This window comes from Myzus persicae, unplaced genomic scaffold, assembly GCF_001856785.1.
Source record: "Myzus persicae strain clone G006 unplaced genomic scaffold, MPER_G0061.0, whole genome shotgun sequence".
Lineage (NCBI taxonomy): Eukaryota > Metazoa > Arthropoda > Insecta > Hemiptera > Aphididae > Myzus > Myzus persicae.
This window is the reverse complement of record NW_019104189.1, coordinates 381,268-453,356: the sequence shown is the minus strand read 5'-3', so window position 1 is coordinate 453,356 and position 72,089 is coordinate 381,268. Positions and strand designations below refer to the sequence as shown.

Genomic DNA, 72,089 nt, shown 5'->3' with positions numbered 1-72,089 from the left:
ACATCTTATTGCTGAAAAACGCAGAGCCAGATCAAAATGGCAACAAACTCACTACCCTGTTGATAAGACAAAATATAATTTTATTTCCAATAAACTTAAGGCCCTACTAAAAACATATTAAGCCAATCTCTACAAAAACCACCTACAAAACCTGTCTTTTACAAATGGATCTCTCTGGCGCAAGACAAAGTCATTACTACGAATTAAGGACTCCCCTCCTCCTCTCCGCCGAGCGGACAACTCACTTGCTTCTACAGACAAAGAAAAAGCAGATATCCTCGCTGAAGAATTATCTGGCGTTTTCAAACCACATATCATTCCTACACCTGCACCACACATGTCGATAGTCATGGAGTCTCTTCAGTCAACTATACCTATGGCCCTACCTACAAAACCTACTTCCCCAGCGGAACTAGCGGGTATTATAAAAAAACTGGCAAACAACAAATCGCCAGGTCATGACCTCATCTCTAATAAAGTCGTCAAAAATCTACCTCTGAAAGCGATCGTTCATCTTACTCATATTTATAATGCTGCCCTTCGGTTATCTTATTTCCCAACCACCTGGAAAGCATCTGTTATTGTTACTGTTCTCAAACCTCAAAAGCCTCCCGAAAACCCCTCCTCGTACAGGCCCATCAGCTTGCTACCAGTCCTGGGCAAAATCCTGGAAAAAATCATTCTCAAGCGTATCACCACCATAGCACAATCCAAAAACAGCATTCCAAACTTCCAGTTTGGCTTTCGTGCTCACCATTCCACAACTCATCAACTTCACAGGGTTGCGGACACTATCTCCGCTGCACTTGAAACCAAAAAATATTGCGCCGGCGTCTTTCTGGACGTTGCGAAAGCATTTGATACCGTCTGGCACGACGGTCTCCTTTTCAAACTAAAAAATATATTTCCAGCCCCTTTATACCTAATACTTAAATCTTATCTTTCCAACCGCTCTTTTAATGTTCGCCATAACTTACAACACTCAAAACAATATCCCATATTTGCTGGAGTCCCTCAAGGCAGCGATATTGCTCCTTTCTTATACACCATATATACGTCTGACCTGCCTACATCCGAAAATACTTTGGTTGGAACATATGCTGATGATACTGCCCTATTATCAGTCTCTTATGACCATACTACTGCATCTCATCAACTACAAGCTCACTTAAATTCTCTCTCACAGTGGTTCACCAACTGGAAAATCAAAATTAATGAATCCAAGTCCTCTTTTGTGACTTTCTCACTCAGACCTCTAAACTGCCCAGCTGTATCAATCAACAACATCATCATTCCTCACTCAACAGAAGTAAAGTATCTTGGTCTTATCTTTGACAGACGCCTTACTTGGTCCTTCCATCTTGATGACAAGCGTAAGAAACTGAACTCCAGACTTCACCTGCTAAGGCCACTGCTTCGTTCGAACCTTACCTTACCTATAAAAATCATTCTCTATAAAACCCTTCTTCAACCAATATGGACATACGGTATAGTAATCTGGGGTTCCGCCAAGAACTCGAACAAGAGAACTATACAAGCTTTTCAAAACATCACTCTTCGTTTAATCACAGGCGCACCCTGGTTCGTTTCCAACGCGACCCTTAACTTCGACCTCAAACTACCTTCCATCGACAATACAGCTGCTACCTACTACAAACGCTTCCACGCTAAACTTCAAGATATTCCCAACCAACTAATCAATGAGCTAGCTTCACTAACACTTCCAGGTAACCCAACCAGACGCCTCAAGAGGAAATGGTGCCGTGATTTGAAAACTTAAGTTAAAACTTATAATTCTAAGAGGTGTCACAAATGTGTGATTTCCTCCTCATGTTATTTCTCTGTCAACTGTGTAAATATTATTAATATTACTTATTGTACAAAAATGTATAGATTGTAATTCTCCAAATAAAGTCAATTATTTAAAAAAAAAAAAAAAGTACATATTTTTCAGTATACAACTCAGATGGGATTGAATTCCCTAAAAAAGTGACATGTTATTCAATATTATTATATAGTTTTGCCTTATGCTTGTCCAGTTAACTTAGAGTTTTCAAACCCAAAATCACGATTTGTGTCAAATCAGATATTTTTTCTTCTATTTAGTTGTCGAACAAATATGCAAAATACTTTATCAACATTATATTATTGTCATCTTGTTTTCTTCATTGTACATACGAACCTTTTAAGTATGAATGTTATTTTTAATTTTTTTTTAAATTTTCTCAGTTTCCTATTTTCCTGGAATAACTAATCACAATAAATTGAATTATCAAGTGATATTCTTTTATGAAGTCGATCACTGGATGTTTGCATATTTTACTATATTATTTCCCAATGATTTTCCAACGTTTTGAATTTATAATGATACTATTTTTTTTCATAGATTTCAGAATGTTGTGTTTAATATACATAGCAAATTATTATATTATATTACACTAAAAATAAATTGTTTCTAACTAATTTTCAAATCCATGCACTTTTAAAATCATAATAATGTATTTAAAAACGCTAATTGTGAGAATGACGAAACAGTTTTTTGTGTACATTATATTTTGTTTTGGTACTAAAATATAAAATATAATTTAATAAAATACATTGATAAGGTATATATTATTATAATAATTATTATTCGTAAGTCAAAAGCCTTTATAACATTTAAAACACATGCTTACAGAAGACACATAAACAAAATACTTTCAAACGTAATCGATTTTAATCCAATTCATTAATTTTATTTTAGTATTTGATACTTGGATAATCAACAATCTTAAGAATTGGAAGTTGGTAATAAATATTTACATCGTTAATTTAGCTTAATCTATGATCTAGTAGAGGCTTATAGCATTTGATGACATAATAATTATGATTGCGTAATAAATGTTCGTCATTATGACATGTACTTAGTAATTTGTAAATATAACTAACTATATTTAGTATTATTATTTTTTTTTTCTTGATTGGATTTCAAACGTAGTAAATAGGTTTTTTGTCTGGATGTTGACTGTGAATTTAACGATCACCTAAAAATGGTTTAACCTAAGTCTTCGTCCTTACATTACACCAAATATCAATACCCAATAAAAACGCCGTATCAGTATGAGATCTAATGATGTTTAATCTAGATTATTTCCTTGTATAATGGCCCTTGTATAAAATATATATTTTTTTTTTTGATAAGTTTCATAGCTAGGTATTTGTCATATAATAGATAACCTTTATTAATTATTTATGAGATTTATTTCTAAACGCATAGTTTAGTGAAATGTGCATGTCTGTTTTAAAATCCAAGGCACTTTTGTTTATCATAAAATAATTGAATATTCACTATCCATGATAGAAAATGTACAGTGTTATTAAAATGTATAGCCACTCCAATGCATCATTGTAAATATTACATTATGAATGTGTTAAACTAAAATAGTTTAAAATATTTTATATTTAACTACTTTTCCCTTAATATATTTCTTGTAATTTGCTCTTCTAAGGTGAAACGATAGATTATACGATAGTCAATACCAAACATTTTTATATTTTTAGGAGTTTATTAGCGTGTGAGTCTTTTGAATGTGTGCATAATATAGTAATAGTTAAAAAAATTGTGTGTAAAAACAGGGTGTGCGTATAAGAGTTATGTCTATATGACCAATCTGTATAAGTATAAAAGTAATATTTACAGCAAAACCATTTATTTGCTGTCACCAATAAAACTAGTTCTGCGATATTATGTAATCTGAAATAAAAATTTAATTTTTTATAAAGTTTGTTTATTTCATATACTTTTATGATTTTTTTTTTCAATTCTGTAAGATCACTGTTAAAATGCATACATTTTTAAATTTAAAAATCAAATTTAAGGGGAAGGATTGAAATTGCTTTAGCATTCGTAGATAATTTATGAACTACCTAGTTATTTCATAAGATAACGGAATTCAACACTTTAGGTGTAACATATACACATATAACATGTTGCATATTTTGTAAATTTTAATTAAAACTATTAATTTGTTTTAAATTTTTTGTCAGATACTTTCATTTAGTGTCACTGAAAAGTCAAAGTATAGATAATTATTGATTTCATGACGAATTCACAATATTAATAATTATTGATTAAAACCTATATGGTTAAGCTTTTAATGATAAAATACTGGTGTATATATTTAATGCTTTTTTATAATTTAAAAAAACATGTTTTAATTTACGACCGTCAATAATTCATTGAAAATAACATTAACAACTTATTATGGTAATAATATTGATTTAGATACCAACTACTAGTCTACTAAACTCAATTTTTTAACCGCTCGAGAAAATAATTGTTGTTCTCAAGCTCATTTATACATAAATAATAAAGAATCACTATTAATTTGTAGCCACCTAGAAAAAATATCAATAAAAAAATAAAAAAAGTAAAATAAAAAAAAATCTTCAATTTATTAAATATATCGAGAACTGTTAGGTATTGGTTAACATTTTACTGAAAAACATAATACTCTTTGATTCAGAAGGAAAATGAGGTGTGCCTGTGGTATAATTATTATAAGGTATTATTAATAGTGTCCGTGTCCATGTCCGTAGCCGTTTCCGTAACCATTTCCGTAGCCATTTCCATAGCCATGTCCATAACCCTGATTGCCACCATAGTATCCACCATGATTTCCGTATCCACTATTGTAACCGTACCCATTATTGTATCCATGACCACCATACCCTTGTTGTCCGTAGCCACTGTAACCTGGAAAATAAAAATAATTTGTTGAATATGGATATCGTTATACGGTCATTTTTAAAGTTTGTCTTACCTCCAGTGAATCCAACTCCAACACCTACTCCATAGCCGCTTCCATAACTATCGTAACCTCCTCTGTGACCTCCATAGCCTCCGTATCCACCGCCATAACCACCACCGAAACCACTGCTATACCCGATAAATCCAATAGGTGTAGCTGTTGCGAGGGCTAGAGTAGCTGCCAAAAATACACACTGAAACATACAAAATAATATTTATGATTTCACATAATATACTGCACGAGTTTTGAAATTTTATAAGAATATACGCTACGAATAATATATTGATAGCAGCTAAATAACTAAAAAAAATTTTATAATAATTCCTGTTTTTACAATTTTCTTTTAAACAATTTTTTTTATATAATATTTAATCAAATATCTTTATGAAATGTAATAAAATATAATGAATTGAAGATAAAGGTGTGGTAGGACAATACATTATTTGTGAACGAAACAATATTTAACGCAACAATAATCAACAGTACTTATTTAGAATCCCCGTTCTGAAATCATACCTGGAATGAATATTGTAATGAAACACGATGAGCGTTGTAAGTCGCTACTCACACGGCTATAGCTTTTTTTAAATACCGAAGCTCAGAAAAATAGAGCAATGAAGTTTCTGTCTGGATTGAGAAAATATAAGACAAACATAATATTATACCGATCAAGCAGCGAAATAGGTAGCTTAATTTTTTGGTGTTTGATTCTGGCTTAAGAAATATTTTACCCCTAATATTGTATTTTCATTCGGCCGTAAGTGCCTAAATATAACATAATACATGGTATGGATGAATTTCCAGTTCACCGACCCTCAATCCGTCGACTGCCTGTATTTAAGTAATTTTATACAAACTAATAAAATTATTTATTTATATTTTATACACATACAAAATATCTGATATAATAAAATAAATATAATGAAATGTAGTAATACGATGATGGGGGTTAAACATAACTATATAGATACTAAATAGGGAAGTTAAAATTGTTGTCACCACGATTATCCACGTATTTATACTTTATAGCTTATAGTATTCAAGCTTTTCCTTCACCTTTTTTGACTATTATAATTTTTCACTTCAAGTAAATCCTGATTTTTAAAACTTAATTTTACATCAATCCATAACAGTGGGAAAAAATGTAATGCATAAGTTATGTGTTCGTGACAGTACCTAGTGCCTAAGTCCTCTGATTCGATCAGTCAAATATTACTACAAACAATAAATCATAAATTTCATTTAAAAACCTCAATGGACTTTTCAGTTATTTATTCATTTATATTTAGAGGTAGGTTCATACATTTTGACAGTAGGTATTATAATAATTGTATTTCTACTCCAAAAATCTCGTAGAAATCTTGTAGAAATTGGGAATTTTTTAGGAACCATTAAAAACACGTTATTTGGTCAAAAAACTTAATATTAACTGATTGGGTTTTGACGGAATGGACATAAACCATAGTAATATGTACCCATACCAAATTTAATTCTGGATTGAATCTGACTGGTAAGTGGTAACAAGATAATTGTAAAAAACTCAATGTATAAGTATAACATAGTTATTCGAGTACACTTATCAAATTATGACATTTAAAAAAATGTATTTGCGGGTCTGATGAATGATAATAGTGGTCCTATGAACACGATGGATCGATTTGGTAGGTTTTGGGGAGGTGCGTAAAAATAATAATTCATAAAAATACGTACCAAGACGAGTTTGCAGGAGCTCATGTTTGTTTCTTTCGTCCTCAGAACGGTTATTATAACAATAATTATTACTGACTGCAGCGGACTACTATTTCTTGGTTCTTCGGGCGATTTCCAGAGACGTCTGATTCCGTATCATCGGACACTCGGCGTTTTATTTAGTGCTAAATCCGCTGTGTAGCGTGCAAGTTTTTTTTATTTTTTGGTTTCTGCCGCGCTCTTGGTTATTCGTCCGGGACGTTGGCACCGGTTTGGCCTTGCAATTTCGACCACGGTATGAAAAACCAGTTTTCCTCGTTTTAATTTTTTTGCACGCACAGATGTACATTATATTATCTTCACATAGGTACCCTTTTACTGAAGCCCGAACAGCGTTCCGACGAATAAATTTCAAGATTTATGCGTAAGATTATATGGTGGATAATAATATAATATGCTAATATAGTAATGTATATGATATCATTATAAACCCATGTAGTAATAGTATAATATCGTGTTCGGATTTTCGCTCGATACCCATAATTTGCAAAGAGACGACGAGTATATTCATTATTAAAAAAGCTGCATATATTAAACGTTAATCAACAAATATACGTTTAAAAAAAAAATAGTAAATATATTAACTATTTTATATTTGAGTATGTTATAAGTTTGTTTATGCTGAGTGGTAATAAAATACAATATTCAGACACATATAGTACCTATGGATTTTGAATTTTTTTTTCCGTTTTGCGAAACACCACCAACTATGTCAAATGACTCATTTAATGGCAGTATGAAAATATACAGAGTGTTTAATTATGTAGGTCTCACCATCCTCAACATTAAAACGAGCTATTGTTGTTTGATTAATCAACACAAACATTAGTGATCTATATTTACGTAAAATAACTTTATGAACAATTTGTATCTGAAATATGTATAAGAATTACGAAATTAACAAATACAGTGGTCACCACTTACACTTTGGTGCTTGACCAAACTAATAACATATAAGCTGATTTATAACAATAAACTAGAGTATAAAAAATAATAAAACATATGTTGAATCAATAAACATAATGTAAGTTGCATCTAATTTAATACACACATATTATTATTTAATAATTATAATTGTTTATAGTTTATTATTTAAATTTTTTTATTTTGAGTGAATAGGTAGGATAACAAAAAAACATATACTTTGTAATGATGTTGGATCTCTTGAATTATTGTAGTACCTACCTAGGAATTCATTTCCCAAAATATCTCGTTTTAAAAATATTACACAGAAGAACAATTATTGAAGGGAAAAAACACGATAAAACATTACGTATAATACAGAGAATTACTCACTATTATACTATATATAATATTAAGTATATGCGTAATCGTTTTTTTCTCGTCATATACCAACTCGCTGACTACTAAATATGTTTGTGTCGCATATTTTATTTCTTAATGTTCTTAACTTTTTGCTACATCGCCTATAAAATTATAGTTTATAACATTATTTATCTAAAATACATTTTCTTAGCAATTATGGTCTAACGAGAACGCTAAAATTTAAAATCGTTTTTGTAACCTAGGTCTGAACTCGATTTATGAAGCAGTAATTTTCTAAATGTAGATGTGTCTACTGCGTATAGTGACTGATAAACAGTATAGCTGAATTTCGATAAACAATGACTAAAATTTAACTGTCCACATGACCTTATGACTTCTTATGAGTTATGCGATTAGTGTGTTTTATTTGTTGAACATGATAAACATGCTAATGGGTTGGCCGCAATTTATACATTAGTGTCGTGAGTAGTCTATTGGTATTCTATTTGTATGACATTTTATTTGGATTGTTTTTGTTCACTCTTCTTTACTATTATACACCATTAGCACATAAATCGTAGGCCACGCGAATTGTTCACAAAACTTGCATCATTTGTTTGTTTCATATTAGTATATTCATTTAACATACAATAATATTTGATTGTGATCATTGTGTTTCACGTTTTTAGCATTACAGAAATATTTTAGACTACGCAGTCGGTGAAATCTTTGGGTGTTATAATAATGACAATGATTACTTGTATTGTATATATTGTACACCTACTGATATTCTAGTAGAATAATTACTATAAAACACAATTTAATTGTATTGTAGTAGTCTCTATAGACTAAATTGTAATTATAATGTTCATGATTTTATAGCCAAAGACTTAAATAATAAGTCCTTTTCACCCAATGATTAACACTCAGACTCGATTATTTTGTTTGATCTCGATATATATATTATACTTATACATTTAATTTATTAATACATATTATGATAATATACTTGGATGTTGATGTTGAATAATTATATAATATCGTAATATATTGTAAATAGGTACATCATGTTAAAGTCAAAATATGTAAGACTTTTTCATTTTCTTTCAACAGGATTCAATGCTTTATAAATATACATTGAAAAATCTTTTCATTAATAGATAAATTAATGAAACGATTTACCTTTTATATTTGATTCAAAATATTCTTTTAATTTCCATATTTTTAATTTAACTAGTGAGTCATTGGTTAAATTAAATTTTATTAAGCGTGTTCCTACCGATGTTCATGAAATTATTCTTTAAAATTGTTATATTTGACTCTAGTACGTTTTAAACTAGAATATACGAGTTTTAAATGGCAAAATAGCTTTTAAAATTAATTAATGTGCGTTCCAAAAGTTAAAAATAATGTTTTAAGGTTCAATGTAATGTGCAATGAACATATCATTCCGATTATTATTTTGATCATGGTGTTTTTGATATTAATGAATATTATGAATTCAGATCAATACTGTGAATTATTAATATTGAAAGTATTCCATAAATTATAAAATAATGACTTGGATTATCTTGAACTAACTCTTAGTTTTAAAATAAATTTACCTAATACTAGAAATAAATCTTCATTTTACGTCACTAATATTTCAAAAAAATTTTCTTCTCATATTTTAATGTCTCCTGCTAAGTGCTATTATAATAAATAATTATGATTTTTTTTTCATTCATCACTCGTTTAGCTATTCTGAGTTTATGTGACTATGTGACTTCATTTTTTTATTTTTTATTATTTTTTTTTGATCTGTATTGATCACAGTATTTTTTTCCTTTAGGTGTATTCAATTATTAATGAGTAATAACTGTCCTTTTTCTCTAGTCAATTATATACTGGAACTTATTCTATATTTTATTGTGTCATGTAAATTGGTATTTCTTTTCACTAATAAAGGTTATTATTTATTTTTATTTTTTTATTGAACTTAAGCCCGGCGATTAAGGCCATTAGCTGTGGTAGGGATAAGGTTGGTACGATAGGTTGTTTTTACAATTGTTATGGCAGATAGCAAACACGTGTATGTGTGTAAGGTTTTTAACTACTATGAACCCGGGTGGTCACTGGTCACCCATCCGGGAGCTAGTAGCTGTGGCCGTTACTTACTTCCAGTCGCATTCCGTGACTAGTAGCAGCCAACGCGCCACGCCAAGCCACAATTATTATTATTACATATAATATTTTAAATATGTATGTCACAAATATTATTCCAACACGCTAATTAATAATTGATGGTACTCACTTTTAAATGCTTTCTATGATAATTAGAGTTTAAACGACTTTTGGTAATTAGGATTTAAGTACTTGTATACTACTTGTTAATAAAATGCAAATTTACAAATACTTAATATTGAAATGTATTTGTATAAATAAAAAACATTAATGTAATAGTTTATCTTCAAAAGTCATGACAAATAATAAAGACCCAATTGAAAATTAATGATATAATTATAGCCTTTAACAAGATAATAAATGCCTGAACTATATTTTTAAACATATTTTTAATCCATTATTTTTAATAGTAAGTTGGAATAATAAATAGATGAGTTTTTATATTAATATGTAAAACAGCACACTGAGGATTGGGATGTGTGCGTTGTGTTTCGTATAATAATATTGCAAGACTTGATGTCTTTTTTTTGTGGCCTTGGCACAGACGTCGCTCATTTCTTCAGTATCTATGGTTTTAAAAAATTATTTTATGTATTACTATTATTATATTATTTGAGTCTTATTTTGATTAAACCAATAAATAATGACCCTACAAATAAAAATAAAATTATTGTATATTATTTAAAACACTTAGACTGATTATGATAAAAAAAATATTGATGTGTAGTACAATTAAAAAATATAATTATCCTATTTGAGATGAACTATTTAAATCGTGAGTGGGGTGCGATCTTATCATTATGTGCGCATAGTCTGTGTAAAGGCTCGTGTTCAGTAAAGCATCCAGTCAATTCACAGTTACATAGATCGACGAGCTACAACTTTCAAAGTAAATATCAATCAAAGTGTTTTGGTAAGGTTAAACATTTATGTTATATATTATTATATTTATATATTTCCATAAAATATTTTATGGATTTTACACAATAAATATGTATATTTAGTTTTAATAAAATCAACCCACCATTGTTTTGATAGCTAAAAAATAATATTAAACATTGTTTGGATACTTTATATTTCGTTTTAAAGTTAAAAACAGTTAATCATATTTAAAATTAAATAAATAAATTGTATTAGGTAAGTTTATAGAACTCGATGAAATATTGATATTTATAATTATTTAGTACCTTCCTGCTATTTATGCTAGTTTAAACCTCTGTGAGTTACAATAATATATTTTAAAAGGTAAGTACAATTAGATGATTATATAATCTACGCCCAAGGAATAGGTGAACATAATATCCTATATGTAAACTGTATCCGTGTTTTATCGAGTGTAAAATGTTACTCGAGTAAAATGTTAAAAATGAATTGTTTTTTTTTCTAATTTAAATTTTTCTTATTTAAGTTCTCTAATTTATACTCCATTTTTTAGAGCCATTTAGTGTAAATAATTAATAGAATAAAATCAATAATGAAAGAAATTGTATTCAATTGTACAATATCAGGATAATATATAAAATAACCTAGTATTGATACACATTGATCGATATTGGTGTTTTACCGATGATATATTTATTAATTAAACTTTTTAATTTGTCACATTTTTTTTTAGGTTTGGAATTGTTATATATAAAGTGTTAATTACATTGTATATTATTAAATTGAATGTAGTTATGTTTCTATTTGAATTTATTTTAATATAAATTATCTGAATGTTTCTGTGATATTTTTGAAAAACTACACAATTGTAGAGCCTTTTATAAATATATATAAAAATTAATTTTGTTTTCATTAAGTTAAAAGTTGCGTATTTCATATAAAATATGGTAATAATAAACGTAGTGCACTTTACATTACCTATTTATTTTTAACATAAAATTATAGATTAAATCCTGATTACTTTTACATATGTTCTGTATATTTTCAATAATATGGAATGGGTTTTAATATTCAAGATTATTAACATTATTTAAACCAGACTCTATAATTTTATATTTCATCGATAAATTAATTGCATTTATATTATGGTTGGTGGTTCAATAACCTTTACTTATTTATTATCATATTACGAAAACCTTGTTTTTTCAATATTCATTATCTAGTTTTTATTTCTATTTACAGCCAAAATCTAACGGTGAACCCAATCTGACGACTTACAAGTTGTACTAGATTTTTTCAAAACCAAAATGAATCGCAACGTGAAACTTGTGATTTTCGCTTTTCTGTTGATTCTGTCCGTAAGCCAAGTATTGGGATTTGGATGCCCGCGAGGCCAATGTTGGATAGATAAAAAAAAACGTGACGATTTTTGTTTAGAAATATTTAGATACGAACACACAACTATGGATCCAGCAAATGTGCTGTGTTTCTGTTGTCGAAGGTAAATAAGAAAAAAAAATAATCCAAAGTATTACAATATTCATAAACTACAATGTTACTATAAAGGTTATAAAGCAGTTCATCAGTATATTAAAACGTTCGAGGGATATGAAAAATGATTAGTGCAATACACGTTGTATCAACTACAGAAACTTAAGACAAGCATTACAGTATAGTATCAAAATACTCAAAACAAAAATAATTTGATAAAACAAAAACTCATTAGCATTCAGATTACTATGAAACAATATCTGCTTAAATTATTTTTCAAATATATAATTGCTTGGTATTTTCTATGCTAGTAGTGTCATTTAAAACTCAGACCAAATTTGTGTTTGAGATTTTTTTTTATGATTCAAAATAGAAAACTCCATTTGAATATATTTTCGTCTTTAAACATTATATTTTCATTTATAATGTTTTTCATATAATTATTATATTATGTGGGTTTTCTTGAAGTATCAATTATATATTTAAATGTTTACCTCGAATGACTTTGCGATTTATATTAAATACATTTATTCCAATTATGTCCTATACGGTTGCATAGCGATTTAAAATTAAATCTATTAATAAAATATTTGATTATGACTTTAAATCATCATTATTATTTAAACGATATATCGCTTCACGTTACCATTAATTATCAATGATTATTGTATTAATCTATTTTTTTAAATACAACAAAAATGATTAATGCTAACATTTTCATGATACCCATTATATTCTATAATTATTAAATAATAAATAATATTATATAATTATGTTATTGTGACGTCTTTGTTACACTTTTAGTACGAACTATTGTTTTATGCATATTTTATGATACGTATGTTCTATAAAAATAGTATACAACAGAACAACGAGCTATGACTAATTGCTACAGTGTGCATAATGTGAAACGGGTGCTAACCAGTTAAAACAGACTTGTTGTATAAATTCTCTGTTGATTTTTACATTTTTTTTTATGAATTGTTTTTATAGGCTTGTAAGTTTTAACTTAACGTTTAGAACTCAATTATATGGAAAGATGTAATTATATGATAAAATAAATTACACCACAAAGAAGTACAATACAATTATTAAACTATAAAAAATGATGTTTGTTATGTGAATGAGTTGACCAAAAGCTAAAATAAAGTAACAAAATAACCAATAACATTTGAAGTCAAAGTAAGAAGAGTAATTAAAATAATTATAATTATATTCTATTAATCTATCTTCCAACTTTGTTCAAATTATATCCCATATTTAATTATTTTAGCGTGTAGCCAATTTAAAATCTCCTTTACTTTTTACTAATACGGTAACCCCACACTTAATTAGTATCGACGCATTTTCTTCGATCCGCTATACTATGATAATATAATAAAACACTTAGAATCAACATTTAATAACTCTTTACCACAATGAACTCAACAGTCGGATTTCGTTGTTCCAGTGACCCAAGATCGACAATCAAATCGAAGTAAATTAATTTATAAATCTACAATAAACAATTTGATTAATATTAGTCATTAGATGACATCAAATACTTAGTTTTAATGTGAACAATATACAAGGTTTTCTTATCAAAACTAATTAAATAAATTAAGTATAATAATTAAATCGTAAATAATAAATTTCATCAAACTCGATTTGGCTATCTATATAGGTAGTGTTAGTATTCACTTACATAGTGGTATTATAAATGTACTACCAACAGAGTTTCATATTCTGCTTATTGTATCTATTGACCAATAGATGGAGTAATTGCTAAAAATGAAGATAAATCCGAAGGTAAAGAATGGTTAGTATTTATTACACTCCAGTGTTTTAGTAAGATACCAGAAAAATGGACCCAGGTGTAGTTAAAAAGCCTAACCGAAACGCCGTGTTATCATAAAATATAACATTTTATATTAATTATGCTCTGCCGCTGTGTACTAAAACACATTATTTCTGTTTTCTGTTTTGTAATTAATAATTAATAGTCGCTGCACGCTACAAGCTACATTATTATGGTTTATAATAATTTTATTAAAGATAAATAAAGATTGCATAGGAACTAGGTCTGTTAACGTCGATAGGCATAATATACTAAACTGTGTTTGTTTATGAGATTGTTACTGTTTTTTTGGCCATTATTCTATTCTAAACGTCTTTAAACAACAAATAGTAGGTCACGCGTGCTAGAAGTTACTGTGAATTTACCTTCATGGTTGGTAGGTACATTGAAATGTGAAAAAATCTACGACAAAATAATATGCAATATGATTCATAAAATATACGAAAATAAAAACTAAGCGCAAACATTTTATCGATGCGATTCACTGAGCATTAATGTTACCACTTAAAACACTAATTGCCGCTAAGAATATCTAATGCTATTTTTTTTGAACTAAGTTAAACTTAAGTACATACAAACAGAACACAATACTATGTATTAATATTAACATTAATATTTCTGATGGATAATACTATCAAAATAGTTTAAATTACCGATGATATTAAAATTAAACATTTAGAAGTTATCATTTTTTCTGTAATTATCTAAGAAGTCATAAGATTATAATGACGACGTGTCTGAATGACTCTCTAATAAACACCAGTCTAACCATTAAATTCTTTAGCATGATATTTAATACTGAAAAAAAAGTCACAGTATATTATTTTTGTGTGTATATATCTAAACGTTTTTCAAATTAAACAGGTTATAAATGAAAACTTATATAATCAATTTATTATTACTGAATAATTGCGTCAATATAGTTGGACCACTTTAAGTAGAAGCTTTTGTTCTGCCAAAAATAATTGTCAAGCAGAAATAATGTATTTAATTGTTCTCCGTATTGGCTATTAAAGTCTCCATTCATTATCAACGGTAAAATATAAAAATCAGCTGAAGCTCCGTAATAATTGTATTTACAATGTAAACTATTGTAACTATAATCTTTTATTATAATATACAATTTTCATATTTAATAAGATATAATAATATATTTATTAATACATACCTAAAATATTATAAAAATCCAACAAAAAATTTTTAAATAAAATATAAATTAAAGTTTGATATTTTTCTACCATCTTACGAAAATCAGTATAAATCATATCAATTTACTAATTTCAAATATAATAGTATGAGTTCATGGAGCCAATTCAAGTGAAAATAGGTCCCCTAGTTTTATTTGATAGGCAATTTGTGTGCACTGTTCTGAATTTATTAATTTGTTTCAAAGTGTACGTTTGGTAGTGGAAAATGGAAATCTCAGTAAGTGTAAGAGAACGCTACACTGGCATTTTTTCCTTCATAAAAGTACATAATATTATACCAAATTTACACTCAGTAGTTTTAGTTTGTTTAACTTAAAAATTAAAGTGAATTGAACTATTATAAAACTTGATGTAAAGAACATTATCTGTATTTGTATGTGGGTTTTTTAATTTTTTACGAATATACTGTTTTTTTAAAGTGGGTTATGAGTATTTTCAATTCACGCTAATTAATAAGCAAAAAAATAATTATATTGTAATTATTATTTTTTTGAAAAAATACTGTTGTATTTCTTTACGTTTAACGCAATTTAAATTTATTAAAAAAAATTGTACTTCCTGCCTAGATCAGAGGATAAGATGGACCCAGAGTAATCATAGCTGACCGTTAGAGACTATCAGTATTGGGATTAGATATTTACTTTTTTATCTAGATAAAGATTAAGATAAAACGACAAAAATGTAACTAAAAAAAACCTAAAATTAAATACTTTTTTATATTGACAAAAACTGGTACTTTAAAAAAAAAATATATTAAAATCCAACATCTTGAGAGAACACCTTGTTACTGCCTGAATATGGTTATAGGCACAGATAATAGGTTTAAATTACAGTTTGTAATATACATAATTATTTGTGAAAAATATAAATCAATAATTCATTTTTAAAATTTAATTTTTAATACTTATAATGATATAATATTAAATAAAATAACACTTTGTATATTGTATGATGTTCAATATTATTAGTATAATTTATGCATAATATGAATTATTTATAATATAAAAATATTGTTATTTATACAAATGAACTCATTTATATAAATTTATCTAGTTAGAGGAATTTTTTTCTTCGATAAATTGCAACTATTTAGGTAAAATATAAAAAAAACTAAATATTTATGTAGATAAGTCTTAACATTGGGGACTACCTGCAATTGGACAGAAAGAAGTAGTTCTTTTTTTGGATGACCTTCATACATGAATATTTACTGAAGGTCAATAAGGTCAGCCAAATGCCAAACCATGTTCGAGAATTTGTATTTAAAGTTTCCAAACTAAAATGAATATCAACACACTAATTAAACAACTATGTAAGAGTTAAATAGCTGGCTCAGTGTTATGTACAGGCTGCAAATTGTTAGTTAACCTTGAACTACACCAATAGTTTTCTTTAAAATTGATAATAATTATTTTAAGATTTCAAATTTCAAATTACGTATCATATTGGTAAATACTTTCTAGTTTTGTGTGTGCCGATTCATGTTCGTGTTTGTATTTTTATTTTAGTTGAGCGTGTTTGTGCAGTGAGATACCGAAAATTTTGATATTGGTGTAGCTAAAATGCCTATCCAGAACGCCGTGTTCCCGTAATTTATTTTGCTTAACCTATTGGACATTGAAAGTGCAGCCTTGGTGAATGGTTATTTCAAAAAATCTAATACTTAAATATTATAGTAGTGTATTAAATTATAGCTTTAACGTGTATAGTTTCACGCAGTTATTTTCATTTTTAAGCAATCTATTTGTAATTGTTTACTATGCATTTAATAAGCATCAATTAAATAGTAGTATGGATAGTTGACGCTCAAGCAACTATAGTAAAATTATGAATACATTGTGTGTGGGAAAATGAATGCAATATTTAAATCAAGTTTTCTTAAGTACTGATATTATTTTATAAAATATAATCTTTTATAACACAATATAATATTTTATTTAATAGGTAACGGGACAACGGTCTTACATATATGATTAGACGGGCTGGTAAGTTTAATAAAGTGACTAGTGAAAACAAAACACGGAGGGGCTAGACATTGCATATGTTCGTGTTTTGGAATTTCTAAATATTATCCACATCATTTCTAGCATGTTCAAGAACAATGAATATGATTTGAGCTATTGCATTATGGATTAATAATGATACTTGAAAAAAAAAATATTTCTTTTTCGTTAAAGTCATATTTAAAAAATGGTATACTATAGGTAAGTTAATAAAAGTTAATTACTACTTATTAGTAGTAATAAAATTTAAAAAATAATATTAATAATTTATTGTGCTTAAGTTACAACTCATCACCTTTAATTAGTTAGTGAACACTGAACAGTGGTATAATATCGGTTAAGTAATATGTATAATGATCATTTTTGGCATTCTATAGAATACCTAGGAATTCTATATAATACCGAATTCAACAATTTGCCGTTAATACATACATAATACCTACATTATTTTAACTATTTTCCGGTTTATGAATGCAGTGTTGAATTCAGGGGACATAAATGTATAAATATGGATGGGATTACCCAACAGTGTTAATATATACCACTTTTATTTGTTGAAAAAATGTAACTGTTTTTATATATTTTCATAGTGCATTCATGTCAGACATTGCCATTGGCCATTTCCATTTTTTGGGTTACGGATAATATTAAACGCGTCTTGAATTCAACTCTGGCAGTGGGATAATGGGAAATTATCGGTCCGAAAAGGGATTCTTAATACATTATATTAAATCAAAGTTTTATTTTAAAAAAATTATTATTTTTTCTTAAGATTCCCTCGATAAATCGTTTCCCTTATAATAAATGTCCCATTCTCCTCTATGTGGACTATGCCTACATTTTATACTTGGGGAAACCACATTCATAAAACGCAGCACGTGCCATACCTCATGCAACATTAAGCAACATTAAGAAGTTTGATACTTTGATATAATATTGGTTTTCATTTAATGTGCTAAGGTGGTGAGGAAAACTTGAAATACCTAAATTATTGTAATTTGTACAATAATATTAACGTTACATAATGTACAAAATGTATACTAAATAAATGTATACTGTACACTGATTTTTATTAGTATATTCGTTAATATTGACAGATTACAAACTATGATTTATGTCATTTAAATGTAACATATATTATTTTTCCCCCTAAATCACCTTTTCACATGGTATACTTTAATAGCACCCCAAGTACCTACATACTCAATAGATCATGTACTTAAATATAGTGTTATCAGATGATAAAAGATGCAAACCGTCGAAAATATACTTCAAAAACATTCAAATGAGTATTAAATATAACTTTTTTTAATTTAAAAAAAATGTACCATCTTAAATCAAACATACAAGAAAGTTATGATTTCATTTTAACAAAAAAAAATAAATAGAAGTCTTAAAATGAAGATCACATTCATAACAATAAAAATTTTAAGTTTACTACATACTTACATTTAAATAAATAAAATTATGAATTTTAACATTTTCATTATGTACACAATTCAAATCCAACGGATTTATAATTTTTATTTTTTTATTTCAAAATTTAAATGATATAGAATAAATGCATTAGTTCAGAAATGCATTCATCATAAATCTAATAAAAATTTACCATTAATGACCAGTTTTCAGTAAAAAAAAAAACATAGAAAAATACAAATACAAATGATCAACACTTCACTGGAGGGGGAGGAGGGCACTTACAAAACACGCTAAAACCGAGTGGTAACTATAGTTTTAAATTCTATACAATAAATACTTAAGGTGGCGGTGGATGTGGTTATGATTCAGAAAACACGGTGGACATTTGGAAAAAGGTGTTCTCGTCGTAGAGCGAGCTCAACGACGTGGACATGTCTTTGAGCACCATGTTGTTGCTGCTGTCGAACTCTTGGGGCTCTGGTGCTGGCCGGAAGGTAGAGGATTCCTCCTCCATCGGACCCGTGGCCGCCGTCGTCCCGGTATCCTGTTTCCGGTCTAGATCCGTGTAGTACTGTTGTTGCTGTTGTTGCTGCTGTTGCTGATGGGTCTGCTGGCTCATCTGTTGATGGTGGTTTGGCCTCGAATAGCAGCCATTGAATTTTCCACCATTGTTTTGATGATAGCCACTGTTGTAGTAATTGCTGTTGTGCTGTTGGCCACACTGCTGTTGACCGCACTGATGGTTGTTGCAGCCACCATTGTAGTAGCTATGATTGTAAGACTGCATGCCATGTGAGGTGGCCGCTTGTCCCACAGCCGCGGCTTGTTGTCCTCCGTTGCCAGCGGCGGTCCTCTGGCACCTCTGGTACGCGTTCGGGGTGGCGCTGTTGTCGTCATAGTACCCGTTTTCGTTTCCTTGCCCGTGGAACTGTAGACCGTTATTGTTGCTGGTGTTGCTGTTATTGTTAATGTTGTTGTTATTGTTGTTGTTCAGCTGGTAGTGTTGATTGTTGTTGTTCTTCACTTGATGGTACTGCTGTCCGCTATTGTGCCGGAAGTTGGCATAATTGTGATTGTAGTTAACAAAGTCCTGGTTGGACGAATACGAGTACCGTCCACCGTTTTGTCTCTGTTGCATATTCGGCCCGAAATTAAAGTTGTTGTTGTTGTTGTTGTTGTTATTGGTGGTGGTGGTGGTGCCGAACAACATCGCAGGGTGGTTCGCCTGGTACGGTCTTTGGTTCTGGAATTGAGGGTTGTACGTCGAACCGGGTAATCCGTGTCCGTGACTCTGTTCCTGTCCCTGCCAGTTGACCGGTAAACTGTTGCTTCGCATGTTCCGGTAGCTGTTTGCCGGCGGTGCCTTGTTTATCCTATCATTCGGAATGGGTGACGGAACGACGGGGGCCACCGCATTCGTTAACGCTTGACCGTTTCCGGCACCATTGGTCGCGTCCTGGACAACAATAGGCGGAGTCAGCGTGGGAATGTGCTCCAGAGCGGATTCGGTGAGTTCGTCGATGGTCTTTTCCGCGTCGAACGCTCCGAGATCGTAATCTTCAATTTTTTCGCTTATCTGATAAATTTAAATAAACCATTTAATATAGCACTGTACCTAGGCAATATCATTTTGATTTTTAAAGAGTTTTATTGACTTACCATGTCCTTGATGACGTCGTCAAAATCGTCTGGTAAGACCATTTTACTCTCCAGCGATTCACCTTCACCGACCTCGTCGAGGTTGATGTTGGAGTTGGGATGATGTACGGTCCCAGCTTGCCGAGTTTGAGGTCTCGACATTTTGGCACTTTCTGGCAACTGCCTGCATTCTTCGTTATCGGTAAACGCCTGAAATCCGACATAAAGAAAAAATATTTTATAGACATCAATGAATAATTGACAGAGTCTGTTAAGTACAATGGCACATACATCGATATCAGGACCCAAGGCTGTGTTTGCTTGACTAGGGGAATAATCCACTGAAATCGGATCATATAGGGATGAGGCATTGCTTAACCTATGATGCTCGGAAGGGACCTAAAAAAATACAAAAGTTATACATCAAACATTTAAACAATGACACCCGAACTATTTTTCTTAGGTAAGTTAGTATGCGTACTTGACTGTTCCTGCGACTCAGGTCAGACTTCATGCTCCAGTAGTTACTAAATGTGCTTTCTCTCCGTATAGTGTCTTGATTAGACACCATTTTCATGTCAGTCAATTGCTTATTTAATTCTTGCATACCAGAAGTACTTCCATGTCCTGGACTCAAGTCGGGCATTGGCGACAACTCGTTGGCTGCGGCGTGCTTCAATCCAGCATGTGGCACAAACCGTCGCATCCTACGAACCATAGGCGCCGAAGTGACCATTCCAACTTCAGAGTGCATCGGAATAAAGTCGAATAACTATAAAAGTCAATAAAATGATTAACCATTTTCTTATAGCATGAAAAACTGAATTCGGCGCTACCGTTGCTATTGAATAAGATTTATAGTAAATACTCACGTCAGCATCATGTCCATCTTCGACCCAATTGTCGTCCAGAGCGTCTGCACTATGGTTGCTATCACTAATAGGCTCGTCGTGAAACATTCTATTACTGTACGGAACACTCATAGGACTGGGTTGCTGGCCAGGGGAATTTGTTTCCTACGGAAACGAAAAAGAGAACACAAATTATATAAATAAGTCAAACTAAAATTAAGCCAAATAGTCATTTTAAATTCGATTTATTTTAGGAATGCTATGGGTACGTACTTCAGATTTTATACTCGGACTAGACACGCTAACAGTTTTGGCACTCATCGGCATCTCATCGCTCCGATATGGTGACGCGTCATCGGCACCAGGTCCGTTGCCACTACCTCCCCCACCACCACCACTCCCTCCGCCGCGGCTGTTGTCACCATTTCCATTGCCCTTGTGTCGTTTATGGGCATAGAAATCAGCCCCATGAACCGTCTTGACGTGTTTACGCAAGGAACTAGGATCGGTGTAACGTTTTGTACATCCGGGAGCTTTACATATGTATGGTTTCTAAAAAAGACAGATTTGGACGTTAGTGCTATTTCAGCAAACGATGTTTAATAACCTATTCTCACCTATTCAATTTTCCCAACTGATTGCATACACACAAATTAAACATATTATATTACATACATTTTAAACATACAATTTCACCAAAACAAACTTTGAAATAGAAAAAGTATTATTTGTATATAGTATATTAAACAATATACATTACAATATACTATACTCAATAGTGATATTCCCCCCATTATAAGTAATACAATTTTAACTCATGTTATAAACATTGTATAGTTTGTTTATTTTAAATCAAAGTTACAATTACCTCGCTGGAATGAGTGCGGTTTTGATGTTTCGCTCTATCGGAAGCATTGCTAAAGGCCTTACTGCAACCAGGATGTTCACAAGTATAGGGCTTTTCGCCGGTATGAGATCTGAGATGAGTTTTTAGGTTTTCCAACCTCGAATAAGCTTTGGTGCAATTTTCGAACTGTAAAATTAAAATTAGCATAATTAATAATTCGGACATTGGTGTTAAACATAAAAAAATTATAAATGATCGAATCAGTATTTATCTTTGCTAATTGGTTATACATTTTTTGAATTAATTATTGAAGTATACCAATGTTTAGTTTTTTCATATTGTTATATGTATAAAACCCAAAGGCTACAATCATATTATACGATTTACTTATGCTAAAAAAACAAAACTTAGAGATAAATCAATTACCGTGCATTTGTGTGGTTTCTCTCCAGTATGCCTTCGCATATGTACCACAAGCATGTATTGGGCTTTGAATGGCTTCTCGGCTCTAGAACAATCTTGCCACTGGCATACAAATGACTTTTTGTTCGCCTGAATATGATCATTAACGATGTGCTGCAAAATACAAAAACATAATAATATTATAAAGTCATCGCATTATCATCATATAAAAGAAAAACGGTAAGCGTATTAGTATTCCGGTGTTGTTGTGTGGCTGGTGTTGAGTTATGCGGTGGAAATTAATTTGCTTCGAGCAATTATAGGTACATTTCAATGAATTTGTTGTCGGTGTACATATACAATATTAATAATTGTGGATTGAAAATAATATTGAAAGGTAATAAAGACAATAATAATTATAATATGTACCTGTACTAATACAGCCTGAGTCTGGTATTCTAAATTACAGTTCTTCCAGTGACAGTTTGTCTCAATGAAATCTGGTTCCCCTTTGAGGTCACTGATGGATTCTGGTGAGTTTTGTTTCGAGTCTTCGACGATCTTTTGAGAAGTCTTTTTCGAAGCCGATGTCGACTTCGATTTGGACCGTTCGTGTTTGATCTTGCACATGTCGTTGGCCAACATCTAATAACCATATGACACATTATATATAACACATACCATCCAACTTATAATAACGGACGACATGTTCGAAATAACGAGCTGTCGTGAATATGAACCGTGAATAGAAACTACTTGCCTGTGAACTGCAGTCCTGAGAGGGTACCGGTAACATGTGTATGTTGTACGAGGGATGGTGGGCGGAGGATGGCATGGCGGCGGCGTTATGCCATGGCAAGTGCAAACCACTGGCGGATCGCAACAACTGTTGGACTTGCGGCGATATGACGGACGGGTGGTGTTGCATGGTAAACGCCAGCGGGTTCAGGTGCCCATACGATCCAGACGTGCTCGAACTTCTAGAGCACGAGGCGCCGTACGCTGCGGCGGCCGAGTAAAGCGCGCTCGGCGATGACCTAATGCGGCCATGTAGCTCCAGGTCTGGGGACGGCGACACGGATAGTGCCCGTTTCTTGCCTTGACGCGAAAAGCTTTGTGCCAACGGGCTACACAGACCCGAACCTGTTGACCACGATTGACGAAGATTAACACAACAGTTATAAAATTATATACATACATTAGAGGACTACCCGTTAAAGAGGGGGGCTAGAAAAATTCAACTTAAAAGATAAAACTGAATTCATATGAAAATGTTCTTGAAAATTAAAAATAATATGCTTTTTTCAATATTATGAACTATGTAGTTGTTCAAATGGGGTTATCACTATTTATTATGATTATAATTTTATTGTATCGATTGTCTTCCTTTCACTATTTCATAACAAAAATAGCAAGGGATAAAGATGGAAATTTGAATAAATAAAGATAAATTGTGCAAATGTCAAATTTAATTACAATAATTTGTTACAATAATAAGCTATTAACGCGACGTCCAAACGTTAGTAACTATTCATAATTTAGAACCAATTTTGAGAAAATTACAATTATCGTTTAGCAATACATGTAATATCATTATGTTTATCATACTTACTCAAGGAACCGACTGTTGCGAACGACGAGCAGATATCCATACAGTTGAAACGAAGCGGATGAGGGAAATCGGCGGGATGGGGGTGCGGATGGTGTGGCGGCAGGACGCCACCCGCCCCCCTCCGAACTAAGTCACCTGATCCTCCGACTCCGCAACTGCCGACCAAGCTGTAAACAATCAAAATACACACATGGCTATAAATATACGTACATAATTATTATAATATATAGTATATCGGTAAATTATTATCACTGGTGCAGGGACCCAGACGGGCTGGTTACCGAATTGACTTACACCGTGTATAAACAGTTCGCTGAACAAAACCATAAACTTTGCAGGCCTCATAAAAAACTACACCTAATACGCAGCAAGAGTTGTATCTATTTGTGTGCTGGGTGGTTATTTAAAACCTATACGCATACAATATAATAATGTAATCGAAAAGCGCCGTTCAGTGAGCTTAAGGGGCAAAGACGTGCACGTACTAACTCGTAAAATATTTTAATTCTTGGTGCCAGTACCAAGTAAATCCCACTTTTATACTAATTATTACTATTGTTACTGACAGCTACGAGTTTGTCAAGAATGCCAATGAATGAAAAATAGATGTTGCCAATCAACTCTAAATTCAAGCACCGTCCGTGTTCAATAAAATGGAACAACTTATTAAATCAACCGCGCTTATAAACTCAGTGTGTATAATGTATATTATACTAAACGCAGTGATCCTATATATACAATACACAATGCGAATCGTTTGTTTATTGTTTTAAAATAAAGGAACACGAGGCGGACGATAAAGATTTTAAAAAATATTATCAAGAACACGGGAAAGTAATTAATTTCCCTCCATAAATAATAAAATTAAGGATTTAAAATTTTCAACGAATAATTAAGGATATACATCTTAATAGTGATAGAAAAACATATTGGCTTAATAATTATTATTACCTAAATATCGATCATTTAACTGCATACGTATAATATTATAATGCTTAGGTTGTATATTTATTTGCATTTTATATAGGTACATTTCTATTTTCATACATTATTTTTAACTGTTATTTATACTGTCGTTCGTTAATCTACTCGAATTTACTCCAGTTTTCAAGATAAAAATTGTTATCTCACATACTATCATAAGTCCATGGTACATCTTCCATTCGTTTTCGTGACAAAACAATATTGTCCAACTACTTTAATAATATTTTCTGCTTATTATATGAGTGGTTTTATTCGATTAGACCGTTGAAGGTATGGGAGTGAGGATATCTAAATGTATGTGAGCCGTGAAGGGGGAGCAAGGATATTATGGTGACAGGACGCAATGACGATTCGGAATGGTTGTCTGGTGACGGTTGGTGGCAGTAACTAAATATTATGTAGGAAGTCTTATGGTAAATCTCAAGCGGTGTTGTGGTCGTCGTCTGTTATGGCTCATCATCTCGGAGAGCGGATTCGTAAAAATAAAAACGAAAAACGAGAACCGACGCACAGTTGTTGTGTATCAAAAAACGTGTTCGGCGCTAAACGAATCGTGTCGGCTGACAACTTATATATATATATAACATCATGGATAATTCGAGAAGCAACAAGAGTGGCAGCAGAAGGAGCACTGACGGCGGTGCTGTAAAAATTCCCGGACAAGTCGGTGTTGTCCTTTTCGAAAAGAGAGTTTTATTTTAACGACGATAGCCGGGGCCATGTGCGGCGGCGGCGAGAGCGAGCTGTTGATTTACGACACTATTTTCAGATGTCGGCGGCGGTGGCGTATTATATACCTCTACATATAGATGAACATATTATATTATATGTATATATACCGATACACACTCGCACTTAAATGTATATACGATTGGCATCCTGTGAACTATTTCCGGGAGAGGCTTTTCATCATAATATTTTATTTATTTTCTCGCCCGTTCTTCGTCACGGCAGCAGAGTGCATAGCACGTTGCCAACTATACATATATATACACGATGTGCATAATGATTCTTTTATCGTCAATCAAGTAATATCCTAAGAAAATCCAAGAAATTCTAAATTTTAAGAACAAAAACTGATAGAATACCTATCAATGTTTTTAAAAGCATAAAAAAATAAAATTGAAAAATTGAAAAATTCTGAACACATTGGTTGGTGTAATTGGATTAAAGAAACACTCTTTATATAAGTGTGTGCACACTGCACATGTGTACATGACTTCGTCATATCAATTACTAAGATGAAGACGCGTTTTTTAGCGGAAGTAGCTTCCGTTTTGCTCATTTATGGCGCCGAGTGTCATTTTAAATTATAATGTAAATACAGTCGTTATATCGTCATAATATTACAAAAATAGTAGGTAGTAATTATATATCATTACTGTCGATAGTATGTATTGAAAGTTAAGTATAAACAGTACAATAATATTGCAACTCAAACTGTATAATGTAGTGCCCGCCGCCCGGACACCGGCTATTTAATCTTTCAATTACAATTCTTTAACGTTCAGAGTTCGTGACCATATAGTTTGGACGAACCATGGGTCATTACTCATTAATGCCGCTGCGTTATTCAAACACACGACTCATAATAATAATAGAGTAATGGTCGTTTATTATTATAAATCCTTAGCGTTATTTTTTCTTTCCCGTCGCATCCTCCTCTCACCTCATCGTTTCATGCCGATAAACGGCAGCAGCGACACTATACGATTATATTGTATTTATCATACAGTTTACAGCTCAGAGTTACCGACATGTTAATTTTTTCTTTCTTTCATGTTTTTTTTTTTACTGTATGGCGGCAAATTGAATAATCAAACAATCTAAAAAAACTAAAACTATTGGATACGAGAGACAAAAAAAAAATTCAAAGTAAAAAAAAAACCGCGCACAGTTTCCTCTTTATCATTGCACCGGACGACCGACGACAACGCATGATTGGTGGTGGCTTAGGCATGTGTTCAATTTGTTAGATCACAGATAAACATTTCGATATAATAATGCCAGTGATGGAATGCAACTGGCCGTGAATTTCTTAGAACCGAACAGCAGGACGTTGAATTTTGAATTCTCGCCGTCCTTTTTTTTTTTTTGTTTCCCCACCCCCATTCTGTCCTGCCATACAGATGTATTGAGACTTGTTCTCTCTCGACGTCCACATTATATTATTATTCTCCCTTTTTCCGAGTCTTTGTAGAAATATCTTTACCCTGTGAGAATTACACACTAAAAAAAATAATAATAATAAAATCAGGTGTACCTTCATTCAACAACTCGAATTTTGTAATATATATAGATATATAAATGTTTCTTCTTTAAGCACACGATATACGATTAGTATAGATGGGGACCGGTCAAATACTAAGGACGGGAATAAAATATTACATTTTATAGAGGGTTGGCGGTGACTCGCAGACTGACACATAATACTGCAGGAATTATTATTGTAACTTTCTTTACCGCAGCCAAGTTTCGTATGTGGCTGATGAAGCGCGAGAAACACGAAAAACTTGAAAATATATTTTATCACTCGCTCCTTGATGACGTTAAGAGTTAATAAAAACAGTAGTTTTGACGGCAGACATAATTCTGACAGCAGAACAACGCCGCTGTTGTCGTCGTTGGACGGTGTCCAGGCTTTATACGAGATATATTTATGATTACAATATATCTGCCGCAATTATAGTAGCGCTTTATTCGGGTCGACGAAAACAAATTTTAACATCCAAATAGGAAACTCAAAAATAAACAAGATCACTGATGAACCAGCTCATCGTCAATTTCTAAAATAGTTTCTGGCCATTATAATAATATTATTATATTTACATATCGCAGCTGATACTATGAAATTCTATAAGAAAGCGTTGTCCGAAACTCTTACAGAATGTCGACTGATCTGACACAGTCGCGTTTAGATGACTGCGGTAAGTGGTAACAGTGCGTATAATATTATTGTACGTACCAATTTTTAGCTCGATAACAACAGGTGCTTCGTGTAAACGTACTGCAACCACGGTAAAATACTATAATCTTGGTATAATAGATAAAATATTATGTACGATAATTAGTATATAGCCTGTACTGTATACGTACAGTGACCAAACCTACTATAGATGGCGAGCATTAAAATAATAGAGTATTTCATTTGAAGACTATCGCCTGCTGTGCCAATGACTTTTCCAGGCTCGCCTCTCCCCTGGCCGCTCCTATAAAAAAAACCTCCCCGAATCTCTGCATCCAGACACCCTCAAGACGTCTTTTGCGGCTACGAACCTGTGGGTGCATGGCGTAAGTCACTTTTTAGCTGTATAGACGGCGTCTGCAGTATACGTTCGTGGATCGTGTATTGCTATACTATAAAGGTGTACGATGAGGAGTGACGGTTGCCGCGGGTGAGCTCCTCGAGCGGCGGCGATCTCGCGAACTTGGGTACGGATGTGACTCGACGACGGCGGCGACGGCGACGGCGGCGACCAGGACGGGAGAACGACGAGCACGACGCGCACATCGCACCACAAAACCGAATCGTCGACTGAGGCAGCGCTCGCGCGCGGTTACCGCAGCCACGCCACGACGGACCACCCAAGTGTGCGACTACGATGCGGACCGGAGTGAGACGCGCGCGGTGACGTCACGACGACGCGGTGCACGGTGTAGGTAATATTATAATAACAATATTTATAACAATAATAATACCATCTCCTGATCTCCTGATCTCGTCAATATAACGTTTAGGTATCATCCTGCTTTCGAGTTATCAGTGAATTTGATTAGATAATATACGAGCAGTAGCGAGTAGACTCTGCGGCGTCTCCGGACTAATATACGTTTGTTACCGTAGCAATTGTCACCTCGTCAGTATCATTAAGTTATACTCATAGTCCGAGTATATAAAACTATTTGACTTATTCGTTGTAAAATGCTTGACAATTTTCTGACCAAAAAAAAATCTCCAAATTGGTACAAAAAATAATTTTCCAGTCTTGATATTTAATCAAGCCTTTGTGATCTGAGAAACTAAAAGGCACTGTGGACACATCAATCGAAGAATCTTGTTCTTGAAACAAAAAATATGATATTCTTATCGGCACTTTCTATGCTCAGGATGTTTTGCATTTATCTGACAATAATTGTCGTCACCCATTCTTTCTACATCGATATAGTTGTCAAGTTAAATAATAATACATCACCTGCAGGTTTTTATAATTATACGACGGGCTCTCGTTTGAATCACACTTGTTCACAAAATAATACTGGACCGCCTAACCTAACCTAATATTTCTTGTATTAAGTCAACGATTAAATAGAAAAATATTAAATAGTTTCATAGTCAATTACGTAGGTAGCAGTTCCTTTGTTAGGGTTCTTATTGGGGCTCTCAAAGAACTCAAGCTGCAGTTCGCTTAAGTTTGTGAGGCGCAACCTCACGAAAATGGTTGGCCAAATAATACAAATATTATGTTTATATTACGGTATAGACTATAGCAAAACTGTCACAAGAAAATCGGTTGCCGGTCATAGTTTCGTCTAAAATATAACATTATCATCAGCTAATTACTACACCTGCTGGACGTGTAGTACATTGTACACCATAATGCAATAACGTATGCAAGACGTATACCTCTGACGATACAATTGCGTAGGTACCAATATGATGTGTACGCAGCGCGACGTGTGTATCGCGTACAGCGGACAAAATGAAATTATCAACGCGGACGAACCAATCGCGAGAACGGGATCGATGCGGCGCGGCGGTGAGACTATAATATCATATATTATTTACGTGATATCGTTATTTATTTCGGTATAATTTTGTTTTCTCTCTCCTGCCCGCCCACCGCGTGTATTAAAGTATAATATCTAACCTACCCACATTGTATAGGTATTACCGGGTCTTTTTCTTTTCGGCGCGATCGCTGTATATATAATATGCAATTACATATTATGTACGCCGTGGTTCTCCCGGTCCAGCGTTTTTCCCTCCTACACCACGACCCGCGGAGACCCAGGGCATCGCCGCCGACTGCACGTTACATTATTATTATTATGTAGTTTTCGTCACGATTTTATTCGTATTTATTTTTTTTTTCGTCCGCTTTTCTCGTTTTACGACCAACAATGATTACACGCGCTTCGTACCTACATATATATATATATATATTATAATATATTCGTACACAATATTATGATACACGCGGCGTGTGTAAAGAGTAATGTCTTCATGAAGGCCGTCGTCGTCGAAGGGGGACGGGCCCGACACGCCGCCGCGTCGCCGCGGACTGCGGTGTAACGTACGCACACATAATATATATAATAAATATATATGTGTATAATTTATTATATTCTAATACAACGGCGATGGACGCGCCCCCCTCGAGCGCCGCGGTCCAACCACCTCCGCCATTAACGTTTTACACCGCGAGCGGGGTCGTCGGACGGGTTTAATATTTGTTTATTCGTTTCACCGTCATCGGGTCTTCGAAAAAAAAAGTTCAAAACATTTCAGGAAAAAAATTAGGGAGGCGTAGGTGGCGGTTTCTTTCTCGAAGGGGTCACTCGCACGCTGCAGACGTATATTGATATTACCTATATCCTATACTATATAGGTCGTTATTGCAGCCGCTGTTATTTGATCCCATTATACGCGTCGCCGATGAATCGGTCCAATTAAAGAGTGCGTGCACGTTATAATAATATCATCGTATTATTATTATTATTATTATTATTATAAAGACGGATAAAAAGTCGGTTCGCGCGCGTGCAGTGGAATACATGTAGGAGGCAGGTATAGCTAGGTATATACATATATACGAGCGCGATGATTTACAACTGGTCGGGCGATTTATCGCCGCCGAGTGCATATACTCGCGCGAGCGGGACGCATATATAATACAATACCGTTCGCTATATATAATAATATAATATATAATACAACATAATATTATTGTATCGTATATATTATTATTATTATACACTGCAGCAGTCACCTAGCCGTGTGTACGCGTATAGGTATAATTTTTTTTCCTCGTGAAATGTCAGCGCGGGCACGACGAAAAGAAAAAAAAAACCGCGCACGCATATTATCTCCATCGGGCGTAATTTACAATAATACGCGCGGGGTCAACATTTATATATTATACATGTGCAGTGTTGTACAGGTATTTATATATATATATATTATATGTGTGTATACGGATCTCCACTCCTACGTGGTGCCCTGATGATGAATAATGGAAGCACATAAGTCACTGTACTACTTAGGTATACGACGCGTACAATAAGACGTATTATTATATTATAGCCGTATACGAGTGTAACATATTACAGTATTATATCTATATATCTATAAAAATATATATGCGGACGAATAACGGCGATACACTATATAATACAACACAATATTATAATGTACGATACTAGCACGTGTACAGTAAACATATATGTATTGCACAGTAAGTTACCATTAACGTGATCACCGTGATGGTACAGGTCATTTTTTTAAATTATTATATTTAAAGTTTTCATTATTATAACACATTTCGTAGAACGTATTATTATTGTACCGAATGACCATTTAATATAAAATAAAGAAAAAATCTATATAATATGTTGGTGCTGTAATACAATAATTGTTTTGTATTGGATTTGTAACACATAAACATGCAATTATTCAAATGTAAAAAGTAATTACTAATTTTAAATTAAATATAAGTAGGTACTCTAAGAAAATGAAACACCATAAATATATGATCGAAAATGTCAGTACTTTGCACCGGAGTCTTCTCCCAAATGTCAATGTAAAAACTATGGAAGGTCCAGCATCCGAATTAGTAGGTACCTATATGTATACCGAGATACAAATTAACGTATAGACGTCTGCAAGTCTGCGTCGTACAATATATGGTACACAGATAACTGATAAGTCAGAAGTGCACAAAATATAAAAACATTAGAAACATAACGCAATCAGTTCCAATTTAAAGCTATACATGTGATTTTGATGATTTATATTATAACCATTATCACAGTGAATCTAATAATAAAAAATCGATTTACCTATCGAAAACACTAAACGATTTGGCTTGAGTTTTTATTTTTTGTTTCTAAAAAACAACGATCACATTGGTCGCAACTCACTGCAGGTACCTATATTCTATATATACACAGATATAATGTATAATGGTTTATGTTTTTGAGATGCAAGGAACGCTGATGAGACACTATATGTCTGTATGTACGTACTTGTATAGTTGTTATTGGATACGTGCGATGAACTTAAGGAAAAAAAAATTGTACTCTTCATACAACGCGCATGATCAGTTTTTAATCGAGGTCGTCGAATTTATTGTTGTAATAATATGTAAAATAATTAATATTAATGTACTCCATTTCACGATAATGATGATATAATATTATATTATTTCATAATGTAATGTAATGTTGTTACGAGTGCTGTCGTGTGCACAAGGTACGTCGTATACGCAGGGGGAGAGGGTTAATTAAAAATAATATGTACGGACGTATTACCTGTGGGCTGTACAGGCGAACAGTAGGTACACATTATATATTAAACTCGCGTTATATTGTATATGATCATTACGAGCATTAACGTGACACGTCTTAATTAACGCGCCACTATAATACGGTCCATTGTTGTAAAACGATTGCGGATGAGACGTCGCGGCGAGCAGAAGCGACTCTACACGTATATATATATACACACGATACATATTATGCAGCTACGACGGTGGCGGCGGCGGCGGCTGCAGCGGGAGGGGAACAAAAGAGAATCGTGAAAAACGTACATAATACGCTTGTGCATTATAGTACATAATATTATTATTATTATTATTATTATATGGGAACTCGAGCAGACGCATGTGTCTATAGGTATATAAATAATGCGTGTATAAAGTGTAGGTACACCGGTTGCGCGTGGTTAACGGGGCGACCGAGTGTGGGGGAGGAGTAAGGGTTAAGGGAGTCGTACGGCGGTAGTGAATATTGTAATAATAATAATAATAATAATATGGGAAACAAAATAATAAATTCCAAACGCGCTCTACAATGGTGACTTTATTTTAAGGCACTGCAGCGCACAATAATAATATATTATAATACGCACCGTGTCCGACGGAACTGCAGCTATATAGGTGTCTAGTGTCTACACTGTAATACGTCGTGTGTGCGTGTGACGAACGAGAGCATTTCAATGTAAATGACTATAATTTCTTACTGTTCACCTAATGATGATGATAGTAACAATAAAATACGTGCGACACGATAATTTACATAATATTTCAACGGGTTTGCCAGCGCCTTAACTAATTTCTACCTACCTATATGTAATGCCCGCAACTACCTATCTATATTATAATATGCCGCGTAAAAATTCTCGTTTGTTTGTTTGTGTGTTCGTCTCCCGAGCTCGCACAAGTGTGTGTGTGTGTGTGTGTGTGTGTGTGTGTGTTTGTTTGAAACATTCAAATCAGCTCGACTATTGTCACGCGCGCGCGTATAACGACCGTGTTTAAAAGACGACATTATATACACACGGAAAACGTGTCTATACAGGTAGACTCTAGACACACTCACACACATTGACACATCAGATACGACGTCGACGTGTATATTATAATAATATGTGTGTGTGTGTGTGTGTGTGTGTGTGTGTGTGTGTGTACGAGACGACTCTGTTACACTCCGTGAAACGCTGCTGCTGCCGCTGCTCGTTTCAATCCGAACGTATAATCGTCGCGTACGATAAAATAATATAAATTAAGTCATTCTTTTCGGTAAATACATACCACGAGAATGCCCCACCCCCTCCACAATCGACGTTTGTCTGCGCGTCGGAAAATGTCTATGATATTATTTAGCGTTTTCGTAAATTACAGTGGACGGCGGCGAGACGGTGCCGTAAACGGTATTTAATTACGCGCGAAAACCAGTTCTGTGCATTGGGGGCCATGATAACATAGGTATTATAATGTTATAACGACATCATTATATATATATATATATATGCATGTGTACATTATATGCTTAAATGTATCTAAACGTGCGCGTATAATTTATTTAACATACGATTATCCGAATTAATTTTTCTATCATAATTATTTTTTTAATCGGAAAATAATACATAGGGAAAGGTATCCCCTATATAATATAGGTAGATACCTACGCCGGTTTTGGGATGGAAGAATATTATTATTATTATTATTATTATAGCCACGACGGCAAGCAGCATTGTTATTATAATATTAAAATTTGGTGAGTTGTAGTCTTACGCGGATATCGTTCGCAGGCGTAGAGTTTTAAAAATACGTGTGGTATTATACGATGTAGGTATGTATAGATTATTTTTCGACGGTGAGCGGTAATAGACGGTAGTAGACGGAATATTATACTCTGTCGCTGGCGAGTGGGGGGAAGGACGAGGCGAACAAATGAAGTGATTATCTTGTAACATGATATATACTATTATTATAATATAACACGATGCGGGGGCAAAGGGGAATTACTCGTCGACCGTAGGACGAGAGGGTTGAGACGCGACGCGAATACCAATAACGATTGATATTCGTTAGCACTTAGTGTTCACACACACACACACACACTCACATACATAATATGCGTGTGTGTTTGTCTTATAGTAGTAGTAATAGTTGTAGTAGTTATATAGTAGTAGTCACGTCGTACACATACATATATATATATATTATATATATATACGAATAATAATCGTATATTGTACGGAGATGCGCGCGTCCTGAACGCGAAGGACGACGATGACAGTGTTGCGAGCAGGACGAGGAGAAGAGTGTGCACGTGTGTGTGTGTCGTTCACGTGCACCTTGTACGTTATATTATATGTAAATAATATAAATCCCCCACGATTGTGTTGCTCGAGACCGGGATTCAGTTGTTATTTATTATATAAAGTCGTTTGTGTGTACGTTTTTTTTTCTTCTGCTGTATTATAGTGGCGACTAGGTACTTCTCTCTCCGCAGTCATTTCCCCCTTGTATATTACTGGTCTCGTTGGCATTCAACTGCTGCTGACGACTGCAACGACGACGACGACGACCACCACCACCACCACCACCACCGCCGCCGCCAACACTACATACGGAGTGTATATAAATATATGTACACAGAGTGCGTGAGTGTGTAATAATAATAATATAAGAGATCGGGACGGCGATTCTGTGCGAGTCTTGTTCTTCTCTCCCCGCGCCCCCGTCTCACCGGACGACCGGCTGCTGCTGCCGTTATGCTCACGTCCCTCTCGCACATCATGCTATCTTCGTCTATCTCTTCTCACGTGAGTATATATATATATAATATTGTATATTTTATTATATATAGTACTTCTCATCCGCCGCCGTGGCCATTCCACGAGCCTTATTATACCTCGCGCGCTTCGTCGATTCCATTGATTTACTGACCGCACTCTCACGGCCTACGATACACAATATATATATTTATTTGTATATACGTATGTACAGATACACTGCAGAGTACAGAGATTATGTGTACAAAGAGGATATAATCAGTGGCCTCTTTGGATTTCCTACGTATTTATTTATACATAATATAATATTTACACGTAGCGCTACGTCTCTTTCTGCTTGCCCGTCGCTTTATATACATACATTAAATATGAATCACAACATAAGCTCGATGACTGGAGAAGGGGAAGAGGCCTTGTCGTCTTAAATAATCTATACTCCCGAAGAGATATTTTTGCACGTAGCACGTGTCTGGGCACCGGATCGAATGAGCGGTATAAATAGGTATACCTGCAGTACATAATATATATTATATATGACCTATACATGATCCTTATAATATATGGTAGGTATATATATATATATATATGTATATTGAATACGACAGTGCAGCATTGAGCGTGTGTATAGGGTTGCAGTGGGGTATTCGCTGAGTGGACCTTATTGTTCACAGCCTTGTCCAACATCGCGGTAAAATGCCCATCATATGCGACAAGTAGAAGAAAAGAAATATCACAATGGAACACAAAAGATACGTACAGAGAACTCACGGTACCGGTTCTTTTTTCCTCTCTGTTCGAATATTATTATTATGTATTTCATCCTTGACTAAATGTTTTTAACAATTTTTGGGGCTTTCTGGTGAAAAGGATTCCGGTCGGGCAATAATCGTTTTAATGCCCCCGCAGCAGTAATCTCGAAGGCGACGGTAAAATAAAACCATCGAATTCCTTGTACGATGATCTTTTTTCTTAAAATATGTTATATTTACAATACATTGTATTATACATCTATGTATATTTTTGTGTGTGTCGTGTATAATAATGTGTATGTACAGCGTGCATGCACGAATACTACAGTTTCGCTACAATGAATGCGGGCAAGCAGCTTAGTTAACGCTTAAATGTCAAACAGTATACATGTACCGTGCACGTATTAATGCAAATGCGCCAGACACCTGTTTGTTGTGTGCAGTTGTAACTTATAATAATGTTTGAGTTTGATACATACATAAGCTTAAAAAAAAAAAAATTAACGACATAATAATTGTGTGTTTTTAATGGATACGGTGAAATATAATAATATAACTTAATATAATGAATTGATGTATGATGTAACATTTTTCAGTGCAGAAGAGAATTATTAATAATGGGCTGCGTATTATATTATTAAAATGGTAAGTGTGAACGTATAGCTCGGTCGATTACCTGTTAAAGTCTGGATACGAAATATATAATATAGTAGGTATAAATGAACATTATAAAGACAAGTAAGCCAATCACGTCCATAAAATTTATTATATATTATATGGTTAACGAAAACGGGAGAGTAATAAATGGAATTTAATTCGTTCCGATTAGCCAGAGCGTGTATATATACATATATATATGTACACACACATTTTTTTCACTTCCCCTCTCGTCCCTCAGCCGCAGCATCTATAAGACGTCTGTAGCGCGTCTCATTTCGATTGAGCTTTCCGCCACAAAACGGCCGTTAAAAAAATGTATACATATATATTAAATTATATATAAAAAATAATAATAATAATGAAAAAAAAAAGACTACAGGTTTTGGTCGTCAGATAAGCGCATAAAACTGGTTCCTAATAAATCTGTCAAACCCCATAATAGCATTTAGCTCGTGTTTCAGTTCTTATTTGGAACCCGTTTATTTATTTATTATTTATACATATATGTGTGTATATACGTATACACACAGACACGCGCTCGCGTTATATACATATATCCACATGTGTGTGTATATGTTTTTTCACGGACTCACAATACACAAAGACCTATTAGCGAGCTTATTATTATTATTATCATTATTATTAATACTATTATCGTCTCTGTCGTTTTTATCCACTTTCGTACGACAGGCCACGGCGCGGAATGTGTGCGGCGGCGGCGGTGGTTGCGGCGCAGATTCGTCGGCTGGGAAGACTTTATAATAATGTAATATAAACAGACTTCTGAACATATTATTGTCTTAGCGGCGGCTGTCGATATAATACAGCCGCGGCAGTAAAATATATGGTGATACGCGTTCTCAAACGGGGGGGGACAGTTATATTATTATCGTGCGTATCACAGATTAACGACGTACCGATATCGGCGGCAGACGTTCGATTCGTCTTCCTCTCGGTTTTAAATAAAACGAAACATCCAGATATATTTTGTATCATTACAAAATAATAATAATAATCAGTTGGTACAATATCAGTATTATCGTTGTTTTTATCGTCCCGAAGACGATATTTATTACAATTATTTATGCATTATTTTACAGGCTCCGCTCGGGGTTATTAATTTGTCTGCGATTTCTCACCACCACAGCCGCCGTCAAGGGCGCATTAAGTGTCGAAATGTATGTATACAGAGTGGGCGTGGTCATCTGCAGACAACAATAAATAATATATTTCATCAATCTATCCGACGGAGAGCCCAATTAAATGCACGTGTGCGTTTCCAGCCGCCGTTGGCCAATTAGATGGGGGGAGGGGAGCTAACCGCCGGGTTGCGGGGGCTAGGGAGGTGCGTTGCTGCAGGTAAACAATTAGTATGGACGCGCGCGCGTCCGTGGTGACGGTGGTGGCGTAATGTCGACGATAGAAATCGGATATAACGAAGGAATTCCGACGGTAAATTATAGTATTAATATTTTGATTGTCTCCGTGGGCGAAACAGAAGAAAAATAATGATTATCTTATTAAAATTGTTAACAATATAATATTATAGAAAAAACGCTGGTTTTGATCAGTTATTTTGACTAAACCTCCGCATCATATTTTATAGATATTTCGAGGATATTGTTATTTGTTTACAGAACTTGGGCTGACATAGTCGCCTCAAATTAAGTCTGAGCCAGCCCAAAATAGCGATGAATATTATTATCTTATTAAATATTTAAACGGCATTAGCATGCAATGTTGGAACGATTTGTTACTTTTATAAAATTAATAATTATAAATTGTATTCTATAGGTGTATTAGTTCAAACTTGGGTTAATACCAAGTACTTATTGTTTATCTTTGGCCGTCCCTATAGAAATGTTATGGTTGATTATTATTTGAAGTTGTAATAATTTGTATGTTTCACTGTGAAATAAACAAAAATATTTATAACGTTAATAAGGTATGCAGAGGACAGACGTGTTCTTTCAATTGTAAAACAATGTTTAAAAAAAATCAAGTCCTAGCAAAATAAATATTCTATTAAATTTCTTACTTCTATTACTATGTTATAATATATACATTGTAAAAAAATACTCGCTTGTCTCTCTCTCTTTCTTCATGCGAATTCGTCAATTTTTTTTTTCGTTTATATATACGAATTTTTTTGTTTTTTTGGTAGTTTGGACAACGACGCGGTCCGCAAAACGACGTGCACCTATGCCCACCTATATATATACATACATATACGACGCGCATTGGTTTCATTATATATAAACGAGCCAATTAGCCGAATCCGGTTCTCTCCTACTATCCGCTCGGTCCGTCTGTGCAGAGAGCTCCGGTCCCCGCCGAGTGTGTGCGTTGGAAACTAGTTTTTTTTTTGCCGCGCTCATGCATACGTGTATGTGTTTAGTACATATATATGTATATTATATATATATATATCGTTTTTATGACTTTATTTATTTCGAAATTGGCCTCCGGTGCGGATTAGCCGTTTGTGTTTAGGGCCGTGATTTAACGCGTTTCTCGGCCGGCTCGATTGTGAGGCGTGCACGCATTTATAATGCCGCCGCAGCACTACCGGTGGTTGCGGCGGCGGAGGGGAAATAAGTAATTATGTTTTCCGAAGTTTTCGGCCGGATAAAACGGCATAGTTAAAACAAACTGGTTTTTTATACTCCTTCGTCTCTCCCTGTATCTCCGATAGAGTAACAACCACTTTTTTCTTTCTTTTCTTCTTCTTTTTATTTTTTTTTGGGAGGTTGTATTATGTACCTATACGGGCTATACGTATACCAGATACCTCTATACGTATAGAGATACGTAAATTGACGGCGTAATAATTTTCGGTCGGACCGCCTATTTTCCGCCCCACCGACAGCGTGGAGCAGCACACATGCACACGTCGACATCGCGGGCAATTGCTAGTGAAAATTTGATTTATCACGAGCTAGAAAAAATTACATGCTGATAGAAAAGAGAAAACTTGGCCCGGCAAAAACGAAAAAGACTGCACCTGTTTGGCGGTTCGTTGCCTCGGGGGCGAAGAATTTTGGAAACACGAGTGTACCTATATACTACTAACAATAACGACACAGGGCTGGATTAACGAAAAAAATGTAGCTGAGGTGTCATAACTTTGATAACTTGTAGGTACCGTAAATTCATATGGTGGTTAAACGTAGGTGATGTACTGATATCTATACTAAACAAATTTAAAACCTATGATATTAGTTAAAACGTTTTGAAATTAAAATCTATACTTATACGAGTATAGTTACGCAATAAATTTGTAATATATATTTTATGTTTTAAAATATAGATTATTATTAATTAGCCGAAGAAAAAAGAAGTCCTTATACTGAGATGACTGCAGATGACAATGTAAGAGTGCAGTTTTATTAAAAAAAATATAATCGTAGGAAAATAATTTGATGAAGAACGGTTTATTATTTCATTATGCATAGGTACCTAGTATACACATTTTACCAGGCTGCCTACCATAGTTCAAATATTAATTTTTGTTGGTAGGTTTATTATTTATAAGCATTATAGTTTCATATATGTAATTTATTCTGGGGGAGGGGGGAAGTTATTGTCGAGGGTTAGGAAAAACGAATATTCTTAGAGCTATTAGGCTTGATCCGGCACTAACACGAAGTAATAATAACTGGTATTGTTATTATCATAATGTATGTGGTGATATATTTGGACTGCAGTGGATAACATCCTCATTGCATTCAATTGGGTATCCATTTATAGTAATTGAAATTAATAAAGACTTGGCGGCGGCCCCGTGATTTGTCTTTTGTCCACCATCGTACATATATATAGAGCAATAATTAACGACAATTGGCGAAAAGGACGATGTGCACGCACGCACCACCGCAACCGCCGCCGTACAATATAATATTAAACATTATATATTATATTATGTGAGCGGGCCGAACTAAGTCATTATGAGAACGTCTCAGGGACGAACGGGTTAATGGCCTCACGCATGGGATCTCGAAATAGCCAGGATATTGGATTATTTGTATGATAGTGAATGTCAATAATGTTGTCTTTCAGAATATACATCGTATCTTAGTATATTGTATTTTACCATAACCAAATTCAACAGTTTTATGGTTTGCGGTTAAAAAAGCTCACTAAATGATAGTTCTTTTTAGGCTTACTTCGCTGAAAAGTCTATCATTTATCAAGGAATTCAATTGTAAAAATAGTACAGTGTCAAATCACTTATCACCCAGTATACAAAGCTGGTATTTAATGAAAAATTTTAAAATAATACCAAAGATATTCTTTTTTACCTGGCCATGCAGTATGGCCAATATATGACCTATGAAATTGACTCGATCAATATCCATACCGAGAAACTAATTTAAAATGTATTAGCTTGATAGCAAAAAAAATTACTGTTGATAACACAACAATGGCCGGGTACATATTTATAGTGTTGTACGGTAGTGATGATCGAGTTAAAAGCTCGAGTTGGATGTGAAAATTTGCGTGTTTATAAAAGTATAGAAGAGATGCTGAGGTGATATTTGCGCTAAAAAAGATACACGACACAATGGACCTTCCTGTGCAACGCATACAATACTATTATGTAGTATATATTATGTATACTACCAGCTATATAAACCGTCAGATTATCAGTAAAAAATACACCTCCGCAATTTCTCGACAAACAACGGACTTAAAGTCGGGGTAAAAAAAATTTTCATCAGAAAATAAGATTACATGTTATAACCGTTTGTAACGCAATCCCGCGAGTTATCGGGTCTTTATATCGTGTGCGGTTTTTTCTCTTTAAATTATGTATAAGCGTTATTATTAATATATCGTATATCATATTTTATTCTATGCACGTTGAGTGGGGCACGTTATATACCATATGTGTGTACAGTGTATATACGTTGCTTTCCCGGAGCAACAGCAGCCCACAAGCCTCCACACATGTGCCTAAAAATAATATAAAAAATGATCCGAAGAGAAACTTGATCGAAAATGCAATACTTCATAGGAAATTTTAACGGTAAAAAATATAAATATTTTCAACTATTCTGTTCCCCATAGAGAAAGAAACCTCAAAAACGCTTTTATTGTTTTCATTATTTAATTATACTTAATATTGCAATTTTTACATCGCTAGGGGAGCAAATTAACAAAACACTCTCTAGTCCAAATAATTTTTGTCTTCCGATTCCAGGATGTAAAGATATAGTTTTATATTGGTTATCCTACTATTTTTGGTGGATGAATTTTGTTATTGAAATGTTAAATATTGGTATAAGCGGTATAGCTTACTTTATATACTCTGGAAAGTACAATTTCTACAAATATCATAAAATAAATTCAAATACACTGCATTTAAACTTTAAAGCAAAACGTATTCGAAACGTCGGAATAATATATACAATCTGATGATATAGTATCTCAACTCCCACGCGTGGGGAACCCTCCTAACCACCAATACGACAGCGCTCCCGGTGTTAATTTGCCTTTCAAATACCTACCAATGTAAATAAATAATATTTCAGGTCAGTGTCTTGATAGTCCCTATCATTATTAATACACTTTGAATAATGACAAGAAAGACCAAAATTCGTTTTATGAAAAACGGACGTGTTGTACATTATAATATTTTGAAACGTGAGAAAAATATCAATAATACCAAACGAACTCTGCAGACTCGTAGTTTGGAGACCCCTAGAGTTTATTATATACAATATATAGACGTTCGATTTGCTGCCGGAATAAACGGGGTAAGTATGAGCAATGAGCATCATAATATGATCTGATCACTCGCCTTTTATACAAGCAAAAACGACCACAGACGTAAAAAAAACACATCGTTGTACAACTGCAATAAAATACGCATTCCTCGCGGCTTCGCTCGGAATCTAAAACGTTAAAAAATTACCTCATTGTAGCCGTTAACCGCGCGCGAAAATCGTCTTGCAAACCCACCGTACAACAACGATAATGATAATGATGATGATAATAATAATAATAATAATAATAATAATAATAATTGTCGTCGTAGCAGCGACGACAAAAAAAAAAGAAAACAATAATAGTAATATGTGCAATGCGCGGTGCGTGCAGATTATCGCCGTTTTTCCCAAGTGAACGACTCACGTACAAGAAAAAAAACAAACCACCAGAAGACGGATGTAAAAAAATATAACGTCGCGCAAGTATCTGAGATCGATTTCGAACGCGTATTCGAAAAATGCTTGCCGCGCAGTGCGATGTTGTTCAAACAAACGTTTTTTTTTTTTGCCATATACATTTTTTCCCTTCACATATTATTATATTATATTATTATTATATCGTCTTCCGTCCTACATATTATTATATACGACGTTATATTATGCTGTGTATTGTACGTGTACGTATTACTATTATTTTTTTTCTTTTACTTTTTACAACAAATACCATTACCGGTCCACCACCGGTCGCATATGAGCTGCAGTGCAGTATGTGTGCGTGTGAGTACGCGGCAATACAACATTCCTGTCCCGTGTCTTCCCTGCAGAGGCGTGAATTCTTTTGAAAAACCTCTTTGCCATAATATACACGCACACTGCACTCCGCGTAATGTAATCGCTTCGTCCTCCTGTGTTCACGCCAAACGGTGGTGTGTGTGTGTGTGTGTGTGTGTGTGTGTGTGTGAATTAGTAGGTAGGGGGTGGTCGATGGGCAGTGCAAAACACTTTAACTACTCCGATATTCGCGTGTGTGTTTATTATATTATACGTATGATAATATAATAATAAAAAGTGTTCTAATGCGCGTGAAGTACACAATAGTCTGTAAACCTATATAAATATTACTTTGTTCCACATTTCGCCGAAATTCAGTGGCACGCACAAAGGGGTACGTGGGTGTCAGCTGACACCCGTATAAAACGACCGGCGGTGCATTCTGTGCCTGTGGTGATGGCAAAGTTGACCCGGATCGGGGATGAACAATTATTTATTATTTAAACGTCATTACGTCAATAAGTATGCGATGACGGGCAGTACAGTAATAATAATCTGGAAAATTGTTATCCTGCAACTTATTCAAAGTATGAAAACATAATTCTGTATTGATGATACCGGAGCATTGTTAGTAAAATGCTTGGGTTATGTTATCAATATAGTGTTGAGATATTGCAGGTTGTCGATTTCGTTTATATAAAAAAAAAATAACCAATTTTAAACTGCTCGAATATTAACTTAATCATTGTTTTGCCTTGTAATTAGTTGAGTTAAGAAATAAATATTTAAATATTTAATTTACTTACTTAAAATATCATAAAACATCAAATGTTTGTGCATGATTGCAACGAAAAAGGGTTTTTCTGAACAATATGACGACTTTTATACGTGAAGCCGTTAAGAGGTTTAGACATTATTATAAACGATAATATTATGAAATAATTAAATAAATGATATTAAATATTTTGACAAAATTAATGTGCAGATAATTTACTCGATGCACGATCAACCCGATTCGCGTGTGTGAAAAGTCCGGACTGAAGTCCAGTGCAGTTAATCGAGACGAGAGTTTTTTTATATTATCACTTGTCATATTATGGTAGTTAAATTTTTTCTGCCATTCTCAGCACACAGAGGTTTATCATTATAAAATATTATGCTATTACGCATGTGTGATGGGAACCGTTTGCGATCCCGTCCTAGTCAGCGTTTTGCAGACACCTATATTTTTATCGCGCCGCGGCGGTCGTTTTATCGTCGCGTATATATTATTTTTCCGCGGAGTAGCAATCGTCCCCCGAGGACGGCCCGGTCAAATTTCATTTAGAACTGATAAATTCGATGTTTTACACGGCGGGAAGATCGTTTATTTATTTATTCACACGTTTCGGTTTTTATTTTCCCGCGGTCCAACAGACGGGCGTTTGAACGGATCGCAGTGCGTTTCTCGGACGATCTAAACTGCGTCGGCCATCGCGTTAAAGGTTATACACTATTATATTATTATATACAGCGTCGGTCTTGTATCAAGGCGTGACGTGTTTACTGTTTTTTTTTGTCAACACCCTAAGGACACTCGTAGATTTACAACGTCTCTGTCGTTATATAGGTACCTACTATTATTACTTATACGTGTTATGACCGCAGTTCGGTTCGTACATAATATATATACGAGTATAATATATTATAATAAGTATAACAACCCTGCACACCTAAATATAATATAATAACGGAACTGAGACTATATGCAATATTACATATTCACCTGTTGCACTTGTCAAACGTTTGACGGCCGTCACGCCGAACGAAATCGGTAATTTACACTCGCGCCCGCGCTCATCGTCTGCTGTAGACGAAACGCATAAAACGCTAAACGTTTTTAACAATAATACAGTACCGCGAGTATCGTGGCTATATTATAGGTATACATACGTACAAACTACGACTTACGAGTGAGTAAAACGTCGCTGGAAGTATAATATACATTATTATTATTATTATACGGGCCAAAGTGAGACCATAAAATATAGAGATGAGGATATTATGTATTGTATATGGAGGACTCAAGTGTAAACCAGTTTTCGGATCTCCGTGTCCTATATTATACTTAATTTTTTTTTACGTAGAAAAATAACCAAAAGCAATAATTCTATATACGAGTATAATATAGGAGCTATACCTATAATATTATTTTCAGCGAATCGAAAACTCGTAAATCGTAGTTATAATTTCTTCATGGTTGCTGCAGTAGAATTACTGCCATTGAGGAGCGGACGTTTAGCCGTCGAAGAGTATAAGAATAGGCAGAGAACAATTAAGTACAAATAAAATAGGGATGATTGAGGTGAGGTGGTAGAATTCATAATAATTATTATACCGAATTACGTTCGGTTGTCAAATAAATAAATATTATTACATCTACTGCTGTTGTAATATAATATTTCAAAAATCATCTCCAGCCAACAATCAACATCCTCTACCGGACTTCGATTGGCGACGCTGTTATAGGAATTTATTACACTGTATATAATTTATATTGTACATAAACATTTTATTCACCGACATCTATAGTCTCTAGGGGTTATTGTGGCGACAAAGAGCAGAAAAAAGGGTCTCTTCCGCCGACGGCACAGTTGTCGTCTGAATGTATAGTCGACGATTATTACGAAATCTAAGCGTTACGTTACGTTTTGCTCGCGTACCTAATTGCATATTTTTACAGGATATATTTGAATACGTTCGGAAATACTAGATTGAAACTGAGGAATACAGTAAGCGTAAACGATAGGACGGCGACTGCCCGTTATGACAAAAATTATTTGAATGAGTCGTGATTCGATTACTTATGGCAATCAGTTGTTATAATAGGACAGTATAGAGTCGAAATGGATTCATAATTTCATATGAGACACATTTAGATCTTGGACTGTAATATTGCTATTTAATTTTTTCAAAGTGCTTTAGACTATTCCAGATGCTGATCAGTATAATTGTTCTACTCCACACGTGTGACCAATTGGCAGATAGTGATGACATGAACAAGTTTTATCGGTCGTTAGTCAAATATAACTGGTAGCTACAATACCCAAATAACACAAGATATACGTTTGTATATAAAATAATATAATACAAATACTATTATATAGATAACCGCTTTAGTAATTTACTCGTTTCAGTCAGTCTCTTCAATGTATTATTTGTTACCTACATTATTTTTCTTAAAACGTATGTGTATGATAATATTATTTTGAAGTTTGTGCAGAGTGACCTTAAATTCGGAAAACCCTTTTAATATACCTCCTATGCCGACACAAGGTATATAAATCATGCATGACCTTTTTTGGGAGGGTTGGCCAGTTTTTGGAGTGCCTGGATAGTGAATACGTCACAATGTCCTCGGTCTTCTCGTTACAATAATAATAATAATAATAATAAAATAATAATAAATACCTGTGCGGTATCGGCTGGTGGAACGCGCCCATGCCGGACGTTGACGGGCTCGACGTGGCGGGCGGTATGAGACTTGGGTTCCATATGCACGATCCCCTGGCGTCCGGGGGCGGCGGCGGGGCCGCGGCGGCCGACAGCGGGAACTGCAGGGACAGCCCGACGGAGTAGTCGAACGGATTCGGGTACAGCATGCTGGTCTCCTTGTCAGGCATACCGGAGGACACCGCCGCGGCGATGGTGCTGCGGGCGGATGCGATTTGGACCCGAACGGCTAAACGCCGCTGACCGTGCGACGGCCATACACACGATACACCTGTGCTGCTGTGGACGGTATGAGGGTGTCGTCACCAGTGCGATACTGCGCCCTATTCTGTGGGCAGGTACTGCTGATATTATGATACCTGCGGAGAGAAACAGAAAAAAAGAAATTGAAATGCGTTTCGAGGAGAGGCGTAGTTATATTCAGCCGAAAACGTGTCGGGGTCGCGTTTTTATATTAGTATTATATATTTTTTTTTCACCGGACTCTGTACAGCTGGCACAATGCATCCATCAGGGTCCCGTCGCGGGGGTGGACGTTGTACATGTATAGAGACGGTATTTTATAAATACGTACCAGCTCACTACATTATATGGGTAATATATATATTATTATATTATAGTACCTATAACACGTCTTAAACTCATATATTATATTATACACGATATAATGTGTTTGGATATTATAAAATATATAGAGTTAGGTGGGTAGGCTGCAGTTATATAATATCATATTATACTGTACAGGTAGAGGTAGGACGTACCTTTAGGTATGTCGCGGTTGTAAAATAGGACGTATATAATATAATAATAATATGAAATGTATACTGTACATGCGAGTGGAACTAATATAATATGCTACTAATAAAGTCATTGCCGCCGCAGCCGAAAACGTAAATGTAATTAAGGCGCCATGTGCTCTCGCGATCGATTGTAGTGAATTCCTATCGCTCGTCGTTTCTTTATTTTTTCTTCTCAGTCGGAGCCATCTTCGATTTTTTTTATTATTATTATTTATTCGAATCCGAACAATACACCGCGTCGTCTGCGTCGGTTTCTATCTGTTGTAACACAAACACACACACGCATATTATACTATTGGTCCGGATGCGCGTTTGTATTCGTTATATTACTATTATATACATATATTATATTATTATTATTATTATTATTATGCAGGTATACACTACCCGGCGCGCGAGTTTTCTTTTGTTTCTTTGGCATAGTTGAAATTCGACTGCTGGCAACAATAATAATAATAATAATGATAATAATAATAATAATAATAATAATATTTCTTGCGCCTATATCTGTGTCTCTATCACACGCACACGCACGCACGTCTATCTCTCCGCATCGCATACGATCTCGTATCATGTAGACTCGTCGTCGGATAGGTCGGATATTATAATCCGCCTATAATTTGAAGCCTAGGCGTATGATTACACGGTGGGTGTTTTTCGTTTGTGAGGTAGGTACCTATACGTGCGTGTATATTACGATTATGTTATATACCTCAATCTGCTGCTGCGGCGGCGGCGGCGGACTCTCTCCTTCGGGGCCGGTCGACGGATGGAGACGATGATCGCGCGACGACGATGATGACTTTATCAGCGGTGAGAGGATGAGCAGTCGCGTTGCATGTAAGTACGCGCTTGTGTGTGTGTGTGTGTGTGTGTGTGCGTGTGTACGCGCGCGCGCGCGCAAGGCAGTTCGTTGCACCGCCGCCGCTGTTGTTGTTGCGTAGTAATATATATATACACACACACACACACACACACAGACTCACGCACGCGCGCCGAGTGGAGAAGTACAAGTTAATAAAGACATTAGCGCACGGCCGTTGTTATGAGCGTGTGTGTGTGTGTGTGTGTGTGTGTGTGTGTGTGTGTGTGTGTGTGTGTTTGTGTTTGTGAGTACGCGCGCGTTAGGGTTAGACCTTGAACATCCTCCATCGGCGCAGCCTCCACGAATTCTTGTACGTCGTACCCGCGTTTCCTCTATATTATGTGGGTACGCATAGTATACCTGTATATAGTTTTTTTTTTTTTTTTACTACCCTATTTTCGTTCCTTATTAACGGTTTGGGTCGGTTTTTGTATTTTTATTGTATTACTAGGATCGGTGTGCATCACATCACTATACGCGATGTAATATATTATAATGTATACCGATGAGTAGCCACTGCGGCGCGGGATCGAAAAACGATATCCACTGGGATGGTTACAATTTTTTTTTTTTTTTTTTAATAACTGTAAATAGCGGGAACTTAAAATACTATCGACGATGATCGTATGACGCGCGTATCAGATAACCACGTTATTTTGAGTCTTAAATTGAAGACCCTCTCCATCTACCATAATACATTTATAAGATGAATTCGTATGCACGCGCATCGCCCACGCAATTAATTAAACATCATCATAAAGAATAATTAGGTATACGCCTATATGTTATAATATGTAATTTCGCAAGGATGCACGATGCATGGGTTTTTTGTTTTCGAAACAATTAAGCCAATATGACTTGTTGCTCTCGAATAAGCTATTCGCGTTACACTGCACAAGTCTCGTGGGATTCCAACAAATTATTTCACCAAACTTGTGTAGTTGTCATTGTTGACAATTTTAATTTTCTCCGCGCAAAAAAGGTTTTAAAATAGACTATAATTTAAAAGCGTAGAACGGTGCTCCGAGCAATAGTGTATACTCTATAATATTTGTATATTAATTCCGAATGTGGAACTCATCGTCTACAAGTTTCCGAGTACGAAAAAAATCCTCAGTTATTATATTATTTTATTTGTGTTCATGCGGCCGAAAGGATAGGTAAACGATTGTCATCGTCGTCCTTAACCCTGGATGTAAATAATGCATACGGCGCTCGCCACTGTTGGTTATAAAATAATAACTGTTTTTTTCTTCTATTTATTTTAATATTATACGGTGCTCGGTGTACGCAGTCAACAGACTCGCCGATAACGAGGATCCTCTCAATTAGTCAATTAGCCACAAAATACCTATATATTATATAGGTAGTGTGTATCATGCGTTAACATTATAAACACTCTGCGTGTGCGAGTGTATATAGTAATTATTGTATAATAATTTATCGTACATTATAATATCGTATGGAAGCGGTCGAATCGACGTGCGTGTTTGGCGGCGCACTTATATGAGGATTTTCTGTAGATGACGTACCTATAGGTATACAACGGGAGTGTGGTTTAAAAATTTGATCTAGAGTCTAGACGATCTAGTCGGCTGCGGTGGTGACGGTGGTTAAACAGTTTTAACGTTCGATATTGTTAACTATATAGTTATACGTCTATTTCATATGTATTGTAATATTATAAATTATAATTCTGTAATGTACAACGCACAGATACAGACGAATATTGTTATTATATCGTCGTCACAATTCACAGAGTCAAGTATTATTTACTATGTATATAATATCATGGAGTGTGCCGTGTATTAGGTACAAGTTAGTAGTTAAAATGTACTACAATTATTATGATTTAATATGTGTTATTTACGTCTGCTGCACTATATAATAGTACACGATGATGATGATGATTCCGACTGTGGAAACCGCACACGCGACACGCCATTACATTATAGTAATTAAACGAATTACTATCGATTCGCAACTAATAGTATTATAAATATATTATCCGCCTAGCTATATAATGATATTATAATAAACAGCATCGGTGATATTCCTCCACACTATGTAAATGTGATGGCAATAATAACACATATGAGTGGGCATCTACTTGGTAGTGGGTAATATAATATAAGATATTATGTTATTATAATATTACATATTATTATTATGGTTATCGTACAACGGACATTGTCCGGGCATAAGAAATCGCATTCTATCGAGTGATTATTATATTATCGATCTATCTGGACGGGAAATAATATGTATTCGTCTTCGATACACAAAAGACCGCGAGTGCAACGACTGTACGACTAGAAACTACACTCGTAACGCATTAAAATCATAATATTATCTCGTCTATAACGTTGTGCGCGCGGTATACTTTCCCGTCGATATAATATTTAAATGTCCGAGGAGATACGACGATATTATTATAAATTATGATAATAATATTCAAATCAGTGAGTGTTTTCCAGTTCGTCGAGCGTAGCCCTATGGCCCTATCTACATATTATTATACCGTCAGTGAGTTGTACGACGTCAATAATCAATATCCGAAGTTGATTGGTGTGAACTAAGTGACTGCAGTATAACAGCTCGTCCGATAGACAAAGGAAAACTAAAGTATTTAACCTTACGACGTTAATTGTTACCTACGTATTCGTATGTATGCCGCGTTCGGAGTACCTGTAATGGGAATTGAATAATATAATATATAATATTATTCTGTATATTATAATACTATAATAACATGTACGAGATCGATACAAAAAAGAAAAAAACAAAACAGTGAACCGTGACTTGCGACGGGAGCGTATTCCTTTCCATTGGGACGACTACGACTGTATTATAAAATATAATGTGACCATTAAAAATCTGTTAAATGCAGGGCAATAGCGGTGTTTGTTGTTTCTGTAAACAACTATGTTAATCCCGTTCTGGGTCCTAATCTCTTGTAAGCTAAAAAGGTTCAACCTGTTAAGAGGCTTCATATTACAATACATCGTTTAAGTATACTTTTATAATTCACTTTTATTTAAGGTTTACTGGATTTACGCTCGATTTGTATCCGGTGGCGTCGTGTCATATATTTTATGTCTGTAATACCTGACATTATGTACTCATTTATCACATTGAGTTAGAAGATTTAATTTGATTGATTCTTATTTATTTCCTATCTTTTTTTCAGTAATTTTTTATTTTTACTGATAAAGTAGTTTTGTGTACATTCCATGTATTTCACCATGTAAAGAACTTTTAAAAGTGAAATCTTATTATTATTTACCTACTTTATATTTCCTCGGTTCCTTTCTACCTATACATATACTAATAAGTATATAATAATAATTATACTATATATACTAATATAATATACAGTATAGTTCATTTTCAAATATGTATTTTACTTTTGTGAGTATAGTTATTTAATGAATTATAATTTATAATATATGCTGTATTAATGGTAAAACTAATCACAACAATAATAGCAATAAATATTATATTCGTTTGATAACAAATCAACTTAAAAATACTATATGAAATGTTGACAATTGGTGAAAACTGATGAGCCAAACTATAGTGACACTTCCGAGAAAAAGGGTAATGTTTTACTTACATTTAAGTGTCAAAACACAAAATCTAATCCTTTAAATTCAAGATAAGAAATGACGAATATTTCTTATACCTACCTATTATGATTTCAACGCATCAATACATTTCTGTATATTATTATGTTTCAAATCCAATGAAAAAGATGTTCATGGAAGTTAAGGATTATAATTGTATAAAGGAATACTAAGAAGTATATTAAGGGTAAAATATATATCATTGTATTTAGACCATGACAGAACACAAAGATCCAACCCCTCAAACCTATTACAGGTAAAATATTATTCCGGACAAAAGAAAAGGAAATAATAATAATGGTATATAATAAAAACATTTTCTTTTTCAGACAATTCAAAATCAGAAGTGCCAATTTGTATTTATTTATGTTATAGGTGCGTATATGGACTAGAATATTGTTATTATACTGAATGTCATGAAGTTTTGGGTAGCGTACACGGGTAGCTGTTCAAGTGTGTGAGTGTAAAAGAGTTCAACATTATTAAAAATCCGATAAATATTTTTCAATTGTCGTTAAAAGAACAAAATCACGCTTAAACGACCTTTTTTTATATCTCGAAAAATCCGCTTATATGCCAAAATGTGGTTATATCAAATATCTGTTTAAAAACATTCGATTTAAACGAGGAAATTTAATATGTAAAAAAAAAAATAAACGGTTCGATTAAACTAGTATAGTGTTTCGAACCTCGTTCCGTGAAAATGACGAATGGACGATATTTGAGTGAGACGACGCGGTCAATAAATTTAAACAAGTCGGCTAAAAACAAAATAATCACGAATATAATATCGTTATAGATGATCATAGAGACAACACAATATATTTTAATTCCAATTTCCGACGATCTGAACAGGCAATATTTAACAACTTATTCAAAGAATCGACGAAAATCAATATTAATTTGTAATGCTAAACGGGCGAATTTAAACGGATGTATAAAATATTTTATGATACGTGTACAAATTATACATCTTGAGACGTGACTAGGCTTGGTTGGCAAATACAGTAGGACTTATTAAAAACGCTTTTTAATGAAAATATTACAATATGCGTACCTTTATGTATTTATAAATTATTATATTTACTATTGGAACAATGGTGAATGTTAATGTGTAAAATATTATCCATATAATTAGACAATTGAAATTTGTGTGGTTTTTATATTAAAAAAAATATCGCACCAAATACTAAATCTCAGGAATAATAATTTAAAAATTCATACAAAAACTATGTTTTTTCAATTCATTCGTGTGAATCTGAAATCATCGGCCGAGGGAGGTTTAGTTCCTTGGCTTATAATATTATCCAGTCCATCTCTTGGTCAAAATAATTACAGATTTCATTTTAAAATATGTCAAAATATATAAATATTAAAAAAAATTACATTGTGTTGGATGTTGACGTTGACGTCGTTGATCTACGAGAGATCGTGTAGGTGAACATTGAAAATTATAATAACCGCCGTCTAGAGACATTAGAATATTATTATTATCATTATTATTATCAGTATTATTATTATAGAAGTTACTTATGTTTATTTAAATTACTGCAGAATATGACCGTAAACTAATGGTTAATTGAGTGTTATTGTTTTCAAGAATGGAACAAAAACAGTTAATATACTTTTTGATAATTTTAGTAAAACATATCAACTACTTCAACGACTGGTCTATATATATATATATATATATAGTTTTAAATGCATCATCCAACATTGAACACAAATATTCGATAAATACAATGAATAATTATCTTTTTCTTTTATACATTTTAATTATAATTTGGAAAATTAATATTTATTAATAAGAATACTGATATTTTAACACGAAATAGTAATTACTTGATAGTTAGGTACCTATGCTACTAGTGAACGTGAAACGTTAACACAATTTAATTACATTCCGATTTCATAGGTTTTAATCTAAAATAAAAAAAATGTACTTTTATGAAACTCCATTACCTATAATTGTTTTCCTATAAAACGTTATATAATAGTACGTTACTAATTAATTGATTTTTCGATTCAGGCGTTACATTATAATAAAACCACAATTTTTTTTATATAGAACTACGTTGATTAATGAAATAGCGCGTGTGCAACAGATTATAATATAATTTATTCTACTGTATAATGTAAATCGTCTGAAATATCGATACGTTCATTATAACATAAACTATAGTTTTAACTTTTCTCATAACATGGTAAAACCATTAGAAATGTATCCATTAATCAATAATGTTTTATACGGGTAAGTTGCATGTAAATGATATGTTTGACATGTTTGTTAATATTTTTAATCGATCGAAAACATCATATGGTTAAATAAGCATTAATAAACAATTCAGACATGTAGGCATATTCGATATGATGGCATTATATTATTATGATGTAGCCTGTAGTTCTCACTTAGGCGCAAAAAAATATCGACGAACTTAATAATAAGTAGGATTTATTGAGAACTAAAGTAATAACTTTTATTTCTGATTTAATACTTCAATACAATTGTACGCCGCAAAATAAAATTAGCTATAACGGTTAAGGCATTTGATACCTAACAAAAAACATAATTTTCAAACACAATCAAAATAGCCAACCAACAATGTTGCCGTATATAAGATAATCTATAAAATTATAAAAAATAAAAAGAATAATTTCTTCAAACGAAACAATATTACGAAACTTCAATAACAAACTGTAAAAATATTTAATTCAGTTTGTATAATATTTATGCCAAGTACACAAATCATTATCTGTATATTATTCTTAATCAATGATGATTATTTAGGGCAGTACAATTGTAGATTAAGATTAGTTGTTATATTATTTAGCTGAATGAAAACGTAATTTTCGTTGCACAAAGTTTAAATCGTATGACAATGAATAATTTTGAAACTTTTTTGCATATTTTGATATTTTTTAGGAAAATTGTGTGAATTAATTTTCATTTTACGCAGGTTGTTAATTAATTATTAAAATATACAAATATTACCTGTAGAAATTAATTAAAAAGATTTATAGTTTGTAAAAAACTACCTAAATACCTACATTAAATATGAACATTATATTTTATTTTCAATAAGGCAAAACTTTTTTCTATCCTTAAGATTTTGATTTTTAGTCAGTTTTTAAAATGTTAAATGCATATTTATTGAAGTTTGAAGTGCATATTAAACTGCATATTATTTTGTTTTAGTTTTGGCATTTTTCTATGTCTTTTGTCGTGAATTCAATTCACAGCCGTATGATGATTAAAACGCTAACATTTATTTTTTCTTGAAATTTATAAAAATAAAGGACTAAGTAATTATTACGTTTGTATAAATTCTAAAACATCGAGTACTCCGCCGATTGTTATATTGTATAATTGCAAAGTCTTAATAGTAAAAGTTCTGTAAAAAAAATATATTTTTGGGAATGCGGGAGGCGATGTTTATAAATCTGTTATAGTACAGAGTATAGTTCAGTCGATGACAAAATAATATGAATATTAATAACCTTTATTACTATTTTACCACTTTCAAAAATAAATGTATAGTGATGGGTAAAGCACATTGATATTTGAACGCTGAAACGTATATTATATAATATTGTGATAAACCGCCGTCTGATGAGCTACTTCACATTGGGCGGATTGAGCTTGTTTATCGTGCGTTGACATTAAATTAGTGTACCTAATAAATTAAATTATGAATAAAATATCGTTGGAGAGTACTCACCGATTATTCCAAAGGCGATGTGTATAAAAAGGGTTCAGTCCATACAGGGTGAAAAAAACGTTCCTCCGATGGTAAAATCACTGATCCGGGGAATTAAATTTTCAAACACGGTTCCGAGAATAATGTAAAATAAATATTATCGCATTATTATACAGCGCACTTGTTCACTAATACCGTAGTTTTAGGCACATATGGTGGAGCACTCGTTCGCGGACAACACAAAATTAGTATATTTTCGGAACAAAAATAAATCACTGTGCGAAAAACTAAAATAAAAAGGAGATTAAAAAAAAAAAAAAACAGTAATACACCTGCCAGAGAAACGCGAAAAAAATTAAGCAGTCGTCGAATCCTTTTGGACGCCGGAAATGTCGGGCGGGACGGCGTTAAGATTTCCAATAATAATTTTATTAAGAGATAAAAATATTATAAATTATTATAATGATTACAATATTATTATCGAATACGACGTGGTCGGCGGCGGACCAGCGATATATTATATCCGCGAAGAGATAATATACACGGACACGCACACGAAAACGGAAATAGCACAATCACACACACACACGCGCGTACCGTAACGATCATCAGCCGAGATCCGAGTGCAGTCTCGACCGCCGCCGCCGCCGAACATCCCGGCAACACGAGCGCCGCCGCGGCCACTCCTCCTCCGAAACGGGATGACTATAGGAGCGCACGTTGCCCGCCGCCGCCGCCGGTTGACAGCTCCATAACGACTCATTTAACTCTCGGCTCTCTGATAGAACGTCGACGGGTCGCCCATTATAATATACCATAATACGCGCGTTGTTATTGTACCGTGCGTACCATCGCAACTTAATTTTATACTCATATACAGAGCGATTCGCCGCAAACCTGCTCAACTCTATTTATCTAACTTCGAACAACGCTGCCGTTGTTCAAAATCAGATTTTTGGCATTCTTAAACATACCAGAGAATCGTAATAATATAATTGAGAAAACAAAACATCCCATATTAATATTATAATTTGTAAAACTGTACGATCCATGTGCGATAAATCATAAGACCAGGTCCAAAATTACATCTGTTTTATATTTTTGTGAAACCATTTTAAAGAACTATTATCATATTAGTACATACTTTTAATAAATGAGAAACTACTAGTTTAACTTTTGAATTAGGTGGATACACCAAAATTTTAAAAAAATCAAAAATTATATACAGTAAAAAAGGTGGATTCCCATTTGAAAAACAGAAGTGAAACCGCAGGACACCCCCTAAATAGAATCAACAATTTAAATATATATGAGTAGAGTAATATTTAAAAATACCAAAAATAAGAACTTAAAGGAAATTCATTATTAAAGGAAAAATAGGAGTAAGCATGTTATGTGAATCACGCTGTATAATGTATATGACAAGAAGTATTACTTGACTTTACCCGGGATAAAATGAATCCATCTTTCTATTGTTTTCCGCTTTGATTTTGTTGATATATTTGATACAAATACAATAATTGCAATGATAAATTGAATGATTTTCCATTTCTTAATTCTGGACATATTTTATATGTAAACAAAAAAAACTGGAAACAGATTCAACGAATGATTAAAACCAATAAGTAAATGCAATACCATTAAGATTGATATTCGTCCTGATGCATTTACATCGAATTTATCACCAGACTTAAGAGAGCAATTTATACATTTACCTAGGTATAATCATTGAAATTGGGTTCATAAGTATTTAATTTTTTTTTTAAGTATATTTGTAAACATTTATATAGGTCATAACAATAGAACTTAATATAATCTGTAAGACTGTAGCCAGTGGCAAAAAAGTATTTGATTTCTGTGAGTCAAAACTAAATGCAAATGTGAGCCATTCTATAGCAACTATAGTGGCTGAACAAATAAGCCATTTACACCTATTGATATAAATTTTACTAAAAACAATTTGATTGTTCATGAAATGTTATTGCCCATTTAATTTTGAGTCTTTAGAGGACGAACAAACAAAGAAATATTCAATTGTATATACATATATAACACTATAGGTTATACTATTATAATATTATACTCGTAGCTATATTATATTATCTTGTTTGATATTATAACTAATTTCATTTCGGACTTCAACAGTTCGGACTTCAACAGTTCGGCCTGATGTGCTTAACCAAAATAAAATAACACGGTTATTTAACATATAGTTACTTATTTGTTATTATCGCCATTATTATTTATTGTTATTTTCGTCATTATGTATTGGAGCTTAGGGCTAGACAACAACTTTTCGTGCAGTTAAAAAAAACAAAAATATGCAGGTATAAGAATTTGTTATATTACTTATTTTTGGATTAGTAATTACGTCAACAATATGATAGTGTATAACCTATACTTATAAACCATACATATTTTAAATATTAATATGTCATTTCTACCCTTCACATACCTATACTATTCATTTTTATTTTCTTAAATTTTTAAACTACATCACACATCTGCAATTGTGGTGATCGGTGATACATAACATAATTAGGTTTTTTTTTAAATATATCGACATAATATGACTCGCGTCATATAGTATTGACCAAAAAACACGCAAAATTGGTATTCATTACATAAGTCGTGTATTAAAAGAACACTATAATATATTATAATATGATGATTGAATATTAACAAACTATAAATCAATATTTTTATTTTTTATTTATCAAGTTTTTAATTGTATTTGCATTAAAAATTGTATTAATCATTATACTAAACATCTTAAGCACTGAAAATTGTAAATCAGGAAATATGTTTTTTTTTAAATTACTGAATACGCACCAACAACTTTTGATATGTTGATAAATGACGAAATATTAATGTTTATGCATATATTTTATAGAAATATATCTATTAAGTAAAAAAAATTGCAAATACAATTATGTTTGATCGAGCCCTATAATCATAATATAATTATCGTCATCTGAATGAGCGCCGTTTACAAAACACTGGGTTTTCGTATTTTATTTCGTTTGATTATAACCTGCATATTTTATACATAAATTATTAAGTTTTATAAACGCAATGCCTAGTTTAGTTTAATTATTTAAGCGTTATAATATATTATATAATAAATTAAAATATGATAGGCATTTAACTAAATTATTTGGTATAACATTATATAATATGTAGTATAAACTCCAATGGAATATTCTACAAATTAACATAATTTAACAACCTCTTCACCATTTTTATACGAACATAAAAAATAGTGTAGAGGCCATATTAAATGTAAACTTTTTATTAGGATTTTCATTTTTAAAACGAATAGTGGCGTTATAACTGAAAAACAGAATATTTCAATTTAGAAAATGTTTGTTCGTAAGCCAAAAACACTTAGACTTCAAATTTATGATTATATATTATTTAACCTGAACTATCGCAATCAAAACGTGTAAAACTCGACGTTTTTGCAACGATACGGTTGTTGGTTGTGAAATAACACCACGATGACACCAGCTAGGTTCGCTCGATTTAAGACCGGAAGTCTATTTTTGATTCCGAATAGAAAATTAGCCAAATAATAGAAATGACTTGGCATCGAGCTCGAAAGAAAGCAATTTAGTATTTTAATTTTTTTTTAATTTTAAGGTAGAATGACATTGGTGGATTTGGTTGGCCTGAGTTGTATGGTTTTCAGACGATTTAAGATAGATATTTGGTGAATATAATATATGTATACTTATATTATTATATTTAAATTACTATGTATTTTTAGAAAAAAAATATTGGTCTAAGAAATATAACTACATTTATCTTGAGCTTTAAAATAATTACAAAGCCCAAAATATAGAATATAGGTATTGTGTTGAATAAACATTTATTGATGATAGTAATAATATTATGCTTTAAATAAAATAAACGAGAAAATACGATCATATAAATAATTATCAAACAATATATTATTTCCGACAGTGTATAATATTATGTTTTACTAGCTTAGAAAATAAATATCAATGTTCGAACATCATGTACGCGTGCAGTATTTAAAATATTACTATTCTTAAAATGGCTTATACTCGTAGTTTAAAGTGATGGTATTATTATGGCCCTTATTATTGTATTACAACAACCCCTAAATTTTCCTTTAATAATGCATCAGTTCAAATTCTGATTTTTTAAATTTTTTAATGTGCCTACTTATAGATAAAGACCATATTTTCAAATTCTTTGGGTATTTTGTACTACTATTCGTTTGAATTCCAATTTTAATTCGTCAATATTTCCAGAACAATTATCCACTAAGTAACTTATATAGATCAATTTCTCATTTTAAAAACAGAAGCTTGTATAACCACAGGACAAGTCAAAAGTACCTAGTACAAAATATTCAATGAATTCTAAAATATGGTCTTCAAGTACCATTATTTGAAAATTCCAACCATCAATATTTAAATAAATTTTATTGAATAAAAAAATTGGGGGCGAGCATGCTTGGCGAATCATCCTGTATATAATATTATTATATAAACAGATATCTTTATTGGTATTAATTCCTGATAATAAAATGAATGTATATTTATTTCAACAGTACGCTTTCATCTTGCAAGTGGTTTTTATTTTAACCTATTGAAGTACTAAACGTCTGAACGCAATCGTCTGTTCATACATTATTTAAGTAGTTAAAATATTTTAGTGTATTATGTTCGACTTACTATATTGTAAATTGTTCTATTTATACACATAAATGTACATATAATAAGGCTTATACCGAAATCATTGGCACAACTACTGACGAGGTTGACGTACAATAATCCTCTTAAGTTTTTTTTCTTTTCTGGATACGCTTTACTCAATCAAAACCGATAAATTATTAGGTATAGTTAAAATATTGCTCAATGATAATTAATAAGGACGTCATTGGAATTATATCACAATAATATTTATTATTTACGAATAACGTTTAAAATATTGTTATTATTATGTATTGCTGTAGTATATTTTATTAAGTATTTCAATTTTCTGGAAAATGAATAATATTGTTATAGGTTGTTTGTTTCAGACTCCACTATTCTTACTATTTACCTATAACTATTCGACTGTCGATCATTATTGTTTATAGTAACGGAATACTCATTGTGAAACTGCAAACATATATAATAGTAAACATCATAATATGCGATCAAGTAAATATATATAATATTTTAATTTATAATCCAAGTCAAACAAACATAGAGCGATTGAACGGTAGTAAAAAACTGTTGAGGATTTAAGTAGATATTATATAATAATATGTTCTGGGCATTGGCATACCTACTGTACAACTATTGATTAAATTTTAAAATATTATATGATTACTGATTAGGTACTTCTTGTTTTATTAATTATTAGTAAATTTTATAATTAGGTATTGATTCAATTCATTAATTATACTAATTATATTTATTTTCACAATATGTAAATTACAGTTTTCTAGATTATTACAAAATAAACTACATATACTATTGACAGATTTTTTTTTTCTCCTAAAGTTTTAAACAAATTACTAGTTATTTTTATACGCTGTACTGCAGGTTATGATGTGTGTAATACTTTATAAAGATTTTATTAGGACTTTGGAATGCAAAATTTCATTTTTAAACATCGTTGGTCACTGCGCGTTCTTGTAATAATATAATAAAATGTTTCTATAAAATATGTCAAGAGATTATTTGGAGCAAATACTAGTCATTACCGATCTCTGGTTATTGTTGGTTTTTTAGTCGCAGACGGATAATTCACCACGGCGCGGCGTCGACAGCGGTGAAATTCGTATTTGCAACCGCAATAGCTACAGGATCACTGTAATAGTAGCTGCAGCAGCAAAAAAAAAAAAAAAAATGAAAAGGGAAAATTATAAGGCGAATGTTACACCTCAATATCAGGAAGAATCGTTACCACCTATTTATTATAAACGCATAAACGCGCGGTGATAATGTCTGTATTACAGCGTGAACGGACCGGCGCGTATTATAATAGACGCTGCTGCACGTGCATATTATACCTGTATACACAGTGTATACATATTTTATATATAAATATACGACCCATGCGTACCCCCCCCCCCACATACTGTTATTATTATTACCTGTAGTGAGCGTCGTATATTAGGGCGATGGGGGCTACTAAAATACAATATACTTATAACACGACACGACGACGGTCGAGACGGCGGCGGCGGCGTATACCTGCAGCACACGGTTGTATTGTTGCAGCACTAGTCGGGTTGAAAATCGGTTTGAGCCGGTCTTTATTACTTTTTTTTTTTTCTTCCAAAATCGGATTCGAAATCGGTCGGGGCGGTTACCCCCTGGCTCGAACAATCGCCTATGGGGGTGTGATGGCCGCGGCGGCAGCGTCAGTAGAGGTGGGAGTTTAGGGGTGTGCGAGTGTGGGTGCGTGTGTGTATCACACAGAGGTGAAAAAACGACACACATGCACACACATATATTATACGGGTACACGGGTAGTTTAATGTGTATACACGCAGGTTACGGTGTGTAAGGGCAATCGGCGGCAGTGACGGACGACGATAATGATGTTTTCTACACTGCGCCGGCGTATATACACACACGAATCATATATTATATTATTATTATTATTATTATTATATTCTCTCGGTGTGCCTAATCAAGGCGCACACAATAAAACGCCTCGAGTGTACCTTCCTATATATATAGTAATAATAAAAATAATAACGATAACAATGCAATATGATTATTTGACACTGCGGCGAGGGTGTATTATAGGTATAACGCGAACGTCGTTATGAAGATAATAATGTAATCATGTGCTGACTGCAGTTCGCCGTAAAATTGCATATTATGATGTATTTATTATCATGCTGTAGCAAATCGTTTTTTTTTTTGTCTCTGCACTGCACGTAGTACACACGAGATAAACGTTTACCGACAAGTATATAGGTACCCTGAGGTTAAAATAAAACATAATTTAAATATTTAATTCGAGAGGGTAAAATAATGGTCAGCGGGGATTGGAATGTTTTGCACAAGGACAAATAAATTAGAAAGGTATCTACGGTATAATGTTTTGAAGGGCTAAATCTAAATTTACATGTTTTGTAAGTGTGATAAGTATACCATATTTTATTATAGATACTCGGGGAAATAAACTGTTATAATCTTGATATGCATTGTCCAAAAAAAAATGTACGTCTTAATAATTCTCTACGTCATAAATAAACGTTGTTGTTCCACTTAAAGATTAATTACAAGACTAACGGTCGGCAATAAATCGGTAAATTTAACGAGTTGAATTTCAAAAATCACACGCCACTGCATCAGCAGGGCACATCAGCGCTCATAATAGAGAACACGAAACACAAACACGGCGACAACAATAATATTGAAAAGTTAAAACTAATATTGCCTCTCCGTGGCCCGTGGTCTCACGGTCCAACAATAATAATATTATTATTGTTGTTTTTAAATATTTATTAAATACCTAGCAATTATCATTATGTGAAAAGTACGCATATTATAGTAGTCGAGCGTTTGGTGTGTGCTGCTGAGCCGCAGTGAACCGAGTGGCATTCCGATGGGAAATTGGGCACCGATTTAAGAATAATAACACCAAGTATGCGTGCACCTATACAATAATATGATTTATTTTATTATAATACATAATATATTATAGTATTGTACGATCACTCTCCGGAGGTATACATGCGCCCCGCGTGATACGACCACCCCCCCGCTGAGGGCTGTGGAAAGGAATAGGCGCTTTGAAAAGTACGATAATAATATTATAATATTATAATACGCTCTGAGAATATATTGAATATATTAGACAGTATAAGGAAACAACACGTTATAAACAAACGTATATTAAAAAGTAAAATAAATTACTTTCAGCACAATAATATCATAAAATAGACCTACTTAGTAATATCAAAAGGTGGCAGACTGTTTTCGCTTAGCATCGTTTTTCGTATAGAATGATTTTATATCATTGAATTCAAATTTAAGTATTTAACACATCCAATACAGAGACTACCTGGACGCCTATAGTGTACAGCAGATCGGTGCTCACTTATCGGCTTTTTTTATTTATTCATTTTAGTTTAATATCGTTTGAGTTCAGAGAATTTAAGTTTTAAAGGCTGATTTTCAGACTCATTCTCTATAGCTACTCCCGATTCTGCTCCTGTGGCTGCTGATGCTGCATGCACAGTTATCGCCGTCCAGTACTACATCATTTTGCTCCTTAGAGATAGTACTACCGGCTGAGTAGCAGTCGGCTGTAAGTTGTTACTTGTTGTGCACTGCGCAGTGGTCGCGACCCAATGAAAAGCGTCCTACAGGCTCTGTCGCAGCCCGGGGTCCTGGTCCAATAACAGTCCACCACAAATCTTCTTGTTGTTTTTTGTTCAATATGTCAATACAACGGCAATAGACATTCAACATCAGAGTTTCTCCTCAAACATTTGTCCGATTCCTTGCAGCGATTGTGGCCAAAACATCTGTTTAAGGCAAACGATTAAAAGCTAGACAAATGTTGATTGTTTAAGATTAATAAAAAAAATGTATAGATTAATAATGATTCTACATTTTTTTTTGTTCTTAACTTATAATAACATAGGTACCTATAACCAATACAACTAATATGGCTATACGCCGACACACCGTAAACAGTTATAAATTATAATTTGTTCAATAGACAAACCCAATAAACGTAAAGCGGGTATAGGTACCTATGTGATATTTTTTCAAGAAATATCGATAGGTAAGTACATAATTAATGATGCCTATTGATTTGAAATTCAAATAGAATCATTATAGATCAATCGTTTCACGAATGATTTTGACTCGTTTTGAGCTATACATGGACATTTTCAATCTTCCATATTTTTAGATTTTTTTTCAATAAATGTCAATAAAATGTTATTATGTTATTTATTGGATTAAAAAATTTTAAATTGAATACAATAAGGCTTCTGAGTTCTGATAACTGTTACAAGTTAAAAAAATATTAAAAATACATAATATGAACATTTTTTTTTTATTAGTTTTTATGGCTACAATATTGAAAAAAATGTATGAAATTGAAAATTTACAAATTATTCAGTAAAAGTAGTTAAAAATTTGTAAAACGTTCAATTTTTATAGCTAAGGATTGAAAATTTAAAATAAGGTTGCATGTAAGTATAGTTAATTCTATAACTAAAAATATATATAAACAATTTATTAAACATAGTTTATTATAGTTATTTTGAGTTCATAATTCTAAGAATAATTATTTCAGTTATTTTGTTGTAATTTAAAAATATTATTCGTAATACTTGAAAATTTGAGAGTAGGTATATTGTTAATTTTATACACAAATGACATTTTCAAATAAAATTTTTTCCACAAAAATGAATTTAACCTACTTTAGTACTATACATAATGCTATAATAACGATCGGTTAAGAGACTTAAACAATACAATAATATTATTACTAAAATATTTGTATTATTATTATTATTATTATTAGTATTATTATTATTATTATCATTATTATTATTACAATATAATAAAGTCATCGTCGTACTTATATATCCGTGGGTAACGCAATACGTGTGAACATACAAATCCCCTTAGCTCCGGCGACATCTTTCATTACACTATGGAATTCAAAATTATCGGTGCCCGTTAACTATACCTGTAGGTATAAAGTATAAATGTATAATATATTATATTGTACATATATATATATATAATAAATATATTGGATCTCACCAAATATAAATAATGTATACGATTAGGGTTTGGTAATTTAAAAAATGATCTAGAAAAAAAAATGAAAATATCATTAACATTAATATTAAAAAAAAAAAAGTATATTCCTAATAACATTATACAATATCGATTCCATTAGGCAACAATAAAATATCTAAATTGGTGAATTGCTTATAGTTATTGCAAGGACGGGAGTGCCCCAAAAAAAATCCGCGCCCATATGTATATAAGGTAGTGCAGCAATGTGTAGTCCCTAATATCGTCGTACAGTCTTAGAAATGTCGAATGTAGGTGTAAATGCTTTGTAATACACATTGTATTATATTTTCGAATTTACTACTTACAACGACGATGCGCGTTAGAAACTGAAAAACATAAACTGGTGCAAATATCATAATATTAGAATGATGCATATTGTATGATTACAAATTGGCGACCGATGACGGGGTTACGTCTTAGAAAGATAACTATATTATTATATTGTTACTTCCAATAGTGGAGATCTGCATAATTTTTGATATCATATAAAATCATATCGTATATTATTAGCGTAGGATAATATAATATATTGTATCGGATCGAATAATATATAGTTTTATTTATCTACACGGCTGAATTATGTCGAACACCGGCCTTGCGTTTTTGTTTGTTTTTTTTCAAACTATAAAGTGTGGTCGCTTATACTTATACTTATACTTATACTTATATACTTATCACTCTTACTCGCCCAATTCATGCACAACTATACGTAGGTATACGAATAATAATAATAATAATAATAATAATAATAGTAGAAATATATTGTGTTACATGCGCTTACGTGCCCGTCGATTGTCCACAGTTTCGTGCGTGGCGTTGTTCAAGACCTTGACGTCCGGGCTTACAGCTTAAAATACGCGCAGACGATATACCGACTCGAAAATGTAAACATGAGCTAATATTCTTATTGCAATTATTGCTAAGTTTATGAGTTACACTCGACTATATATTTGTGGGTATTCATAGTATTTGCTAATATCGAACTACCCCCGTGGAAATGTGTATAATACTACAATATCGTTCACGATTAAAAATATCGAAAAAAAACAACGTCTGACGACCTGGATAACAGAAATGCATATATGGCCCCGTACAGAGGTACTTCTAATCTTTAGATAATGATTGGAGCGAGGATCGACGTTTTACAATTATATATAAATATTAGATCTAACATCGAACATACTTGTTCAACATTTGCTTATAAGTTGAAGTTCAAACTTTGTAAAAATCGTGAAAATTTGCAGGTTATGTTGACGTTAAAATTTAAAAATTCGTTAAATTTTAATAGTTCGAATATTTATAGTAGGTACACGGTGTCATAATTTTTTACCTGATAAATTTAAAATAATCAATCATACATATAGTGTTAGGGCTCATTCTCACTGTGATTAAAATTATTTTTTATCGGTGTTACCTTTGCTGGTGATTTCGAGTTAGTTAGTTGCGTATAGAAAATCTTACCAAGCGCATCTAGTGACTGACTCCTAGAATTTGAATGAAAAATAACATACACGTACCACTTACAATTTTCTTGTTTTTATTTTAAGTCCAAATTTTGACAAAATGATATATATTCAAAGATTTAAACCTAAAATTAACAATGATAGTATCTCAAACTACTATAGTTACAACTTGTATTGCTGTAATTCGAAAGGTGCTAATCATCGAAACTTCACTAAGACTCCACGTCCACTTCCCGTCCTATATGACTATTACATTCTAATATTATTAACATTTTCTATTAGGTATAGACCATGAATTTAAAAAAATATTTAGACCAAGTCTAAACTTATTATACTGCGAACCTATTCACACCATTTTACAGTACTTACCTACGTCAGTAAAAATTACATAATTTGTAATAAGCGATGTTTTTATATACAATTAGTTAAGCTAGACAAATTAAGAAAAAAAAGTAATGATGAAAATAATGTAAATTTAATATAAGATCGACAACATTATTCTTAATTAATTAGGATATAATACGTACAAATTAGAGACTGGCAGAGTTGTTATTCGAAGTCAATAAATTATTACTCATCGGCTATTGAAATCAAAATTTGCCACATACATTATACAGTAACCTACTAAATGACAGAGTATAATCAAAATATACAAGGCACTAAAATTACTATTTTTCAGGAAATAAATTTATTCAATTTAAAGTTTTTTTTTTATTTACTCAAGCAAAATCCGTTTAGCCGAAGGACGACATAATTGAACTTACAAATTTTTACAAAGATATTAGATCATGTTTTGCTACAGTAGGTGATGCATCCACAACACATCAGATCGCACTATCCTAAAATGTTTAAATACTTTATGTTTTTTTGAAAAGGTTTACTCTTAATAAGAATTCAAGAGTTGATCGGACGTTACGCAGGTCTGAGTTGAGATATTCTGACACATGACAGTTACCACTGGATTACCTTCTTTCCTTTTCGTACATTCATTGCATTTTTCATACGAGTTTCAGGTAGAGAAGTGTACAATATATCTAAGAGTATAGTTTTACTTGTAAAATAACTATAAATACCTAACTTTTAAATTACATTTTAGACGTTTTAAAATATATATACCTAATATGATTACAAAATCAAACATGCGATGACAGAAAGGACTATATTAGTATAAACTATGTGTAGACATTTCTATTTATAAATGGCATTCATAGCTGCTTTTTTTTATTATTCACTGATTTGGCATCTAAAACGCTTGTTAAAGTGTAATCCTGCAACAGATGTCAATAAATTAAATAAGACAATAATAAAAAAGTTTAATATATTTCGCTTTTTAAATACATACAAATATCATTTGCTATACTTTATTAAAGCAACTATTGTAATTATTAATGACAAACAATGTTGCACAAATAGTTGACTATTATAAATGAAAATAATTATAAAATCAAACCTCTATATGCTATATAAGATGATCATAAATATTTAAATCATGTTTTCTCGGAATACCAATGCAATGTAAAATCGTGAAATATTAACGGCAATTATCGATTCAATTTCAATTTACATACATTTACATATTCTACAAATATATTTTATGACTAGCATTAATAATCCAATTATCACGCATATTGGAATTTATTTAAACGTTGTGTATTAAAAAAAAAAGCATTTATTTAACTATTACAATTTTCCATATTATAATCTCCAATGGACTGTATAGGTTCCGAAGTTGTATATAAAATAAAAATTAACTTGTTAACATACAAATTATTTAAGTTGGTTGACTCATATATGGTTGTCCTCTAAACGTTTTGTGGCTGGAAATATCATAATTATTTTATTATTATGTACGTAATACTACTATACTATACTATACTATCCGAAATGAATGAATGGCATAAAACTGCAGTTGTATCAATTTTAGAAAATGAAATTCGAATACTATTTTAGTGCCAATTAAAATTATATATAGTTGTAGACGTAGTATAATGAACAATCGTTCCTACTGTTATTCATTCAATTATTTCAAAGATTAAAAACACGCTTTCATAGTATAAACTATAAATAAATAAATATGTTTTAAAAGACGTTTTATTTATAATGTTCGTATAAAAAACGCTACCTTTATAGATCTTCATTTTTCAAGGATAAAATAATACAGAAAAATACAGAAACAAACTGTTCTTGAGGAACAAAGTATTATAGTTGTATGTATTTTGTATATAATATAATAGAGTAAAAAATTAAATATCATTGTGACTTCAATGGACATTCATCTCGTTTTTAGATTATAATCTGAAACAACGATAAAAAAAATCTGGTTCTAAAACAACGGTTTCCACTAACTAGAAAATGAGTTGGGAACACATTTTTTATTGTGTTTACTCGATGAAATTTAATCAATAGTATGCAATCAAATGAACTGTGTTTAATATTTCTGATTTGTCACATTCACCACAACACTTTTACAATACACCGCCATTACACAAAATATGTTTATGTACACGTTGTATTCAAATTTCTATTAAGAAACATAGATCATATTATATTTTTCACTGTGAGCCTGGAAAATAAATAGTACAATTTTGTTACAAGCCTGTTGTCATATTTAAATGCAACTGCAAAATGCAAATTTTGACGAAACACTGGAATAAAAACAGAAAAACAGAACAACTATCTTGTAACTAAAAATTCAAAAATGCAATGGAAACCTCTACTGCTGCAGGGCTGCAGGTTGCTCAATTAATAATACGTGGCGAAAGATGAGAATTAAGTAAGCAGTGGTTATATATATATATATACATAGGCAAGTAAAAATATGAATAGCTCAGAAAGAGTTATGGCCATCATTTCGTCGAGCATAAATAAAGAGTAAAAAAAATGACGTTGGCCACGTCGTTTGTAAACCCGTACAAACAACATCGGTACACTATTAAAAGGAGAAACTTTACCAAGTCCGAGTATATTATCATTTATCTTACATATCGCATATCCCATATAATATGCAAACACACGTGTGCGTATGAATCTATACATCCGACTATTGAGAACTATACATCGGTGATTGAAATACGACCAAAGTGTCGATTATCGATTGAGTAGACCACAAAATCGATCGCAGACGACGTTCGCTTCTACAACACAACAAAATCTATTATATGAAATCGCTTATCATGCCGGAAATCCGATTATATTATAATATGTTATAGGTACCTACTATTGTACATTAATTATTATTATAGTCATATCGGTATTTTTATTTTTATTTTTTTATTGAGCAATAGCTTCGGTGACATTTTTATTCTTTACTGTTTATTTATTTATTTATAATATTTAATATTTAAAAACAAAGTAACAGGGTTAAAATATTTTTTTTTACAGTTCACGTTTATCTTTTTGTAATTTAATTTTTATATGGTAGTTAAAAAATAGTTATTTAAATTAAACAGAAACACAGTACACTTATTACATATTTTACTATACGTCTGTAGACTATAGGTATAAGACATTTTGAATATTGTAAAAAAGAAGTAAACAGAAGGGACACAGCAACTCATAGCTTCTTATACTGAACTAATATCCAAACTGAATGTATATATTATTATAAAGATTTATAACTTTGACTCTATGTGTTGGAGGTCACAAAGAAATTTCCAAATTTTTATATTTATAGTTAGCCCCGACTTGCATTTATAAGAGGAAAATGGGTCCAATTGTCTTAGGAGCCAAATTCTAGAGAGATATTATTATATAGAAAATATTTAAGATATTTTATTGTATAACATATTTATTCATCGTTATACCTAGTTAATTCATAAAATATGTTTGTATTTATACATAAATGGATCTTTTTATAAGTAAAAATGAACCGTGATATTTTAGCATACGCCTATAATGATGTCTGGATAGTCAAAAATTCATACTTATGCATTATACTGAAGTCTAGTTTTTTAAATTACTTAAAGGAAATAAGTAAAACTATGCTAGCAAAGACCAAAGTTGTAAGTTAAGCAATTTATTCTATATACAAAAACAAACTTTATAAAGCATGTGTCAAAATAGCCAGTCTTTATTTCTTCTATCATTTTTCAAAGTGAACAATAAAATATCCCAATTAGTCAATAGGTACTATTCACTTTTTTTTATATAGTTTACAACTATACATTTATGGATTACAATTATATTAATGCCTCGACACAAATTGATATTTTTTTTTTTTTGGATTGTAAAATATTTGTAAAGTATAACATTTTAAATTTCAACTAGTGGTTTTCAATCTCTAACTTAGGTAATTATTTTAATTAAAATTGTTTTAAGTTTTTTCAAACAGTTATTGTGAACATTTATCCACTAGACTCTTTTAATGAGGGAAAGAATAATTATAAAAAAAAACACATTTTAAAAATAACCGCTGACTCAAAGGTGGGGGGGGGGGGGTCGTAAAATTCTCACATAAGCCAAATACACCCATGGAAGTGCGGAAATTTGAATTTGTACTGGTGCGAAAATCTTAAATAAGATCCCGAGGTGTACCTAGTATGTTAATTACATTACCATAATATTAAACTGCTTAATACCACCTGTGATTCGGTTCATAAACTTCAAACAAATAATAATAAATTATAACAAACTTATTACACATAAATTATTAATTTAAAGTCTATGAAATCATTATTGAATGAGCATTTGATATAGCTGATAAAAATGTTTAACAAAATACGTTTATATAAAATATCGGTTCATCGTTTCTTATGTTATAATAAATGTTTGTCTCTACAGAGTTTATCATTGAAATTTCAAACTGCACTTATAATCATATAACAATGACCGTTATTGTATATTATTGTTATAGTCACTGATGGAATATTATTATATATTATATTGTTCGTGTATTATATTATTAATAAATCATTATGACATCTGGGCGAACAACTGTTTTTTGGGATTGTTTACTTATTTTTTTTTTTTTTTTTGTTTAATCCGCATTATAATATCAAGTGATC

At 32.6% G+C, this 72,089-nt stretch overlaps 2 protein-coding genes and 1 long non-coding RNA gene across 4 annotated transcripts; 1 reads left to right on the top strand and 2 right to left on the bottom strand.

Annotated features, from left to right (window-relative positions):
* Window positions 1-4,410: 4,410 nt before the first annotated feature.
* On the bottom strand, window positions 4,411-6,666 carry LOC111039769 (acanthoscurrin-1-like). Its single transcript, XM_022323390.1, is given in 4 exon segments — window positions 4,411-4,667; window positions 4,670-4,735; window positions 4,803-4,983; window positions 6,501-6,666. Coding segments are annotated over 4 exon segments (483 nt in total). The 5' UTR covers window positions 6,525-6,666; the 3' UTR covers window positions 4,411-4,455.
* Window positions 6,667-16,415: 9,749 nt separating this feature from the next.
* On the top strand, window positions 16,416-18,765 carry LOC111039751. The gene is made up of 2 exons (XR_002605134.1): window positions 16,416-17,590; window positions 17,980-18,765. It is a non-coding gene; the product is annotated as an uncharacterized LOC111039751 (long non-coding RNA).
* LOC111039750 (transcriptional activator cubitus interruptus) lies at window positions 18,676-56,450 on the bottom strand. 2 transcript variants are annotated; one of them, XM_022323358.1, is made up of 13 exons: window positions 55,836-56,450; window positions 46,784-47,184; window positions 24,159-24,325; window positions 23,307-23,689; window positions 22,976-23,191; window positions 22,571-22,720; window positions 22,166-22,330; window positions 21,571-21,849; window positions 21,319-21,462; window positions 20,928-21,218; window positions 20,738-20,845; window positions 20,468-20,656; window positions 18,676-20,384 (listed from the first exon to the last, which is right to left on the bottom strand). In XM_022323358.1, the coding sequence occupies exons 2-13, from the start codon at window positions 46,993-46,995 to the stop codon at window positions 19,167-19,169; spliced, it is 3,522 nt and encodes a 1,173-aa protein (XP_022179050.1). In that variant the 5' UTR covers window positions 46,996-47,184; window positions 55,836-56,450; the 3' UTR covers window positions 18,676-19,166. The 2 variants fall into 2 exon arrangements, with proteins under 2 accessions (XP_022179050.1, XP_022179051.1); XM_022323359.1 differs by lacking the exons at window positions 46,784-47,184; window positions 55,836-56,450 and adding an exon at window positions 28,419-28,684 and having other exon boundaries at window positions 19,167-20,384.
* Window positions 56,451-72,089: the final 15,639 nt, after the last annotated feature.

Coding starts and splice junctions, on each gene's coding strand:
- LOC111039750 (XM_022323358.1), bottom strand. CDS start 46,995: ATGCCTGACAAGGAGACCAGCATGCTGTACCCGAATCCGTTCGACTAC. Junction 22,721..22,975: donor CTCAGGCTGTATTAGTACAG/GTACATATTATA, acceptor TGTATTTTGCAG/CACATCGTTAATGATCATAT. Junction 21,463..21,570: donor GTCCGAGTATAAAATCTGAA/GTACGTACCCAT, acceptor TCGTTTCCGTAG/GAAACAAATTCCCCTGGCCA.